Here is a 52,549-nt window from a genome sequence, read left to right as displayed (position 1 = left end):
TTCAATATTGTCATTTATTTTTTTCAATATCGTTTCTGTTTCTGCTTCTCATTCATTGTAAACGTAAGAAAATTTCAAATAATTATTCGAACATTATTTGTTCAGCCTATTTCGCTGTTGACTGTCATAGAATGAACAGAGATTAAGGGTATGTGTACATGAACGACCACAAATATTATCAGAAAATGCAGGCTGTATGTTTCTAAAATTTTATAAGGAAATGAACTCACAATTGGACAAAAATTATGTGGTACCATAACAAGACTTATTATAACTTAAATATCTGATAAAAGTATAAAAAAGATTATTAATAATATTTTTAAGAATTCACTTTGTACTCTAAATTAAATTTTCCAAAATTTGAAAATTTTCACACATATTATTTCGTAACTCCACAGCCATTAGAGATATAATTCTGAAATTTTGTACATTGATTTAACATGCATTTATGCAAAAGGTAGACTACAGTAATGCCCATTTCTCTGAAAATAGAAAAATTAGGTCATAAAACATTATGTAAATTTCAATATATTTTATATAGGACAAATAAAAAATGAATTGTAATAAAATAAACAACCCTACATGTCTGAGAGTAGTCTACTTTTCAGAAAATAAGTGTTTATTACATGCAGGAAAAATATTAAAGATGTCAGAGAGACCATAGCAATGTTATAGTTACCAAATGATGTAACTGCAGATTTTTTTTCATATTCTGATAAAACTGGTTTGAAAAATAGTATTAGTAACCTTTCTTATATTTTTATCAGATATTTAAGTTCTAAGAAGTCTTGTTGTGATACCTTGTAATTTTTGTCGAATTGTGAATTCATTTTCTTATACAATTTTAGAAATTTAGAGCCTGTATTTTCTGATAATATATGTGGTCGTTCACGTACCCTTAATATACCCTTAATAGTAATTCAAACACTTATTTAGTGGCATTTTAAATATGTAATCAATATTCCTTCTTATTAATGATAGTAACATTAATTTTTAGTAACAAATCCTATAAATAATCTTAAAACACAAACCCATCTTTTTAATAATTATTATAAGTACTATGTCATTTTATGTTGAGAAAATTCCGTCTTATGTATATTATTATGATGAGTAAATCATTCGTACTCATTGTATTACTTTAATACCAATTACTATTTCTTAGCTACGTGAATATATTTCAGTTTATATCTTAGACTTACAGTTACTTTTAATTACGTTATGTTCCGTGAAAGGCTGTTAATGTAGTAGACACAAAACAATTATGAATATAGAATAGTACTGAGGATTCAGTAACCAAGTACTTAACAGTACATACATGTAATGTTGCATAGTTAATAAATATGTTTTTTTTTTCACTGTGACATTGCCCTTTTATTAACTTCTTCATGGGCATAAAACATATTATAGATGTCATATAAATATAGATTTTGAAGCTTGTGTCCCAATTCCCATAACTAGCTTATATGATTATAGTAATAATCCGTGGCGCTACAGCCCATAAAGGGCCTAGACCGACCAGCCGGCTGCTGGCCTCACGCCCACATGCCGAAGCAGAGGTGGACGATCATCCAACCAGAATGGAGGTATCGTGTGGTTAGCACGATAATCCCCCCAGCCGTTATAGCTGGTATTCGCAACCGGATTTCGCTACCTATCATAGCTTCCCAAGTGCATCACGATGCTGGGTGGGCACCAGTCCCATACATTGGCCGAAATTTCATGAGAAAATTTCTTACCCCATGAGGACTCGAACCAGCGCGCATTCCATAACGCGAGTCCTAAGCACGACGCCACGGCGCGGGACAGCTTATATGATTAGTGAATCGAAAAATAATGTTTGTCCTTTAAAATGGGGGGAGGGATATCCTGCTTTGTCAGTCTAATATAAGAAGCTTTTATTGTTTTATGTTTATTATGTCATTTAGTAAGCTGAGTAGTGGTAAACTGTATGATAGCATCATATTTTATACCAGTAGATTAAAATTATCATTATGTGGCGGTTTCTTTAAGATGCCAGTTTCTAGAAATGCATGAAAATATAAATTTTGCTTAGAGTTGAGAATTAATAGACAGTTTTGTAATGTAATAAATAATACAGGGTGTCTATAAATGATAGAGACTGTTTCAGAAAATCACTGTAGGTACATTATTTAACATGTGATCACAAAACTTTATGGCTACATAGAAAAACTCGCCAAGCTCTTTTGACATGCTGCAGATGCTTAATGTGTGCCCTTCAGCAACTTTGCACATATCAGCTCTGTAATTAAGTTTGTCTCACACTCGATGTAGCAGCATGTTTCTGTCAATTTGAGCAAAGGCGTTAATGATGTGAGTCCAAAGTTCTGGCAGATCAGCTGGTAATGGTAGCACAAAAACTTAATCCTTCACATTCCTCGCCAAAAAGGGGTTACGTCGGGAGAACGTGGAGGCCATGACAGCAGTTCGTGATATAGACTTTTCAAACATTTGATCGTGGATTGTTCAATTCACTGCTTCCTCTGCGAGTTAACTTTTATGGACTACATGCGAAACTGGCCCCCATATGTGCTCAACTGTTTCTTCAGGCACAGAAGGATGACCTGTTGATTTCCATTTACAGAGGCATCCCGTAGATTTAAACTGTTCGTACCATCTCCAAATGGAATTAGCAGTAGGTGTATCTTTATGGAACTTTGTTGTAAAGTGTTGCCGAACCATTGTGACAGATTGACTTTAATGAAATTCGAGGATAGCATATGCTTTCTCACTATTCGTCACCATCTTAGAATTGTAGTGCTCTTGCAGCTCCAGACAGAAACATATGCTTGCCGGGCAATTCAAATAAAACTTTGAGAGATACTTATTTATAACACCAAACACGATCACGTCCACACCTGTGGAGTAACGGTCAGCACGTCTGGCCGCGAAACCAGGTAGCCCGGGTTCGAATCCCGGTCGGGGCAAGTTACCTGGTTGAGGTTTTTTCCAGGGTTTTCCCTCAACCCAATACAAGCAAATGCTGGGTAACTTTCGGTGCTGGACCCCAGACTCATTTCACCAGCATTATCACCTTCATATCATTCAGACGCTAAATAACCTAGATGTTGATACAGCATTGTAAAATAACCCAATAAAATTAAAAAAACACGATCACCATATCTCTAGTAATAGGACTATTAAAAAATCATGAAACCATTTCTATTATTTGTAGACATGTCGTATAGAGCTATATTAATTTTATGTATAGAGCTATATTTAAAAAAATATATATTAATCAGTCTTTACATTAAGATCACTATCATGCAATTATTTAAATTAGTTGTGTTTTATGCTTAGAAAAGATTATGTTGATATATTGTTCTGTTCAGCTAATACCCATATTACGTCACATAATAAGTTCAGTAGTGCAGAGAGATACAAGTTATGGTCTTTGCTCTCTAAGGGTACGTACATGTTGGAGCAACGATAAACTATAAAAGAAATGAGCTAGCGACGCTTTGGTATTATCAAAGAGTCAAGTGTTCATATCGGAGCAACGAGGACGCGAGAAGAGAACATTTTGATTTATCAGTAGAAGATATTCTATGCATCCACTTAATGAAATAAGATATATAGGAAATATCAGCTGCTAAGTTTAAGGTTAATATAACTTAAATACATACAAAATTAAACCCGTTTCTCATCCCAAAGATAGTATAAATTCGTTGTGTTGTGATTGGTTCTTGTGATCACATAACAGATGACGAATAAATACACAACTGATCAATTTGCCAATATCTACAATAATTAATTTTAATACGCTGAAATAATAATAAATAGATTAATATTCGGATATATTGATAACCACCAGTAATTATACAGATTAATATTATCTTAATCAGAGATCATATGAACGACAAGAGCGAAGAAAATGGAACTTTTCATTTTCGTCGCTTTTATCGTGTATCTTCGCTTTTATCGTTACTCCAATATGCACACCTCAATGACAATGCATGCTTTAGTTCTCTCTGATATAGCATCGCTGCTTCTTTTATCGTTTATCATCGCTTCAACGTGTACGTACCCTTATGCAGCTGCTGCTGACTACCCATAGAGAATACCCTATTTAATAAAACACGTTCATAGTTGTTTTGTGTCTAGTATAGTATCGCTATTTCTTTATTCTAATATCATGCCTTTTGTTTTTACAAATGCACACTATATGTATGTGATAAATTTTAAGACATAAAATGTTATGATATCGATTATTTTCAATGGCTGGAAACAGTGTTTCATTGTCACTTCCGACTGAGTAGAACATTGCTGTAGAAAATATTTAGAAGAAATGTTAGATTACCTTTTTTTATGATAAACTGCTGAAATATTCAAGTGGATTTATAACGGTGTTTTTGTAAGTGTACCTCTCCTCCCATAATATTAATGTACATTAGAAAATGCTCATGTATTGCACTTGTATGTGATACAGTAGTCTGTATGTCAGACTCTAAACTTTCCTCATAGTGGTGGTGCAGTAATAAAGTTGTTTTTCTATACAATAGTACAATATTTTTACATTGTCATCATCGTCGTAATTGTTCTAATAGCTTGTTGATTAGCAGAAGTTGTTTTAGAATTGTCTCTGATGATTGAATCATCTTTCCTCTAAAATTATACAATATTTCTGAAACACACTTAAAGAAAACAATTTTTTGTAGTAGTTATGGAACTGTGTTTTAGAGGAAATGGTTGGTAGCCCTGTGCCTTGTTGCCCTACTGTTGGGGTACCTCCTGTCCTTCGTGCCCTTCAGCAGTTCCACAGACATCATACGTCTTGATGTCTACATTCACACAACCAGGTTATTATTTCCTATTACCACAAATTAAAGGAATACTGCTCGTGTAATATTTTATAATTACTGTTTGAAAATGTATATGTGTGTGTGAATGTATGTGTATGCGCGTGCACATGTGTATTTTGTAAGACTGAATGTGTGAGTGTGTTTTGGAACTTGAGAAAATGTATTATCTTCGCTGCCATTTAAGTAAATGTTTGCTGTTGTATTTTTTAAAATGAATTGTAATTATCATGGCTCAGTTTTAGATTGCAGGTCGTATGTGTGTGTGTGTGTATATGTGTGGAAGAATTAAATGATTGTGTGAAATATGGTTAGTGGGTCTTGATGCATATTGTAGTTCCTAATATTGCTTATTTAGGACTAAACTCAGCAACCTTAAAATTTCTGACCGAAAAGACATAGTCATTGTTGCTACTGAATGACATTACAGAAGAATTTCGTAAGAATACCAACATTTGCAACACAACTTAAATGCGTAAAAATTTAAGCAGATTGTTCAGATAATAATTACATTATGAATCTATAATTAAAGTCAAGCTGACGAAAACCATTATTTAAATATTGACAGTACTAATAAAATATCCATACAAGGGTCTCAAGTTTATTTTCACAGAATAAGCCTAGTTTGTAACATGTTCTATTAACTGTGAAGTCAAATTTACTGCATTCTCTTAAACTATAATCATTAGTTACATAACCAGATAATATGTTTAACATTTGAAATCCATTCCATTGTGTAATGTGAAACGTCATTTCATTTTTCATGTTTCCCTTCCCCAAATTTTAAGAATTCTCGATAGAAATAACTTGAGTGTATTGGATTTAAAGCCAAGTATTCAAATCATTTACTCTTGGGATGCAAGTGAAAAATCCAGATGTCTCCAATTATTTTACTAAAATCGGTTCTAAACAATAGAAGTATTCAAACCAGTCAACTAAAAATAAATGTGATATGTGAAATATCTGTTAATTTATAAAGCATTCATGAACTGCATTAAGTCCTTGTTAGATGCCTTCAAATAAAATTACAAAAAAATGTTTATGCTCGACCATGCCGAAATGTAGTAATTATACACTTGGTAGTAGCCCTTTAATGCACCTCATTAAAGTACACCTATTCATTATAGTTCAGTTGTTAAGCCAATGAGAAATCACCATTGTAGCATTATAAAACCGCAAGTATCGATTATTCTCGGATATGCAATCGAAAGAAAACTAGCGCGAAACGTCATGGAGGCTGGAAATCCAATACTGTCGTAGAAGGTTTAAGGTTATGTTCTGTTACTGTAATAATTAGCGTTAATTGTAAATAATATTCAAATTAATTAAATTTGTCATCTCGTTTTTCAATTCTAAATCAATTTCCATGTTATATCAAGATTAATGTTCATGTTATTCTCTAGATTATATCAAGGTCAATGACATTCGTTCCTCGAAAAAAATCAATACTTTCGCGTCTGCGCACATCTCACAATTTAGAAGGTCAATTCCGCTCTTCACTTAGATAAACATAACATGAATACGTATGAATAATTTCAAATTAGAAATATGGTCGAGCATAAAAAGTCGTATGAAACTTGCCTACAATGGTAATTAAGACGCTCGTATGAAAATTATTACAAACATACTCGCGTCTTAATTACTACCATTATAGGCTCGTTGCATAATGTATTATTTCGTAACAATTATCTATAAATAATATTGAGATTTTCATTTTAAACTTGAAAACTTATCTTCCTGTAATATGACTTACATGGAGGCTTGTTATTTGTGTCGAAACTTTAAATTTTCTTGAAATACTTAAAAAATTTGCCACCATTTAATATCACGCTTCAAGTATAGCATAACAGCAATGCGTCTGAGCTATGAAATTAAAATCAAGGTAATGACTAATATCATTGATAATTCTTAACACTTAACAAAATCTACAGAAAAAACGAAAACATTAGTGTTATGGCCTTAAGACTACCATTACATAGGATGAACCAACTACCCCTTATAATTTAGTTTTATGCAACCCGCAGTTTATAGACCTGCTACTGTCCGTCTGAGTGGTTATGTCACATTCCTGTTTCCCCAGCCATTTCTGCTGGCTCCTCTGTAAAGGCTATTGAGTTCTTTCCTGAAAATATTTGCATTATGAAATTGGAAGTCTTCGTAATATTATACAACTGTTTAAAATGAATTAAAGAAAAGATCCCCATTAAATAAGTAACTGTCACGTGATTTCCCCCATTTCGACGACTCTAAGACATAACCACTTGGACGGAAGTAAAATTACTAGTCCCTGCTGGTAAACAATTCCTAAGGAAGAGATACGTTTTCGTGTAGGCTCTAGGAGGCAGAAAGACTTATGCTGCGATTACTTAATAATTATAAATCATTAATGCACTCCCCAAATGGTCAAGGTACGAATGAAACATATGTACATTGTGACCACGCAAAGAGTATTGTAATCTGTAGCCAGTCTGTGAAGTTTCTGGGTAGCTGATTTGGAACGAGTATGCACCAAGTTCGGGAGGAGCAGGTTCGCATACAGAGCAGGAATTTTTTCTCCCCTTATTTTAATTTAGCTGTTCTCATTACAAATGTCATGTAATCTTTCTTCAGTGAGAACCCTACGCTGCTTTTTGGTTTCTTAGGCTGGACACTTCCAGTTTCCTGAAATTTATGATAAAGATTATGGACTGAATAATTTCGAGGGAAAAATTGTTCTGGGACCGGGCATGGAACCCGGGAGCTTTGGTTTAACGTACCAACGCTCTACCAACTGAGCTACCCTGGAACTCTACCAGGCACTGATCCAATTTTTCCCAGGTAGCTCAGTTGGTAGAGCGTTGGTACGTTAAACCAAGGTTCGATGCCCGGCCCCGGAACAATTTTTCCCTCGAAATTATTCAAATCAACTTTACAGGGAGTTATACCTGAAAGCTTGATTTGCATAATACACGTCACTGTTCGTTAACAGAAAGCCACAATTTAAGTCACACGGAGTTAGTGTGCACTCAATGTTGGTTGCTTGACGGTTGTCAGCCCACTTTGAGGTCTGTGGATATAGAGGAAAAAATTGGATCGGTGTCTGGTAGAGTTCCCGGGTAGCTCAGTTGGTAAAACGTTGGTTCGTTAAACCAAAGGTCCCGAGTTCGATGCCCAGCCCCAGAACAATTTTTCCCTCGAAATTATTCAAATCAGCTTTACAGGGAGTTATACCTGAAAGCTTGATTTGCATAATACACGTCATTGTTCGTTAACAGAAAGCCACAATTTAAGTCACACGGAGTTAGTGTGCACTCAATGTTGGTTGCTTGACGGTTGTCAGCCCACTTTGAGGTCTGTGGATATAGAGGGAAAAATTGGATCGGTGTCTGGTAGAGTTCCCGGGTAGCTCAGTTGGTAGAGCGTTGGTTCGTTAAACCAAAGGTCCCGGGTTCGATGCCCAGCCCCGGAACAATTTTTCCCTCGAAATTATTCAAATCAGCTTTACAGGGAGTTATACCTGAAAGCTTGATTTGCAAGATTATGGACTGTTTTACGATCTGGAGTGTCTACACCCGGGAATCTTCCTTGAAACCGTCTTCGAACTTCACGAGCATATGAATCGTAAATAAAGACATGCTGTACCATTGTAAAGTCACAAGGCATAATATACTTTTATGTATACTGTCGAATTAAGAAACGAACAACACAACACACATGCGCTACGACAGCGACAATCAACAAGGTCAACAAGCAAGTAGGCTTGCTACTCCCTCCAATGGGGGCTCGCTCGTAGGCAAAACTCTACACCGCAGGGAAAGCATAACTGATTGCACCGTATAAGAGGCCAGCAGAGGAATATCGACCATCACATCAGTTTCGTCTTAGCAGATTGCATATCATCTAGAATTATAAGGGGCAGCTGGTTTAACCTGTATAAAAAAACACAGCCTGCACAAGCAGTTGATATTCATTTAAAAACTTTTCCCATTGTTATACTTGAGCAACTGTTGAGAATTGTGATGTGTATTTAAATATTGTAATGCTGATATAAATTATCCTTAGTAGTTAATATCTTTTTACATTGATTAATTAATCGCAAAATTTTACTTTATTCGAAATTTTCTCGGGCTTCCAGCCAGGTCATAAGTTGGTGATCCACCGACGTTTCGAGGATGTTCATCTTCCTCATCTTCAGGGTTAAATGATGTCTAGGGGTACCCAGCTCCTTAATTTATAGTGCCAGAGGGAGGGTCAGCCGAGGAGCTGTGCGCTGATTGGCTCTTATTAGTGCGGACCGCGGCGCGAACGCGGAAGGAGTAAGGTCAGATCAGTAAAAGACGATCTAGGCCTCAGAGTACCAGGGATCTACCGCATTCCGTGTGAATGTGAGGCTGCTTACATTGGACAGACGGGACGCACTATAACTACGTGTCTTTCAGAACATCAAAGAAGCATCAGATTAATACAGCCTGAAAAATCCTGATTGGCTGAACATTGTATTGAAAAAAGCCATAGGGCTAATTTTAATAACACCGAGGTCCTGGTGAAGTGTTCGGGCTACTGGGATAGAAGAGTGAAGGAAACCTTGGCCATAGCGGTGGAATGCAGTAACCTGAATCGGGACTCGGGTCTCCAACTAAGCGCGGTGTGTGCACCGGCTATTAAATTTCTCAACGCCCAGACGACGGGCTGTCATCAGTGGATGACACATAAGAACTCGTCCGCCGAGCCCATCGTGAGACCCGCAGTCAATCAGCCAAAAAGCACAAAGCAAGACGACACGTCGGCCGCATTCACGCTGTGGTCCGCACTAATAAGAGCCAATCAGCGCACAGCTCCTCGGCTGACCCTCCCTCTGGTACTATAAATTAAGGAGCTGGGTACCCCTAGACATCATTTAACCCTGAAGATGAGGAAGATGAACATCCTCGAAACGTCGGTGGATCACCAACTTATGACCTGGCTGGAAGCCTGAGAAAATTTCGAATTATCACGTTGCCAGGAAAGCTTCAGTAGTTATTTTACTTTATTGTTATTTAGGCTCGAAACTGTGAAAGTTGCTTTCAGTAAGAAGAAGAGTTGAGGCTATAGTATGGAAATGTTTAATCTGATTTTCTGTCCTTAATTAAATTTTAAGTTTTTTTAAGGTTGCTAAGCCTTACATTTCTGTATATAAGTTTATAGATTTAAATAAGGAATTTTGGTTGTTTATTTTTATATCACAATTCAGGGAAATTAAGAATGTAATAACAAGCCAGACCAAGTTTCCATTCAAAGCTAGAAATGAATACTTCGATACTTTCAGTACAAATATCATGTAAGCCGTAGTGTAATGATTTATAAGAAACCCAGAAACAATACTCAGTAACATGACAGTTTACCAAGTATTTTTGTTTTTGCAGAATATTTTAGTATTTATGTTACGAACTCATATAAAAGTGTTTGAATGTTTGTGTGTGGTGGAAGATTGCATGGCTGACTAATGGAGGTTTGGTTGAAGGTTTGGCAGCTGGACTTTGAGCCAATGGCAGGACAACACTTTCTTGAGCAGTGATCTGATTCGATCTTGGTTTTTATACAATACATTTCCAAAAAACTTTTTCAGCATTGTTAACTCATTGAAATAGTCCTTTCTTTGTATGAAATTGATTTATTTTGTTAAAATATACTATGAAGTATTTTGTTACGTAGATATCTTTTAGACTACGAGAAGTAGAAATCTTTGGCTCAATCACATGCCATGCCGTGCCATGCCGCTATGTCTGACAGTTGCCTCATGAAGTTGTGTAAATACACTGATTAGTGCTGGTGCATAAGCGAAGTGACAATAAATGTGTATTGTGTTCTGATCCGGTGTGAAGACAGAGACCATTGGTGCTCTTTGTTGGCCTTGTTGAAGTGCATTACTCTTGCCTTCGAATGATAGTAATTGTTACACATAGACTGCAGTTGGTGTTGGAACACTACATTGATGATAAAGTTTCATGCAAGGTAGCAGCAATGTGGGGCATCAAGCTACACACAAGGGGAGATATAAAGTGAAATGTGGAACAAACATCTTTGACCGTAGTTATATACACGTGTTTGTACTGACTTGTGTAGCTTCCTACTATTGCCACCATCTTGCATGCCTCTAACTGGAACTTGCTTTACTAGTTGTGACCACACTCCCGAATGTAAGAAGAAGGCGTATTGATACCATGTATGTAAGAAGCAAACAGCAAAGTTCAAATTGTATTTTGCTCAGCATCTACTAAACAAAAAGCATGTGAAGCTTTTATGTACAAACAACATTATCCTGCATATATACACTGTAATAATGTAGAGCATTGTAACCAACTGGTGTCCTTTTCAGGTATAACTTGTTAACACCGTAAATGAGAATACTGAACTTTTTAAAATGATTTTTGTGAGCTAACACTTATTTCCAAATGTTTTGGAAACCAAGTATTTAGTTAGTATATCTTGCATACCTCCCTAAGATGTATTTTTGAGACTGTGACCTCGCTGGTACTGTGACTCTGCGTTTTTGTTAGTGACCTAAAAGTTGATAAAATGTTAAGGTTTGAAAGTCATTATTCTAGGTTTTTATGCTTTTGAATGTATATATCCTATTAAAGATGAATTATAAATATTTAGATACTAGAGTTTTCAAACTCCGAGATTAAGACATTCTAACATACTTGGTATAGGTCACGTCATTATGACCAGATATAAATGGAATTAAAATGATGATAACAGCCAAATCCAAGTGGCCACATAACATGTATGTGTATTAAGGCTGAAAATTGAATGCAAACTTGTATTCTCTGGACATAATATCATTATGGGCAGTTGTGTGAATCTTCATATTGTTTACAATGAATACAGTTTGATCAGTTACAATTGAAGAAGTAACTCAAGTGGTAGGATTTATGGACTGTTAGCTGCCGTGTTTAGGTACAATTCTTGACAGATATTCAAAAAATTTTTAAATTCATGTTTAGATACCAGTGAGTCTTAAGGATCTCGAATCATTTCCTTAGGGAGAAGCGTCATATCTACATCACATAAATGATAAAATTCCGAAAAATGTTTTACACTTCCGTAGCACCTGGGATAATTCACCATTTGCAATAGGAAAATAGGAAAGAAAATAGGTGGAGGAGGGGATGACTGTTATTTACGTGAAGGTGAGATACATCAGGAGATAAAGGAACGTGACAAAGGTTCAGTTAGAATGACTGTCATGCAATCCAAACCAAACAGATTTGGACCAAAAAATTGGTACCATTCTTATTGCATGCATTTTTGTTGATAATGGATTTTACATTAGAATTTCTACTCTTCTTCTCAATATCGTTTTCTTGCCCTGTTATCTTCCTTCCACTTGAATTTTGGTATAAGATGTTCATTCCCCCCCCTCCACCCAACTACCTGCATTTCTGGTGCTATTACTATTTTAAATTATTTTCATTGTTAAGTTTTTTATTGGTGTGTGGGTCACCTTTAAGTAAAATTTTGTGAAATATATAATATTTATTTGGATTTAAGAACATGTTTACACTTGTTGATCTTATCGAAACTCAAGTCTTCGTAACCAACGTCAGCATTACCGATAAAAAATTACACTAGATACTGATCTCAGAGTGTGAAATTTTATTTTGAAGAGTACAAAAATTCGAATAAAACTAAATTTAAATGGATTCTCTTGTCTAGTTTAAATAATACATTTATTCAGCCCGTTCATAAGTAATTGACAACTGACTGCACAGTCAAAATTTACTCCTCCTCCTCCTCCTCATCGTAATCACAGCAGTCAGGGTTCTAGGTTCCATGGCCTGTCCTGATCTTATATTGTACCGGTATCATTCTAGAAGTCTCATGACAGGTCGACCATGACATCTTCCACAGGGATGGTATTTTAGGATTAAATGTGGTGATATATTTTTGTCCATTCCATGAATGTGTACCATTCAATAACAACTAATTTTGAATTCTGTCCAAAATTGGATTGACTTCGAGTTCTGATAAAATAACTTGTTGTTGTGTGGTCTTGTCATATGTATTTCTTTTCTTAAAAATTTCATCCCTGCTGTCCTTATCCTGGATATATCTCTTTCTCTATTGCCCAAATCTCACATCCACATAAAAGTTAGCCAAAGTGTTGTATATTTTCAGTCTGGTATGTCTCTGAATTTGAGACACTTTCAGAATTTTTAGAGGAACTTTGCAGTTTTTCTGTTCATGTCTTTTTCTTTCTAACGTGGCATCTTTTAGAGAAAAATATTCATTGCCATTTCTGTAATGCTCTATGTGCATTTTGTTCCTTAACAGGAGTGTGCTGATGAAACCTGCAACATATGTTGCTTCTTAGCGGCAGAAGACCAATGCAACCTGCAATATCACATAAAGGATACAAATAAAGTAACTCTTAATAATATAACATGCATAATGATCTTTAACTTATTTTATAGACATCAAAAACATGCATACCCATACAATCACACAACCACCAATCACTCAAACGTTTTATGCAATTATAGAGATTCTGCAATGCTCCAGTCATCTTTTGGTATGAAATTGTTCATCAAAGGTAGTTAGGAGTGTTTATTTCATAAATTATTTTCTTATTTATTACAATTTTACTTCTCATTGGTTCCTTCCTTCGAAAACCATTGATTTTGACCTTGAAGTAGAATTTTTTAAACTAAAGCTTCTAGAAATTTGTTTATTAATACTTGCAATATATATCTGAATCTGCTATTAAGAACCTGGTCATCTGCAAACATTAATAGTCTTGAGTTTCCCTGTTTCTTGAAAAATTGATTTCTTTTTATGTTGCTTTCTTTTGATTTCATTATAATGTAAGTAATCCGTGGTGTAACAGCCCGTGAAGGGCCAAGGCCGACCAGCCAGCTTCTGGTCTTATGTCCACATGTCTCAGCAGAGGTGAACAATCATTCAACCAGTATGGGGTAACATGTGATCAACATGATGTTCCCCCAGCCATTATAGCTGGTTTTCGAATCGCATTTCACTACATGTTGTTTAGTCAACTGTCTGAAGACAAGTCTGAACCTCACAAGTGATACCAACAAGACACCACTTATGAGGCAACTAGGCCAAGAGATAATGGGGTAGGGTGGCCAGTTCCTCCCCCTCATTACATATTGTAGCTCCCCAAATTTATTATGATGCTAGGTGAGCACTGCTCCCATATATTGGCTGACTTTCATGAGAAAATTCCATTCCCGTGAGGACTCGAACTAGTGCCCATTCTGTAACGCAAGTCCAAGCATGACGCCTTAGATCATGGTGCTATGGTGCAGAACACAATATAATGTGTATACAGTATAAACTAGGAGAAAGAGGGCATCCTTATTAAACACCTTTGTAAATCTTTGTAACATTAGTTGTCAATTTAGTACCTATCTTAAGTTTCATTGTCATTCTCATGCATTTTAATTATTGCTGTAAATAATGGATAAAGTATGTTTTCTTTCTTTTAGGATATGCAACAACTGTGATCTTACGTCATCAAAAACTTTTCCACAATCTAGGAAGAGAAAATAAGTTTCTAGATTAAATTCTATTCTGTTTTCTAATAATAATTTAAGAGTGAAGGTTGCATCAGTACAAGATGTCCCTTAACGAAATCCGCATTGGGATTCATCTAAAAATGTTTCAGAATATATTTTTAATTTATTTAATATTTTTGCATAAATCTTATAGCAAGAGTTAATAAACTTACAAGGATCTTTTCTATCACTTCTTTTAAATATTGGGGTAATGAAACCATCATTTCATTCTTCTGAAGTTTCTCCTGGGACATAAATTCCATTGTTAACATTTTGATAATCTTAGTTTGCATTTTTCTGATGAGTACTGATATAGTTCAGAAGGTAGATTGTCTTCCCTGGGGTTTTCCTGTTTTTTAATTTGATCGAAGCCACTTCAAGTTCTTCCTTCTTGATTTCATAATTTCATAAATGTCTGAATTACAATCTATATACTGTAGGGGAGAGTCGGGTAGTATCGGACAGTGCGTTTTTTTCATCTACCACCATATGATAGTACCTGAATGACATGGTTACGTTTCTCTATGCGACATCACAGAAACGTAATCATGTCAATCAGGTACTATCATCGTGTGGTAGATGAAAGAAACTCACCGTCCGATATTACCCGATGTCCGATACTACCCGACTCTCCCCTACTTGTTCATAGTCAGCAGTCTGGAGACTGGTAGGAACCTCATAAGTCACACCAATAAGGCAAAGATTCTCATAGTATTTAGACAATTTTTTACCATCTTGTCCAGGGCTGGGCATGAGAGCGGCTCCATTTAATCGGCCAGAGCTGCTCTCGCTCCGCAAGGCACTTCAATTCCAAGCCAGAGCAGAATGCTCACGCACTGGCGGACTCGCATTACAGCTACCTTCCCTGCATTAATATAACAAGAGCCACGGTTGTTCTAGTCATTCAGTCTGTCAGTACATAATAGTTTATAAGGATATTACATCAATCCATTGTACAGTACAGAATTTATAACACTCTTATTAATTTAATGAAATAAACTTCGCTCTATGCACACACACAAATCATTAGGCTTATTTATATAACCCATACGCACATACTGCAATCTCCTCACCACAGTTCTACGAGACAGGCGTATGGCTTCCACTTCCCCTACTTGCTGTGGACAGAGTTCATCTGCCAATATACTCGTAATTAAACATCGCTTGATGAATTCACCTTCGTTGAATGTTTTAAATTCCTTTGCAATTTCGTGGCAAATTTTGTAGCTAATTCTCATAGCCGATTCACTAAGTGCATTATTGTCATCCTGTTAATATATAATATGATATAATGATATGATATGATATATGATATGATGTGATATGATATGATCATATTATGATATGACCATAAATTAATACAACTTAAAGAAAATGTTTCTCAGGTACATTATATTAGAGTATCTATTCGATAGTTATATTGCATTATAAGTTATTATAGTACATTTAGTAATATATAATTTTAAATTATACAAATATTATGATATATCATAGTATAGTGTATTACAGTTAATGATATATAATATGATATATGATATATCATGAACTGTAATATACTATACTATGATATATCATAATACTTGTATAATTTAAAATTATATATTACTAAATGTATAATAACTTATAATGCAATGTAAATATCAAATAGATACTCTAATATAACGTACCTGAGAAACATTTTCTTTAAGTTGTATTAATTTATGGCTTTCATTACCAACATATTTGTCATATTCAGTAGCATGTTGTAAAGAATAATGTCGTTGGATATTGAACTTCTTAATCAGTTGGAATGTTTTATGCCAAATTAAACACTTTGCTAATCCACTGCTCTACGAAAAAGAACTCCTCCTCCCATGATACATTAAAAGCATTGGGAATAGCGGGACGCTTTAGTGTATGAGCGGAAGCTACGTCTTCAAAATTCGCCATCATATTGCAGAGTCACCACTGCACCGACACTGAATGACGTACAGTATGCATACATCACAGCGCTCGCAAGACCCGCTCTTTAAAGCACACAGCACTCATTTCTCAGAATCACGTAATGTGCCCAGCCCTGATCTTGTCGGTACTGTATGCTTTCAGATTCTCAGATGGCTTGTAAGTGTTTGGCCTTGATATGTAATGTTTCATCTGTGAAACAATTTTTTCCCAAGACAATCTCTTCCTTTTTCTGGTTTCCCTTTTTGCAGTAATTGCAAACATCTTTTATAACTTATTTTTTCCTTTGTTATTTTTGTATTTAGTCATTTCTTATAAGAACTTTTCTTCTCTTCAGTGATTTTTATCTCTTCATCCCATATATATATATATATATATATATATATAATTTTATATATATAGGTATATATATATAATTATATAAAAGAAAGTTTCATCATGTTTAAACTCTCTTCTGCATTTGCTACACTTGTTCGGTTTCTTTGCTTTCTTAAGTATCTTGTGAGTGCTCGTCCATCCTTTTCTTATATAACCATTTTATAGGTAAAATCATTACAAGTCAAATTGGCTCAGAGGGTGGTTCCCACCTTTACAGACAATCGGCATTAATGGCAGTAGGGATGTCAGTTGTACATGCCCACTGTCTTTACTCCCAAGTAAATGCCCCTGGTACTTATTTCTTAGAGGCTCAGTAAACCCTAAGACCTTATGAAGCCGGAGAATTAAATTAACTGAGAAAATTCATGACCCACGCAAATTGAACCCACAACCTTCTCGCTTTTCAGCATTAAATCTTAACTGTAATGCTGCTGCACGCCCCATACCCATTTTATGCTTTCTCTAAATTTACTCATCATGTTTACAGTAATTATACATACTAATAATTTCTAATATTATTCCATGTATGTGTATATTAAGTTAATGGTATTAATCATATATGTCAGCAGATTTGATGCTTCTGCTTGCATTTTCTCTCTGTCTCTCTTTCTCGACCGTTTTTCTTCAGAGAGAATGAGACAGGAAAATGCTTGAGATTTGGAGTAGATTTTCTCCCAAGTACCAGTCACACTCATTCTATTATTGCTCCATTATGTCATATCACCATCACCACAATCTTTCAGACTGTGAATAAATAACCTGTGTATTTAGACATTTTATGAACGGAAGATCTACACAGAATTGTCCATAGTGAGAACTGTAAGACTTTTCACACAATCTACAGAATCGCAGTACAGCATTAAGATGAGTAATCTGTATGTCCGTATAATGGCTTACCAAGGAAGTATATTTTCATTCTGCTACATTGCTGATTTCACAGAAATACAGAATGGCTTCCATGAAATAAAATGCATCTAGTTGAAATGGTAAATTTCCAAGTAGCGAGTAATAGACATCTGTCAATCTTAACTACCTTTTAGTTTCTCAGGATAATAATTTCAATAGCTGCAGGTGACACATACATTCAGGTTTTTGTAAAACATCAGGATACAGACAAAAAATGCAGGTCCCTTATATAACATAAATGTACCTTTACTTGTGTTCACTGTCATGTATGTAGATCAGGACTTACACAATCACATGTTGTGAGATTTATTTTGTTTTTGTTTTTATTTGTTTATAGCATTTTGTTGTCCGCTTTGAATCAAATTTCTCTTGATTTGTCAAGTTTGTTTCAGACAACTCTTTGTAGAATGTGATAAATGTTAGATGTTGAGTCATCATGAATTGTTAATCGGAGTTTTACAAATACAATATAGGCATGTGATTCCTTATCAGTTTATCTGTATAGAATTTATATTAGACTACAGTTTTTGGTTTCTGGTTGTACTTTCTCAGTAATTATTGTGCTGGCATGTTGGGTACGGATGCAGTTGTATGTTCGTACTGTAGGTGGATATGTGACCATATTTGTACCTCGAGTGGAACTTGGTATGATTATAATCGCGTTGGTTGACACTACCCTTACATGTTCCTGTGTGTACATGCGAAGCGAAGTGCTGGCTTACTTGCGTTAAATTATCCCACATGTTGACGCCGGTTGCCTTTTGGTTCTGTATTTTAACATTGCTTAGGGTCATCTGTGATTCTGTGGTTTTTAAAGATACTTTATGCTCGACCATGCCGAAATGTACTAATTATACACCTGGTAGCAGTCCTTTAATGGATGTCATTAAAGTACACCTACTCATTAAAGTACAGGTCTTCAGCCAATGATAACTCAGCTTACATGTGTTCAGCCAATGAGAAGTCAGCTTTGTACCGTTATAAAACCGTAAGTATCGATTATTCTCGGATATGCAATCGAAAAAGACTTAGCGAAAAGTCACAGAGGCTGAAATCCAATACTGTCGCAGAAGGTTATGTTGTGTTATTATAATAATTAGCGTTAATTGTAAATAATATTCAAATAAATTCAATTTGTCATCTCGTTTTTCAATGTCGAATTCAATAATCAAGGTTATATCAAGTTTAACGGGATTGCATCAAGGTCAATGACATTATTGTTCCTCGGAAAAAAATCAATACTTTCGCGTCTGCGCACATCTCACAATTCACGACCTAGAACAAGGTCACTTCCGATCTTGTCATATACAAATAAAATGTATACATCTGAATACCGGTAATTTCAAGATAGAAATATGGTCGAGCATAAAAAGTCGTATGAAACTCGCCTATAATGGTAATTAAGAAGCTCGTATGAAAATTATGAAACTCGCTTGCGCTCGTTTCATAAACATCCATACTCGCTTTCTTAATTACTATCATTATAGGCTCGTTGCGTAATGTACTATTAAAGTAGATTCATTTTGCCGCATTTTAACATATAATGGTAATGAAAATACAAATGTAACTGTAATTATTATTATTATTACATCCAGTAATAACAGCACAACGTTCAGATCATACAGGATGAGCACTGAGTTTCTGATTTCCTACCACTGTTCAAAGTTCCACAACATTTTGTGCTGCAGTTTTGTAAGATAGTACGATATGAGAACTTGGTGACATAAGCACGTAACGTTTTTCTAATATTCATCCTGGTCCAGGATAATAATGAAATGATTATAAAAATGATTGTGTATTGTTGACACAGTGCTTTTCTACCATTTGTACCAATTTTCTTGTTAACTTGGTGAAGGCTTGAAGCCATTAAGCAAATGTACTGAAAGTATGCATCATAGCCACTATATTAGTGTAACCATGTTACGTGTTCAATGATTCTGCCGCCTTTCTCAGTCAATTGGAGAAAATAATGAACGAACATCAGCACTATTAATACGTATTTATTTCCACTAAAACTGCATTTTATTGCTATATGGTAAGTTTTAAGTATGTAGTCCCGTGCTTATACTTGTGAGAGCACAAATCTTCTAATTCCTGTTCTCATTTTACTAGTATGCATTATTATATAGTGAAACCTGTTCAAATCGGAACCTGAATAATCCAGAATCCTGTCTATTTCGGAACAATTTATTGGTCCTGACGAAATTTGTATGTATTATGTATAATTTGTCCTGGATAAAACGGAAACTGTCCAACACGGAAACAAACTATCTGATACTGTTCAAAACGGAAATAATATTTTGGATACACTATTATAATGTAAACTATATTTTGAAGCAGTGTATAATTTCAAGAAATGTACGAAATATGTAGGTCACTACAATAAAAACAAGTTTTCTTTGCAAAATTGAGAGAGTGCAAGGGTGGAATTTCAGTTGTGGAAAATTCAGGTGTAACACTTTGAAAAATAAAGACCATCTCATGAGTGAGTGAAAAATAAAGACTGTCTCATGAGTGAGTGGCTTGCGGACATTAATGGTGCCATAAAAAGGAAACAGAAAACCGCTGGTTATGTGGAAATAAATGAACTGTTGTTAGAGTGAGTTTTTCACGCCTTTTCAAAGACCATGCCAATTTCTGGACCTATTCTGCAAAACAAACCCTTGAACTGCCAAAAAAAAAAAATAGATAAGTCAGAATTCAAGGCTTCTGATGGATGGCTCCTAGATCAATAAATTAAATAATGTGAAGTGATATACAGTACACTATTACAGTATAGCGTTAGATATTAAATTTAGTATGATTTAATAGTGTTTAATGAGTGAGTTACGATAACATTAAACAGAAAATGAGATTTTTCTTCAATATGATTCACCACTGGAATAAGCGACAGAAAGCTGATTTAATGTCAGTAGTGTTAAACGAAATGTTTTGTACTTCTTGCAGTTTGCGGCATGCCATTTTGTTTTTCAGTTATACAAGTGATAAAATATTGCATTTTAACTTCACACCTGAATAATACGGAAACCTGTCCATAACGGAAAAAAAATCGGGACCATGTCACTTCTGTCTTGAAAAGGTTTTACTGTACCAAGGTCTTGCCTTCAATAAGAAACAAATATTTCAGTACAAAGATTGTTTGACATATATGTAGCAAATCCCGGATATTATTCTATAGTGATCCTCGGTTTGGTAGTGTAAACACTTCACAATATGTTACATATAATTAAATATATTAATTTGCAGTCCAGGACACTATTATTGTTGCTTAGAAACTTTTAGAAGAAACTCAATTTTCTCCAGCCTCTAAGTCAGACAAAAACTCACTTGCTAATGATTACAATATGATCAAAGAAACCATTTGATCGAGTGATATAATTCCATATAACAGAAACTGTGAAAAGTGAAAAAAATAAATCACCACATAACAATATTAATTGTGGTCCCTTTATTGCTAGTCGCCTTTGATATATCACACCTAATATAGTAGCCATGATGCATGCCTTTAACTGTTTTGTATATATCTTGAATAGATTTATGATAACAAAATAGATTCTTAATAAAATATCAATATGTACAATGTTTTATCCAAATGTCAAAGTTGTACATGTTGTTTACTGTTCATAATATTTCACTTTGCTTGTGATGACAAAAGATAATTTTTAGTTTAGCTTTTCTATTAACAACCATACTCTTTCTATACACTGCATAATGTTCCTTTTGTTTTTGTTTTTTTTTTTTTTTAATGGTGTAAATGCACAGTAGGTTACATAAAGCAAAGCATAATGTATGCTCACGCAGTTTTGATTTTAAATGTTGTATTATTTGCTAGATAAATATGGGGAAAAAGCCAAATATGTTGCCATCACATTGAAAATAAAAAGGAACTGAAATGAGGTCCATCCAGAGTTAACTTATTTGCAAAATGATTGCTAACAAGCTTAAAGTAAATTTACATTTAAACAAAAGTCACTGCCGCAGTTTGAAAGTTAGAAATATCTGTCTTCTGTTATCTATAATAGTTCGGTTTTTAATATCTCAAGCTGAACTTTTATAATTCTTGCCCCACAAATATTGCAGAAGTGATTTGAGATTTACGAATTGCAACCCCCATCTTTACTATATGTTGTATTCTTTACTTTTCATCATCTCTCATGTTACACGGAGATATTGTAAAACAATGTACAATTATCATGCTAACAATCTGAAAACCACTTTATACATCAAGATGTGACCTGGACTTTGTTTGTATTCAGAGATTTGGACCTTTGCCATTTAGAAGGGCTTGTGGCCAACAAGGTAACAAATTGCAGTTGTTCTCCTCCAAGTGGAAGTAAAGTAAACTGTTCTTTAACACAATATACACGTTGTATTTTTTTAATTCTTAACTGTGCTTCCTATACTTATGAAAATATATATACCTAATGAGAAGAGTGAGAGGAAGCTGCTGAGTGAAGACTACAGAGACAAGTACCAAGTTATCACATTGAATATTATTTATTGCTTAATTGAAATATGGAATTGTACACGGACACTTCTTCCAGCAGGCGTCCTTCTAAGTGTTCTTTGGGGAAAACACTTTTTTTTATAATCCATGTTGAATCTTTCGTACACTACTTTTAACACTTGAATATAATTAATTGATTAAATGGCGATCTTACTCGTGTTAATTGTGTAAGCCGCACATGCTTACACAATTAACACGAGTAAAATCGCCATTTAATCAATTAACTACTTTTTTTTTTTTCTTAAAGACTAGTAAATTCCCCTGTATTTAGTGGCGGCCTTGTATCTCCATCAGTAGTCAGGAATATTGCTACACATTCTAATCAGTAATCACTAGGGCTAGGATTTTGATGACCTATAAATCATGAAAAAATGTCCTATAAACAATGCATTTATGACCTAAAAATCTTTAAAAAATGCCCTAAAAATTTTTCGTACATAATTTGCTAAGCAGGAAAAGAGGTTTTATACTACTTAATATTTAGACTAGTAATTAAATTAAATTCTGGTACCAACATTTAAGTTTATTTAATTTTACATAATTTTTTCTAAGTGGTACACATTTTACCTGATGTAGTTTCCATGTAGTCCACCACAAGGCCACTCTTATCCGGAATTGGCAGGTATACAAGAGTCTATATTGAAGGAGTGGTTGGAGTGTACTACGTTAAAATGGCAATATTTGTGTAGAAAAACGATTAAAATATTATACAAAATATAATGGGTATTAGCCACCGGTGTAGCTTGGTCTGTTAAGGCGCTTGCCTGCCAATACGGAGCTGCGCTCAGTCGCGGGCTGATTACCTGGTTGGGTTTTATCCGAGGTTTTTCCCAACTGTAAGACAAATGTCAGGTAATCTATGGCGAATCCTCGGCCTCATCTCGCCAAATATCATATCACTATCACCAATTCCATCGACGCTAAATAACCTCGTAGTTGATACAGCGTTGTTAAATAACCAAGTAAAAAAATAATGGGTATTAATGGACAAAATATGTAGACAAAATATCAAAGGAAATAAACATTATTTTATATTAATAATGGAGATTTATGGCCAAAATTAAATTAAAATGCCTCAAAAATGTCCGAATAAAACAAAAGATGCTCTTATGAGTTGTAAGAGATAAAAAAACGCCCTAACTAATATGTCTTAAAACACTCAGTTTATCACATAACATATGAATACTAAAGCAGCAATGTTTCTGGCTTATTAGAAAAAAGATGCAATTTCATCAAAATCCTAGCCCTAGTAATCACCATTCAAATTTTTTTGGTGTCTCTTTATATATATATATATGTTCAAGGAGTAGGGCCTACTCATATTTGAATGTAGAAGATCAGGAAGAAATCGTAAAAATAGAGAAAATATTGACTCGGAAAAAGGATATGAAATTCAGTTGCTACTGAAGTAAGTACTTCAAACTATGTATTATGCGATCTGTGTGTAACAAAACTGACAAACCCAAAATGAAGTTCAGTCAGTTGGATCTCGAAATAAACTATACCAGCATGTACTTGACTAGCTACGTGAAATGGGGAAAAAAATGTTAGCCTGTAATAATAGAATATTGAATTGAAAGGCTTAGGGCAGTAACATGATAAGCTGCATTTCTACAAAAATTGAGATATTTGCATTAAAAGGTATCTAAGTACCATCTCTAACACTATATTTACGTAATATATCCAAGCTGGCATACAGTACACAAAATACAGCTCTCAACTGGTTCCTGGGTAACATCAGTTCCTTCGCTAGGAGCAGTATTTTGTACCACAGAATCGTAACAGAACACTTGAATGACATTGATATTTGGGGCATTTTAAAGTCTTACTCTTGCTTATTAAATGCTTCGTACAGTATTCAAGAATAATGGATGACATTTCCCTACTTCTATGTCTGAAATATATTAAAATAAATGGTTATCATTGGTATTAAAATAGATTACATATAAACCGAGACACTGCTTTCTCTCTACTTGAATTCATACAGCAAACATTTTCGAAAATGAATGAAAGACACTTAATACCGGTACTTTACACGTGCAAACTGTACTATTTTCACTTATAATAATAATAATAATAATAATAATAATAATAATAATAATATTAAGAAGAAGAAGAAGATATTGCAACAAATTAAGATGATATATTATATTCCATTTCCTTCAGTGTATTTTTTTTTAATTTTAGTAGGTTATTTTACGATGCTTTATCAACATCTTAGGTTATATAGCGTCTGAATGAGATGAAGGTGCTAATGCCAGTGAAATGAGTCCAGGGTCCAGCACAGAAAGTTACCCAGGATTTGCTCAAATTGGGTTGAGAGAAAACCCCAGAAAAACCTCAACCAGGTAACTTGTCCCAACCGGGAATCGAACCTGGGCCACCTGGTTTCGCTGCCAGACGTGCTAACCAGTACTACACAGATGTGGACTCCTTCAGTGTATAATTCAACATTTTCAAGCAGACCTAAATTTCCCCTCTCTCTTTTTCAAATGTGATATGCACGTTAAAACATTATGATTTCTATTCACTGATGAGAAGCTGCAGTTGCAGTGCATGTGAAGTCAAATATCTCAATATATAGTACAGTATATAGTAATAATAAATGCTGTAGTATTTTAGTGTGCAAATGTATTTTTAATTAGACATTAAAATTAAATTAAACTAAATTAAATTAGGAAGTTAGTCTGCTAATGTTTTTGTGATTAGAAATTATTTATTTCTGTGTACCATACTGCAAATTGAAGCACATTTTCCACAAGATGATGAACTAAGGAAGTACTGGTAGTGTTGTTACTTGTAGGCATTTCTCGCCAAGGGGACAACTCAGGACAGTATCACTTGTCTAGATTAGACAGTTCAAAGAAGCTGATTTTAGCATTAGCACTAGAGGAAAGTGCCTGCTTCGAAACAATGGTACTGGTATCACCCATGTTTGAGGACTTCTCAGAACATAACCATTTTTTTTTTAAATAAGGGGTAGAAAAAATGACATATATACTGCAAAGACAAATAAACCTGATGTTGATCCAAGTACATCAACTCTCAATGAAGCAAATGTTTCAATTGCAGAAGTTTATGAAGCACGTAAAATATTACGGTCTCACACAGTGCCTAATAATAAAGTAATTCCCAAACCTATTACACAGCATAAAGAATGACTATCAAAATTAGGAAACAAAATCAGTGTATCAGAGAATTGAGACAGACATTATGTAATTTAAAAAGTAAGCTCTGCAGTTTTCAGAAACAAAACCTGAAAACCAATCAACTTGTTAGAGTAAAAGAAGCAGCTGAAGAAGATAATTTGAGAGCAAACGTTGTAATTGACAGGTACAAGCTTTTGGGAAATAAAAATGTGAATTTCATTAAAATAAAATCTGCATACTATTATTTAACACGTCATCAACAAATTTCAAATAAGACCGCAGTATGCTTGGCATATTTATAATCTTCGTACTCAGTGAGTAACACATAGTTAATCAAACCATTTTCACGGTGCAGAATACTTTGGAAAAGAATTAATCTTCATTTTATGGTACATCGAAGCAAACCTAGCAGCAGAAATTGTAATGACATTCTGCTTACACTTGTACTGAATTCCAGATAAGAGAAATACTGAGAGAAACAAAAAGGTGGACTTATATCACCTTCCATATCATCATACCAAAGCATGGGTATTCTATTGGCTAATGTTGATCTACTTGCTAGAAATTAGTTCACAGTTCCTTATCAAAAATGTTGATCGTTACTGATAATTTAGGCTAGAGTGACCAACTTTCCAGTGTTTTCTGAGAACTCCCGTATTTGAGCTAATATTTTTCGATCTTCCCAGCTCCTGTATTGTTCTCTAAAATCCACCTGTATTTTTCTGTCAGTTATGATCGCCAATTTTTTAATGCAATCTAGTAATAATAATAATAATATATAAATGGACAATATCGAAAGTTAGTCTGTGGTCTGTCCCAGGATTCTGTAGAGTAGAAAGGCAAAACAAGTCCTCTGCACAAGACGTGGTATGTGGGAGTGTAGGACCAGTGGTCGCTCTGGGGAAAGGTGTTCGTTGAATGAAGCTAGCAATCGCTTCCAGGGATTGGATCATTTCTATCTGAACTCCACTCTACCTTCTACCACAAACATCTTACCCCTTAGTGGGCTGGAGCTATGCTGTCAGCAATGCATTCCGGCACAGATAGACTCTGTCTCCATATGCATGAAGTTACCCACAGTTTCCTGGGACAGACCATAGTGGGTACCATAGACAAATAAATAGAGGTGACACTGACGAGCAAAGATATCTGACCTTAGTAATCGGTAATGATCGATGATTATCCATAATTTGTTGGTGTAAGTGTGGCTTCTTTAGTTATTACTTCTATGTATAGATGGTGAAGATAAAGTCAGTGAGAACCAAGCTTGCTGGCCAGCAACGAAACAAGCACCGTGAGAAATGGACTTTAATGTCATTGGGATGGCCAATCTGTTATGTATGTGATCAGGGATTCTACTCTATAGCTGCATCTACATGGTTCAATTTTCCATACGCATATGCATGCAATCTGGGAAGAATATTGAAAGAATCAAGTTTAAAACGCGCATTCAATTAAGATGCATGAAGATTTTGTGTCTACGTGGTGCGTCGTTTTGAACATCATCTTCACTACTTTTACCGTATATTAATTACTAATAATAAATATCCTGTACACGGTTCAATTTTCCATGCGCATACGCATGCAATCTGGAAAGAATATTGAAAGAATCAAGTTTTTTTTAATTGGGTTATTTTACGACTCTGTATCCACATCTCAGGTTATTTAGCGTCTGAATGAAATGAAGGTGATAACGATGGTGGAATGAGTCCGGGGACCAGCACCTAAAGTCACCCTGCATTTGCTCGTATTGGGTTGAGGGAAAACCCCGGGAAAAACCTCAACCAGGTAACTTGCCCTGACCGGGATTCGAACACGGGCCACCTGGTACAAGCAAGTTTAAAACGCGCGTTCAATTTAGATTATGAAGATTTTGTGTCTAATGGTACGTCGCTTTGAACTGCATGCATTGGTTGAAAGAAAAGTTGAACTGTGTAGATGCACCTTATGATTTCTGTGCTCGTTGGCCTTACCAGAGATCGCACGTGCCATCCGGTCGATGATCCTGCCCCGAGCCTCTCATAGGAAATTGGGCTTTATCACTCTGATTGTAATGACCTCAATTGTTTGTGAGAACTGTAAGATAACTACAAACCTAAGAAGAAAATATTGAAATTTAAGCAATAGTCAAACATTCCTAATAAATAATAATTTTCTTTATTTGATATTAACTGTGCTCTTGGATAAATGTGGCAATATTGCGAAGTTTTGACCCCATACAATGTAGTACGCCAATCAGAATGAATGTTTCATATCGTACGGGAATGTGGCCAATCGTACGCTTCGTTCGTATCCTTAGGAGTGGCATAAGTAAGTGAATGGAAAGTGTTGAGAGCGAGAGCTTCTGAGGTGAAGACTTTGTTTCCGTACACATTCCGAGGAGTTTCAAGTAGTAAGCATTTCAAAATTGTTATTATGCCTGATATATCTATATTTATACGTACTATTTGAATTTGTAAGATTTGTACAGTGTATAGAAAGGAAAAGTAATTATTGGAACAATGGCGTAGTTTGGAAGGCATGGCCTTGAAGTATATTCTGTATATGGTGTATTAATACCGTTATGTATACATATTCCACTGAAATGAGACACAAACTTCCCACAACAATAATTTAGAGAAAATTATTCTTCTAAAAAATTCGAATTTTATGGCATACTTCAATCTGGGTCAGATCAACGAAGATTCACTACAGTTTCAACGCCATTTTGTAATTGGAATGTGATGAAGCTGAAAGTTGTTTGTGAGACCAATGCTGTATAGTGGTGTACAAATCCCGGGAAATGAAATAACGATGTATCCCGATATTCTGTGTTAATATACGGTATTCATCTTCACCATAATTTTATGTTTTTAAGATGTTCTTGCCAAAGTTAAGATTTGCTTAGCGTAATGTGGATCCGTAGGATTTATATACAATACATCAGCAAATACAGACCTCCTATGCCCAAGGTTGCGGGTTCAATCCCGGGCCAGGTCGATGGCATTTAAGTGTGCTTAAATGCGACAGGCTCATGCCAGTAAATTTATTGACGTAAAAGAACTCCTGCGGGACAAAATTCCGGCACATCCGGCGACGCTGATATAACCTCTGCAGTTGCAAGCGTCGTTAAATAAAACATAACATTACAGGCCTCCATAATAATGATAATAATAATAAAAAAAGGTAAAGGTATCCCCGTAACATGCCATGAAGGCACTTGGGGGGGGGGCATGGAGGTAGAGCCCCATGCTTTCCATGACCTCGGCACTAGAATGAGGTGGTGTGGTCGGCACCACGCTCTGACCGCCTTAATAATAATAATAATAATAATAATAATAATAATAATAATAATTCTTTATTTATACTGGTAGAGTTAAAGGCCGTAGGACCTTCTCTTACACTGTCGGGTATTTAGATGTACAACTTAGTAACTTATTCTGTTTATGGATTATTTCATGATAAGTCATGTACAGAATATGTCAGCTGTGTAACTTACTACACCAATAGACAAGTTAGTGGCAGTTTCTTCCCAGAAAAACTACTTAATACAGGGTGGAAGGAAATTTTCCACATTAATTCACACGAATTATTAGGACTAAGTAGATCAGATTATTACGAGCAAATTTTGTAATGTTTTTGAATGGACAAGTAATCTGAGATATTTTGAGTTATTCGAGAACAATTAAGTGGGCCTATATGTAGCAATGGTGCAGAGCATAAATATGACAGGTACTTCCATCACTTCGCAAAATTCTGCCTGTTCACTTACGAGTAGCAGCACATGAGAGGAGAGATTATAGGCCATAATGTAGGAATGGGAACAGAAGAATGAGTTTTTGACAATCACTGGTTCAATCTTTGCGAGAAGCAGGTGACACTTCAGACACTGAACCAGGAAGTCAGAGTACGATTGCGTCTGTAGTACAACAGAGTTCTGGCATGGGTGTAAAGAAGCAAATTGGAATCAAAATTTATATACATAAATTCTACAACAATCTCACTAATATGAAAATCTGGCTTTCAGATAGTAGCTCCCTGTAAAGCAGGTTTGAATAATTTCAGGAAAAATTGTTCTGGGGCCGGGTATCGATCCCGGGATCCTTCGCAGGTGAAACGAGCGTTGAGCGGATTCCGCCGATTTTGGAATAGACACCGACGTACTTGAACTGCCAACATAGAAAACAAAAAATCACACTCAATCGCTTTCACCTTCATCTTGACGGGATAATAAAAGCCTAAAACTAACCTAACCTAACCTAAGTGCGTCGGTGTCTATTCCAAAATCGGCGGAATCCGCTGAACGCTCGTTTGACCCCTTCGCTTAGCGCGCGAACGCTCTACCAACTGAGCTACACCAAGAACTATACACGACACCGTCATAATTCTTCCTTTGTATCCACACAACTCACATGAGCTGACAAGACGCCAGAACTCAACTATGAGTGCACACAAATACTGTGTGACTTACGAAAGCAGGAGGCGTGAAGGGGTGATTGACTACTTCCGAGGTTGCCATAACAACCTGTAACCCATGTGGTTAGCATCCATAAGCCACACGACTAGCTAGTGAACTGTCAGAAGTCTAAAGTAACATTAATTCTACTATAGTCAGCAATGTATGCAATGGAGGGGGAAATAAACTGACCACTCTACTCCATTATCTCCTGGCTTAGTTACCTCACTAGTGATACCTTATTGTTGTTACTTATGAGATTCAAACTGTCTTTGGACAGACTAAACAACAAACAAATAAAAGTGAACATATTGCAACACATTTTCATGTACAGTAATAATAGTGGTTGAGTTTCAAGACAACCCATAATTATGTAACTGTATGAAAGGTTCGGTAGCAACCTAATGTGTTACAGAGGAACATTGGTGGCTATGCATTTTCTTCTTTAGTTTTGCTTCCGACCTGCTCCTAAAGTCACTGAATGTCATGCCATGCTTTCCTGTTGCTCACTTTGTTACCGATCTTCAATGAAATTACAACTAAACTGCCAATGTTACACAAGCCAGTGAAGAAACAGTTATTTGCTTTACAAAATCTCCCAACATCGCCTCCCCAATATGTCCTGTTTTCCTGGGGGAAAAAAATTCTCTAAACATTTATTTTTATTCATTCATTCATTCATTTAAAGGTTCGTGTTTACATGAAGTGATCCATGTAACTTATGTTTTGTAATTTTTCAGGTTTGCGTCAAAAAAATAACTTGCTTGACTGTTGAAGGCATATAGAAAAAATTTCTCAGAGCAGCATTTATTTATATAATGTTCTCACCTTCTGGTTTACACGAAGTGACCAATATATGTTTTGTAATTTTCACAGGTTTGCTTCACAAAAAATGTCACGCTATCGTGAATGGGACTTGTCTTGCAAGGTTTATGTGGGTAACTTAGGAAGCAGTGCATCAAAACATGAGATTGAATCAGCATTTAGCAAGTATGGTCCATTGAGAAATGTGTGGGTAGCCAGGAATCCTCCTGGCTTTGCTTTCGTTGAGTTTGAGGATCCACGAGATGCTGAAGATGCAGTGCGAGGACTAGATGGAACGTAAGTGGTTGAACACTATCATATACAGGGTGCGGCATTTAACGTTTCCCATTTTAAGTTGGCGATTCTGTTCACATTGTTGGTAAAACATGTTTGCAAACACAGGGATTCGGTGTAGCAAAGCCTTTAGTTAACCATGGAACGTTGGCCGGTGCAACAGCGCATTTTGTATGTTGAACAGTTTGTTTCAACCAAGTCAATTGTTGCTGTCCAGCGCGAGTTTAGGCGGATTTTCGGTGATAATCAACGTGGAGTTGCACCATCACGAAAAATAGTCAGTGGCGTGAAACGGGATCGGTTCAAAACAAAGCTCGAGTTCGTCAGAAAACGGCGCGGACTCCTGATAATGTCGAATGTGTGAGAACGGCTCTGCAGAGAAGTCCGTATTGTTCCGTGCAGTGTAACTGGAACATTCAGCGCCTGTGGTTTCAACAGGATGGAGCCACATCCCATACAGCACATGTTTCAATGAACACACTTCGTGCTGCTTTCCCTGGGCGACTTATCTCCAGATTAGGTGACATTCAGTGGCCCTCTGTTTCCCCTGATCTCACTGCACCAGACTTCTTTTTGTGGGGGTATCTTAAGAGTAAGGTCTACGGTCGTATCCTTCATGACATCGAGGACCTTAAAACCGCGATTCGTGAAGAAATTGCTGATGTTACACCTGAAACATTGCGGCGAGTAATGGCTGGTGTGCAGGGAAGATTGCAACAATGCATTGACGCCAATGGAGGACATCTTAAAGACATTATTTTCAAAACATAAGATGTACTGTAATTCCAAGATTATAATGGTTGTAAATTGATTAATTTCTTGTAATTTACTTGTAAAGTAAATAAGTTATGGGGGTTTGAAAATAGGAAACGTTAAATGCCGCACCCTGTATTTCGGTGTACCTATTAATTTTTTTTCCCTAAATAAACTTAATTTCACATACATTAGCTGTATGTTAAGTATGTTGGTTTCTTTTTTGAAGGCTGAGTCTGTATACAATTCCAATAATGTTCAGATGCTTAGTCTTATTTGCAACGAGACTATTTTCTACCCCCATTCCTTGCTTATACAGCAAGCATATAGATATCCTTACTCACCCCTTCCATTGAACAGCTACAGTTATATTAAAACTATAGTTAAAGATAATATTGAAGTCAATGGTTACCATTAATACAATACAATAATTACTTTCATTAATTAAATACACGTAATTTGAATAACATATTTCAAATTACCCTGAAAGCCTTGCATTAATAGAATAGACTACAATACAAGAATTTCTTTCATTAATTAAATTCATGTAATTAGATTAACATATTTGAAATTATCCTGAAAGCCATTTATGTATCTAACCCATTGTTCCAATGCTGGAACATAGATATTCCCTAATTGTGGTTTCAGTACCTACAAGGAGTTCAGTTACACTTATTTGTCATAGGTGCAGAAGGACAAATGGTAAGTTCATCTCCTCAAGCACCACCTGGTATGCAACCAAAGTATTAATAGGACACGAGAGAGGAAAAATTTGGTCCAAAGCCTCTAATTTAGGTTTGAATGACTTCAACATGCTGGAAAATTCCGACACAGGACACAGCTTAAAGTCCCTCCCAGAGGACTTGTGCATCCCAAAAAAAATCATCGTCTCCAACTGTGTTTGAACCCGCAACTTTGGGCCTAGAAGAAAGTACTTTACCCCGAGACCACTGACGGTGACTGAAAGCCATTACCAATTGAAGAGTATAGGGGAAAAATCTGATGTCATGTTTTACTCTTTTTACAGGAGAACAAGTTAAAAGTTTCAAGATCCATTATAATGTTTTGTCTTTGGGTTATCTTTCTTCAAATTTCTTTGGACTAATGAGATTGTTATTCTGTACAGTTAAACTACACAAATCTACACTACCTGAGCTACCTACTAAATGACATCTAAAACAGAAACTCGGTAACTTTGGATTTATCAAGTTTTTCCCTGTACTCTTCAGTTATAAATATGAATAAAATATATAAATGTAACTACAGAGCGTTCGCCTACAGGTGGGGCCAGGAAAGCAGCCTGCCTGTGGTGTCGCTTGCGGGAATCGTCTATCCGTAAGATTCCGCTTTCTATACTATACTCTGTAGGGTTTTAATTTTAAAAGTTTAGCAGCAGTAAAGACTGATGATTTTGAAACACTAACTTCCTGTGAAACACATCTTAGAGATTTATTAGGAGAGCATGTAAATGATGCACTGATTTCATCAATTTTTTTTCTTCCGTCAATACTCTTTGTTTTTGCCTAGGAATTGCAGCATTTAGCAACCCTGTTGTCCTTAATTTGTTAACAAGACGTCTAACAGTTTCTCTACCCTGAATTGGAGTACCTGAATATTTTACTTCAAATTGTCTAGCACCTCTCTACATGACTCTGTTTTCACATATGCATCATACATAAAAACTCTTTGTTCAAGCGTGAATTTTGCGTTTTGCATTGTTAAATTTTACACACACGCTGAATATTTAAGCAACTGTGTCAAGAAACTGCACTGTACGTGTTAAATACTGCAACAACTGGCTCACAACTGATAACTTGTCGACCTTGATGTCCTTGATTTTTGAGCGTGTCTCAACAACTGCGGTCACAAAGCGGCATATCAGTACATGCCACTTTCCTGGCCCCACCCGTAGGCGAACGCTCTGTAGAAATAATATTTTCTTTTTCAGAGTAGGCTTCAAAAACGTAAAGTTTGGTTCAGATCACTAATCATCTAATGGTCCTCCCCCCCCCCCCCTTTCCACAGTACCTGATTAAGATGGCTAGTCACAGACTCAAGATGCTGGAAAAACTCCCACTTGTTTCAAAAATACTTCTGTTATCTCAGCATTGGTCTAAGAGGGTCACTTCGACTTTTCTATGGTCCAGTTGCAACAATTGAATTGTCTGGACCTATAGTCCCGTCGCTCTAATTTCCGGCAGCCAATCGCGTTGCAGGTCGGCTACATTTAAATGTGTGCGTCTTGTGATTCGCTGATTCATTTCTTAAGGCTCGATAAATACTTCATATAATCGCCAGCCATTTCAGCTCTTTTTTTTTGGCGTTGGCAGAAAGCACACGAAGACGTTATTTGCTGAATTACATTGCGTTTGATTTATTATCATAGGAGCTACGACATGATAATGTTTAACGGTGTGGCAAATAGATTCCTCGTATGGTAGCTCGGCAATGTGAGAACAAAAATGGCGAACGATACTACCTACTACTACTAGTAGACTTTATAGAGCCTCTTGCTAGACGTAAGCAAAGGGGCGGAGTCACGCCAGAAATAACAGCGTCGGGACTATAGACATTGGATTTTTTTTTTTCGTCAGCACGGGTTTCTAATTGCACACCTCATTGAAGCTTTTTCAACATGTCCTTGACTTACTGTCATCATGCTTCTCAACTGTTACTTTATCACAGAGCTAGCAGTACTTAGCATCTTCCTTATTTATACAGAACCTGTTGGTATAGTTTGTTCTAGAATTTGACTTTTGTAGAATAGTCTTGTAGTTAAAATAAATAATGGAAATAAAAAGAATATTTTCAACCATCAATTTTACAATTTTATTACTCTTCTGATCTGCTCCATGCTAGTTACGCATTTGAAGTTGTTTAAAATATTATAGCCTATCCTTGAATTTAGGTGAACGATAATTTCATGTCTTTGAGTTTTTTTACGTGAACTACAGTTCATGTAAAGGTAATAAATATTATCCATCCTGTTCCAACAGACGTATGTGTGGGACACGTGTTCGTGTAGAGATGTCATCAGGGCGTAGTCGACGAGGAGGCGGTGGTGGTGGTGGGCGCAGAGGTTCTGCTCCCACACGTTACTCCAGGTATGTTGGTTTTTTTTTTAATATAACCATAATTTGTCAGTGATGTGTTTTGTGAACAAGTTTCAGGTGCTATTTCATTCAAAGCTTTCATTAAGAAGTGTAAAAATTGTATTAATATTGTAAATAAACCGGTATTCAGTTTAAAAGTAAAATCGCGAAAGACAAAAAAAAAAAAACTTTTAAGATAATTGTCGGTTACTTTCTTGTTATTTTAAATTGTGTAAATATATATTTTGTTTATTGTCGGTATTCCATTTCAAATAATTTGTTTCATGTGAAAAGTTTTTCTTGTATGATTTTATGACGAGAGCCTCAGAGTGGTCATGCGTGCATACTGCAAGGCAATGTGGGAGCCCAGCCAGGTCGGTCTGGAGGAGAGGCTATGTGTCCATTCTATTTTATGATGTGACGCAATTTACAGGGTTCTCTCGTCTCCTACCGCTCTACTACCTCTGGCTCCAGACACCACCCCGATCTTCATGTTTTTGCTACTACCAACATGACGGGCCACCCAACAACTTCTTCCCCATATGAAAACTTGGCTCTACTCGTCGCAGCATTGCATCGCACCCGCCACACCCTTCTCGTCCGTTCGTTAGGCCAAAAATAAGCGTGTCTACAGTTAAGCACCGGCTATTTGTAAAAACAACCTTTCACCAACAACCATCAGTCACAACAACCATCACCACCACACCATCACCACTACTACTACTACCAACCACAATCCACTGGCAACCTGTCCAGGCAGTACAACCCTCGCCCAACTAGCCTCGACACCACGACATTCCAACATCACTTGACGTTGCCTGCATCGGCACAACAATAGCAGCTTCTCATCCAACTCGCCCGTCCGCCATTCTCTTCTGTCTTCATGTCAGCGCACTCGCCTGCCCGACTACAATACAGTCTGGTATTCTACTCAAATTAAATTAATTAAAAAGATTGAGCTATCATTGATTGGGTGGGCTTTCAAAAAAGATAAGGAATTAATTTATTTGTTATAGTAATAAGTCTTTGGCATTAAGCAAGAATGGCATCAAAATTTTGTATACTTAACTTGATCATTATTCTGATGTACTGTAGTGTAATTATTGAAGCTATCAAGTTATTATTTATTTTGGGTTGTAACGTGTTGTACAAATTAAAAATCTCTAAAGTTGATACTTATACAGTATATAGCTATATCTACAGATAGTATTATTCTAGTCTTGTGGAATTGAATGATGTGTCCTCTTAACGAAAGTTGCTTGTGTTAAATTATGAGAGTTAAAGATGTCTACATGTAATTGGGGATATTTATTGGAGATTTTGGCAAATTCTGTACACCTTTTGTATGATGAAAATTGGAAATTGCATTAGTTGTGTAATTTTAGTTTAATCATAGTTTATTGTGTGTCAGGTTTGCCAGGTCTTGATTTATTATGAACACATATTACCAAAATATGATTTAATGAGAAAGAATTTTCTGTAGCTGTTTGAGAAATTCCAGTGCATTGGGAGTGAATAATTACTTTTTGGTACATGTTTTATAGTTATTGTGTCGCATTACTTTATATATTATTACATTTGTTTGCAATGCCAGAATAAGCCAGATATTCAATTCCACAAGATATGTCAAAAAATTCTTTGGTTACTGGGACAAGTAGTGATATAATTCGTATCATATACTTAGTTGCGGGAGTAATGTTAATTTATCTTGTAGGTTAAAGTAATGCTCATATATGCATGAATGCAAGTGTAGATTTCACTAGTCATGAAATCTGTGTACATCGGAATTATTGTGGTTTACTTAAAAAAATGATCATCACTAAATGTTGCATGCAATTTATTACAGTATATTTGTACAGAAACGTGAAGTAAATGTAAGTGAAAAAAAGTTTGTTTGCATATGCATATAATACCAGACAGAATTCTAAGTTGGAAAAAATGCTGACAAAAATTTCGTTCGGTTTTTAATGTAGGAAATTGAATTTGCTACAGCACTGACATTTTGTTCACACAACGTCTGTGCTTTTTGGAATCTTTAAGTTCCAGGTGAAGTTGGATTATAACCTTAAATTGACATGTGACTTGTAAGGAGAGAAGCAGATGGTGTCTACAGAAGAGGCATGAGAGGAGCATTGCTGAGCTAATGATGCAAAACGTATAATTGAGTGTGTACTGGTTGTTCTAGGTCACGTTCTCCACGCAGGCGCTCACATAGCAGGTCGCGCTCTAGGAGTCGCTCTCCCAGGCGTTCTCGTTCTGACTCGAGGGACAGGCGGTATGTAATGAAAATGCCACAACTTTTGTAATGATTTTTTCTATTATTATTATTATTATTATTATTATTATTATTATATATTGTTTGTTGTCGTCTTTTGTAAGATGGTAATGCAGTACACTGGAAATATATTTCAAGTGTCAGCTTTAGTTATTCTTGAAGTACAAAAATCATGTTGGTATCTGAATGAGACCTATTTATTTATGACAATAGCAAAATCAATTACTTGCACGCCCATCAGAAGCATCTATTATTCGGTAGCTAGAATAAGGCACATGTACCTGAAAATTCGACATAGCTTGTCATGTGAGACTATACTGTTTTTGCTGTAAGAAAAATCCTAATGTAAACATAAGCACGTTGTTGTTACACCCATGATTAGCTCCCTGTCGAAACACTCACATGACGTAGGAAAATATAGATCGTATTTGGAAACCATAATCTTGTATTATTTGAAAATAAAAAATTGAATTCTAGTTGTTGAATACAATGAAACATTTCACTTCACTCATATGTAAAACACTATGTAAAAGAAAAGCTACTTTTATATTTTGTTATGTACTATGAGTGCGGATGAATACAAACAGTAATACCGAGGTAGTCTGTACTTGTAACCAGTTGGCATCACTAGAGCTCGTAGTTGTTCACGTAAGCACGTGGTGCTGAAGTATGGCTTCTTCATCCTCAAATATCCATTGTGAAGGCATAAGACTTATAAATAATTTAATTACAGTAATTATAAACTAAATGTTTTCTAAGCAAACGAATGCATAATAGTGAGGTTAGGCCTACTTGACGAGTAACTGGAAATGTTTAACATGAAACAGAATGTACAACAGTAGGCGGGAACACGTTCTGAGAATCTATGGTGCCAAATAGCGGCCAATGAAGCCTCACTTCAGTCAGGTGCTATTGTTTACATTAGCATTTTTCTTACAGCGAAAACATTTTAGTCTCTTATCTAATGTCAATTTCAGTAAAAGTTTTGCCACAAATTTGTATACTGTTCTCTTAGTAGATACTCGAGAATCTGAGAATTTGCTGTGAATTGTAGGCTACATTTAATCGATTTAGATATCTTCTTGAATGTGCAACAAAACTCTGTTAAGACTCTATTAATTGGATATTTTGTGTTAACATTTACAGATGAATTGACTTCTCGCACCATGTACATCAGCCCATTGATAAGGCACAACAATGTGTTTGTGCGCGGTGACATGGCTTAATTACGACATTCATAAGTGATTGGACACATTGAAACATAATAGTTTGTATGTCTTTCCTTTGGTGTGTTAGTCCTCACATATCGTCTGTCATTACATTTTTGTTTGTGTGTTCATCATAGAAATGGAAACCATGATTAAAGTGTAAGAACCTGAATGTGTATCAATTGTACTACTTCTCTTTTATCATTAAAGAATTCTTGTAAACGATTTTCATTTTCTTGTCCCTTTCCTACCCTCTCCCCATCTCTAACCATACAACCATTTGTAATTTCAAAACTATTAGCATAAATACCCCCAATTACTGCGTGAACAAAATTTAGTAGTTTTGCAGTGAATTTCTGAAAACTGAATGCATTGCCTAAAATGTTTTCTAATGCCAGGCGTTTGACAATAGTCATTTGATCTCTTGCACTCTAATATTTTTCAAAGATATTATCATGGTCAGCCACTGAAGCACAGATTTTGAGGTGTTCCGAATCCATTTCTTGGTTTGAGTTGCACAATGGGCAGTTAGGGGACTGATATATTCCAATTCTATGCAGGTGTTTGGCCAAACAATCATGGCCTGTTGCCAATCTAAATGCAGCTACAGACGATTTGCGTAGTAAATCGGGAATTAACTGTGGATTATGATGCAGAGTTTTCCATTTTTTCCCTTGAGATTGTGTTGTCAAATTTTGTTTGTTGAAGTCTAAGTATGTAGATTTAATAAATCTCTTCACAGAGTAATACGTAGATTTAGTAACAGGTCTGTAAGTAGCAGTGCTGCCCTTCTCTGCCAAAGCATCCGCATTCTTGTTTCCCAGGATTCCACAATGGGATGGTATCCATTGGAATACAATTCTTTTATTGAGTGATATTAATTGAGAGAGCATTTTAGTTATTTCTGCTGTTTGAGATGAAGGTGTGTGTTTAGAGACTATTGATAGAATAGCTGCTTTGGAGTCTGACAATATAACTGCATTCTTAAATTTATTGATGTGGCATAGAAGATTCCTGAGACTTTCACTTATTCTAACGATTTCTCCATCAAAACTTGTTCCATATCCAAGAGATCTATAAAGTGAGAAGAGACAGCACGTAACACCTGCACCAGCACCTTGTTCTCTGGAGATCAAGGATCTGTCGGTGTATAAATATAATAAAGAATAATTTATCGCTCTGGCATATTTCAATAGTATGAACGGTTTTCGTGTAAATTTAATTTATTTAACTTAATTTATATTTATTTTATGGTCTAGTGGTCAGAGCTTCTGGCTGTAGTTCATGAGGTTCCAGGTTCGATTCTCGGTTAGAGCATAGGAATTTTTCCTTAAAGGGAATTATTTCTGTGTTTGTCCGTGATCTGGAATTTAGGTTAAGTTTAGATTTAAGACCTCTCCTGGCACCACATAATCGTACTCATCCTATCATATCATTGGGATAATATAACTCCGCCTTCCAGGCGCCCCAACCTCAGAAGTGGGTTGCAACTAAGCCAATGCCAGGAAAGACAACCTGGTGGCATTGGTAAAAATAAATGAAGCTAGTTTTGTGGAGCGTACCTAATATTAATTGTCTCTAAAGACAATTGTTTCATTATTTCAGTGTTTACTTCTGATTTCAGAATTTCTTCTGTTAAATTAGTTTATATTCTATATTAGAGTTAAAGGGTTTGGTTTAATTTGTAAGTTTTCTTTTAAATTCGGGATATTGATTTTCTGTTTTAATTCTTGAACCATGGATATGAAACTTTTTTGAGTTTTCAATCTACAGAGAGGACTGTATGAATGCCAATTGTTTTTCATATTGAATCAGTGCTTTTTCTTCTATTGTCATTTTGATGCTGTTAATATTAGTGAGTAATCTCATAAAATCTATTGGAGTTGTTTTGATTCCATCAGTAATGAGCCTGAGAGCTTGGTTTTGAACATATTCTATTTTGTTTATGAAAGGCGAAGTAATTAAAATTTCTCCGCAGTATGTCAGCACTGGCTGTATAAACATTTTGTATGCAGTGTTCAAAGTATTCCTAGAGCATCCCCATTTCTTTCCTGCTAGTCTTTTTAGAAGGGAGAATCTTTTACGAGCTTTTTCAGAAATGTATTTCAAATGGTTGCTCCATGTTAACTTACTATCGAAAATAACTCCAAGATATTTGGATTCATACTGTACAGTAACGTGCAAATTAATCCGAACAACGTAATTACTTATGCAAAAACACTCAAACGGGATAAAAAAAGGATCTAAGACATACCTCAGTAATCTATGTGGCTTCCCTTGTTCCTAATAACAGCTCTGAGACGATTTGGCATGGATTCCACTAATTTCCCACAAATATTCTTCATTTCTTCATCGCGAAACCATACACCAATGAGAGCAGAAATCATCTTCTCCTTTGTAGAACAATCCATTTTTTGCATTCTTCTTTCGCAAATTGACCACAAGTTCTCAATGGGGTTGATGTCGGGTGAGTTGCCTGGCCAGGGGAGTACCTGAATATTCTTCTTGTTGAAGAATTCTGTAGTTTTTCGAGACCTATGGCATAGTGCCAAGTCTTGTTGGAACACACCTCTGCCATCCGGAAATGATTTTTGCAGCTGGGGTACGATTCTGGTTTCCAATAAGTGAATATATTTGTCAGAATTCATCATTCCCTTGATAGGTATTAATGCTCCAGGCCCTTCATGTGTAAAACAACACCAAAACATTACTTTAGGGGGGTATTTGGGTGCTTGTTGGAGATGAGCTGCTGTTACATTTTCGGATCCTTTCCGTACCTACGTAAGAAACACGGTAGCCGTGGACCTTGAAATGAGACTCATTGGAAAAAAGTACATTCTTCCAGTCATTCACTGTCCAGTGTTGATGTAATTTTGCCCACATTAAGCATTTTTTGCACATAACAGGGGTTAGCAGTTTCTTCTTAACAGGCTTGCGAGCCCTTCGTCCAGCTTCCAAAAGCCTACGCCATACTGTTGTGACGTGAATATTCGCCCCAGTGGTAGCCATTAACTCGCGGGTTAAGTCGACAGCAGTTAGTCTAGGATTTAATTTACTTTTCCTGACAATTAAATGATCATCTTCAGGTGAAGTCTTCCTTTCCGGCCACAGTTTCCTTTTTTCTGGGGTGTGATGGATCCAGTCTCCCTGTATCATTTTATGATCGAATTAACAGTAGCCAAACCGATGTGACATTCTGTAGCAATTTGCCTCTGTGTCATAGAAGAATGCTCTGCTAATGTTATAATTTTAGACCATTTCCATGGAGTTGTATCCATTTGTGAAGACGACAGAATGTACACAGGATTGCAGTATTAAGTCTTAAACACAACTGAAGTGCTTATAAGTACAAAACGACAGGCAAAATGTCACATATTATAAAAAAAATAATGAGAGACCTTCAACAATGGAATTACACGTACTACAGATGTCAATTAAAGCGGTATATGCAGCTATGAGGCCAACAATGACAAAATATAAAAATATGTCATGTTCGGATTAATTTGCACGCTACTGTACATAAATTCTACAACAATCTCACTAATATGCAAATCTGGCTTTCAGATAGTAGCTCCCTGTAAAGCAGGTTTGAATAATTTCAGGAAAAATTGTTCTGGGGCCAGGTATCGATCCCGGGACCCTTCACTTAGCGCGCGAATGCTCTACCAACTGAGCTACACCAAGAACTATACACGACACCGTCATAATTCTTCCTTTGTATCCACACAACTCATGAGCTGACAAAATGCCAGAACTCAACTATGAGTGCACACAAATACTGTGTGACTTACAAAAGCAGGAGGCGTGAAGGGATGATTAACTACTTCCAAGGTTCCATAACAACCTATAACCCATGTGGTTAGCATCCATAAGCCACACGACTAGCTAGTGAGCTGTCAGAAGTCTAAAGTAACATTAATTCTACTATAGTCAGCAATGGAGGGGGAAATAAACTGACCACTCTACTTCATTATCTCCTGGCTTAGTTGCCTCACTAGTGATACCTCTTTTTTTTTTTTTTTTTTTTTTTTTTTTATGAGGTTCAAACTGTCTTTGGACAGACTAAACAACATACAAATAAAAGTGAACATATTGCAACACATGTTCATGTACAGTAATACTAGTGGTTGAGTTTCAAGACAACATATTCAAGATTGGAAGGCAAGGGAAAAACATGTTCCAAATGGCTTGCAGGTCATCAGTCTACTGTCTGTACCATCTGTTTTTTTTTCTGTGTTTTATATTTTCATTGTTTTTGGGCAAATGAACTTTATTTCTAATGCCTCTGCATTAAAAAAATATTCATGTACAAGGAAAAAAAAATATGATACACTAAAATTGTGACAGTTTTGCATGGTTGAGAGTGACATAGATAGCCTTTTGTGTGAGTCTGAACCGGTACTGAGCCATTTTTATTTCATGTATGCCCAACGTTGACATGAAATTGAAAATATATCACATACTAGTACTGTTTAAAAGTAATTAATGTTTCTTAACAAGGAATTTGAGGACTCTAAGTATGTGAATGTCTGGACCGTAACAGTGGAATGGAAGAAAGACATTAAGAATTTTCAGTGTTAATATGTTGTTTTCTTACTTTGAAAATGTTTTTTTTTTTTTTTTTTTTTTTTAGAGGAATAAGGTCTAAAAGTATACAGCTGGATTTGGAGGAAAACTCAATAAAACATAACTTGGGTGTCTGATGAAGGCATAGGTCTATATGGGAAAAAAAAAAAAAAAATCTCTAAACATTTATTATTATTCATTCATTCATTTAAAGGTTCGTGTTTACATGAAGTGACCCATGAAACTTATGTTTTGTAATTTTTGCAGGTTTGCATCACAAAATAACTTGCTTGACTGTTGAAGGCATATATGGAAAAAATTTCTCAGAGCAGCATTTATTTATATAATGTTCTCACCTTCTGGTTTACACGAAGTGACCAATATAGCCTATGTTTTATAATTTTCACAGGTTTGCTTCACAAAAAATGTCACGCTATCGTGAATGGGACTTGTCTTGCAAGGTTTATGTGGGTGACTTAGGAAGCAGTGCATCAAAACATGAGATTGAATCAGCATTTAGCACGTATGGTCCATTGAGAAATGTGTGGGTAGCCAGGAATCCTTCTGGCTTTGCTTTTGTTGAGTTTGAGGATCCACGAGATGCTGAAGATGCAGTGCGAGGACTAGATGGAACGTAAGTGGTTGAACACTATAATATTGTGACAGCTGGGTGTCGATCGTGCGGGAGACGGGCGACGCGGCGGGGGGGAGGTTGCATGCGCCGAGAGGGGAAGAAAGCAAACTGCTGCGCGAGGTGAAGGGGGGAGCAGCAGCTTGACAGATTATTCTCGAAACCGAATCGTCTAGTGACGGAAACGACCAGAAATCGAAGGCTCGCGAAGTGTTGCCTAGCAAATAAAAGGAAACCAGCCTTCGAGGGGAGTTTTCAGATTTTGGTCAGGAAGCCAGCCAGTCTTGTGTAACAGTGAACCAGAGTTCGACTTGAGTGTATGTCCGCAACTGTCCGAGGGTCTAGGCGGAAGCAACGCAGTTGGGGGACCTGAGTTCGAAGTTCAGTGGACTGTCTCTGAAGGTCTGGGGTTCGAGATACTGTGAACTCAAGTGACTGGGCTAGAAGAAATTAGCCAAGGCAATGAACTGTAAACTGAGAACTGACAGTTCTGATTTGTAAATAGTGCTTTGTGAACATTAGTTAAGTTTAACAGTTCATTGTTCTCAATAATCCAAGTAAATTGTCATTGTCATCTGTGGAGTGCAATAACGAATACTGTGTTACGGTGTGGAGTGGAAATCCTATTGTTGACGAGAGCATTTAAGGTGAATTGTAGAAAGGAATTATTGTTGAAATAATAAAATTACAGTAGCGTGCAAATTAATCCGAACAACGTAATTACTTATGCAAAAACACTCAAACGGGATAAAAAAAAAAGCATCTAAGACATACCTCAGTAATCTATGTGGCCTCCCTTGTTCCTAATAACAGTTCTGAGACGATTTGGCATGGATTCCACTAATTTCCCACAAATATTCTTCATTTCTTCATCGCGAAACCATACACCAATGAGGGCACAAATCATCTTCTCCTTTGTAGAACAATCCATTTTTTGCATTCTTCTTTTGCAAATTGACCACAAGTTCTCAATGGGGTTGATGACGGGTGAGTTGCCTGGCCAGTGGAGTACCTGAATATTCTTCTTGTTGAAGAATTCTGTAGTTTTTCGAGACGTATGGCATGGTGCCAAGTCTTGTTGGAACACACCTCTGCCATCCGGAAATGATTTGTGCAGCTGGGGTACGATTCTGGTTTCCAATAAGTGAATATATTTGTCAGAATTCATCATTCCCTTGATAAGTGTTAATGCTCCAGGCCCTTCATGTGTAAAACAACCCCAAAACATTACTTTAGGGGGGGTATTTGGGTGCTTGTTGGAGATGAGCTGCTGTTACATTCTCGGATCCTTTCCGTACCTACGTAAGAAACACGGTGGCAGTGGACCTCGAAATGAGACTCATTGGAAAAAAGTACATTCTTCCAGTCATTCACTGTCCAGTGTCGATGTAATTTTGCCCACATTAAGCGTTTTTTGCGCATAACAGGGGTTAGCAGTTGCTTCTTAATAGGCTTACGAGCCCTTCGTCTTCGTCCAGCTTCCAAAAGCCTACGCTGCACTGTTGTGACGTGAATATTCGCCCCAGTGGTAGCCATTAACTCGTGGGTTAAGTCGACAGCAGTTAGTCTAGGATTTAATTTACTTTTCCTGACAAACGATCATCTGCAGGTGAAGTCTTCCTTTTTTCTGGGGTGTGATGGATCCAGTCTCCCTGTATCGTTTTATGATCGAATTGACAGTAGCCAAACCAATGTGACATTCTGCAGCAATTTACCTTTGTGTCATAGAAGAATGCTCTGCTAATGTTATAATTTTAGACCGTTTTCGTGGAGTTGTATCCATTTGTGAAGACGACAGAATGTACACAGGATTGCAGTATTAAGTCTTCAACACAACTGAAATGCTTATAAGTACAAAACGACAGGCAAAATGTCACATATTAGAAAAAAAATAATAACGAGAGACCTTCAACAATGGAATTACACGTTACAGATGTCAATTAAAGCGGTATGAGCAGCTGTGAGGCCAACAATGACAAAAAATGTAAAAATATATCGTGTTCGGATTAATTTGCACGCTACTGTACATTGTTGTTTTGTAAAAAAAGCTACAATATATTTCGGTGTACCTATTAATTTTTTTCCCCTAAATAAACTTAATTTCACATACATTAGCTGTATGTTAAGTATGTTGGTTTCTTTTTTGAAGGCTGAGTCTGTACACAATTCCAATAATGTTGTTCAGATGCTTAGTCTTATTTGCAACAAGACTATTTTCTACCTCCATTCCTTGCTTATACAGCAAGCATATAGATATCCTTGCTCACCCCTTCCATTGAACAGCTACAGTTATATTAAAACTATAGTTACAGATAATGTTATTGAAGTTAATGGTTACCATTAATGTAATACAATAATTACTGTCATTAATAGAATAGGCTACAATACAAGAATTTCTTTCATTAATTAAATTCACGTAATTAGATAGATTAACATATTTGAAATTATCCTGAAAGCCATTTATGTATCTAACCCATTGTTCCAATGCTGGAACATAGATATTCCCTAATTGTGATTTCAGTACCTACAAGGAGTTCAGTTACACTTATTTGCCATAGGTGCAGAAGGACAAATGGTAAGTTCATCTCCTCAAGCACCACCTGGTATGCAACCAAAGTATTACTAGGATACTAGAGAAGAAAAATTTGGTCCAGAGCCTCTAATTTAGGTTTGAAGGACTTCAATATGCTGGAAAATTCCGACACGGGACACAGGTTAAAATCCCTCCGAGAGGATTTTTGAATCCAAAAAAAATTCATCGTCCCCAACTGTGTTTGAACCGCAACCTTGGGCCTAGAAAAAAATACTTTACCCCTAGACCACTGAGGGTGACTGAAAGCCATTACCAATTGAAGAGTACAGGGGAAAAATCTGATGTCATGTTTTACTCTTTTTACAGGAGAACAAGTTAAAAGTTTCAAGATCCATTATAATGTTTTGTCTTTGGGTTATCTTTCTTCAAATCTCTTTGGACTAATGAGATTGTTATTCTGTACAGTTAAACTACACAAATCTACACTACCTGAGCTACCTACTACATGACATCTATAACAGAAACTCGATAACTTTGGATTTATCAAGTTTTTCCCTGTGCTCTTCAATTATAAATATGAATAAAATATATAAATGTAACTAGAAATAACATTTTCTTTTTCAGAGTAGGCTTCAAAAACATAAAGAAATAAACTTTTTGGTTCAGATCACTAATCATCTAATGGTCCTTTCCCCCCCCCCCTTTCCGAAGTACCTGATTAAGATGACTAGTTCTATGGCGAATCCTCGGCCTCATCTCGCCAAATATCATCTCGCTATCACCAATCTCATCGACGCTAAATAACCTAGTAGTTGATACAGCGTCGCTAAATAACCAACTAAAAAAAAAAAAAGATGACTAGTGACAGACTCAAGATGCTGGAAAAACTCCCACTTTTTTCAAAAATGCTTCTGTTATCTCAGCATTGGCCTAAGAGGGTCACTTCGACTTTTCTATGGTCCAGTTGCAACAATTGAATTGTCTGGACCTTGACATTGGATTTTTTTTTCGTCAGCACGGGTTTCTAATTGTACACCTCATTGAAGCTTTTTCAACGTGTCCTTGACTTACTGTCATCACGCTTCTCAACTGTTACTTCAGTTATCACAGAACTAGCAATACTTAGCAACTTCCTTATTTATACAGAACCTGTTGGTATAGTTTGTTCGAAAATTTGCTTCTAGAATTTGACTTTTGTAGAATGTCTTGTAGTTGAAATAAATAATTGAAATAAAAAGAATATTAAAAATTATGGGAGATTCATAACATGTGTTCAACCATCAATTTTACAATTTTATTACTCTTCTGATCTGCTCTATGCTAGTTACGCATTTGAAGTTGTTTCAAATTTTATAGCTTATCCTCGAATTTAGGTGAATGATAATTTCATTTCTTTGAGTTTTTTTACGTGAACTACAGTGCAAGTAAAGGTAATAAATACTATCCATCCTATTCCAACAGACGTATGTGTGGGACACGTGTTCGTGTAGAAATGTCATCAGGGCGTAGCCGACGAGGAGGTGGTGGTGGTGGTGGGCACAGAGGTTCTGCTCCCACACGTTACTCCAGGTATGTTTTTTTTTTTATATATATAACCATAATTTGTCAGTGATGTGTTTTGTGAACAAGTTTCAGGTGCTATTCATTCAAAGCTTTCATTTAAGAAGTGTAAAAATTGTATTAATATTGTAAATAAACCGGTATTCAGTTTAAAAGTAAAATCGCGAAAGACAAAAAAATAAACTTTTAAGATAATTGTCTGTTACTTTCTTGTTATTTTAAATTGTGTAAATATATATTTTGTTTATTGTCGGTATTCCATTTCAAATAATTTGTTTCATGTGAAAAGTTTTTCTTGTATGATTTTATGACGAGAGCCTCAGAGTGGTCATGCGTGCATACTGCAAGGCAATGTGGGAGCCCAGCCAGGTCGGTCTGGAGGAGAGGCTATGTGTCCATTCTATTTTATGATGTGACGCAATTTACAGGGTTCTCTCGTCTCCTACCGCTCTACTACCTCTGGCTCCAGACACCACCCCGATCTTCATGTTTTTGCTACTACCAACATGACGGGCCACCCAACAACTTCTTCCCCATATGAAAACTTGGCTCTACTCGTCGCAGCATTGCATCGCACCCGCCACACCCTTCTCGTCCGTTCGTTAGGCCAAAAATAAGCGTGTCTACAGTTAAGCACCGGCTATTTGTAAAAACAACCTTTCACCAACAACCATCAGTCACAACAACCATCACCACCACACCATCACCACTACTACTACTACCAACCACAATCCACTGGCAACCTGTCCAGGCAGTACAACCCTCGCCCAACTAGCCTCGACACCACGACATTCCAACATCACTTGACGTTGCCAGCAGCTTCTCATCCAACTCGCCCGTCCGCCATTCTCTTCTGTCTTCATGTCAGCGCACTCGCCTGCCCGACTACAATACAGTCTGGTATTCTACTCAAATTAAATTAATTAAAAAGATTGAGCTATCATTGATTGGGTGGGCTGTCAAAAAAGTTAAGGAATTAATTTATTTGTTATAGTAATAAGTCTTTGGCATTAAGCAAGAATGGCATCAAAATTTTGTATACTTAACTTGATCATTATTCTGATGTACGAGGTCTGTCTAAAAAGTATCCGACCTTTAGCCAGAAAAAATATTTCAAATACCTGACGGGGTTGGGACCCTAATCCCCTTCAAAGTAGGCCCCTTGTGCTTGCACACACTTAGCCCACCGATCCTTCCACTGCCGGAAACACCTCTGGAAGTCTTCTTTTGGAATGGTGTTCAGCTCCGTCGTCGCATTCCGCATTATCTCTTCTCTACTCTCAAAATGGGATCCTTTCAGTGGTGTCTTCAATTTTGGAAACAACCAGAAGTCACAAGGAGCCAGGTCTGGAGAGTAGGGAGGTTGGTGAACGGTTGTAATTCCATGTTTGGCCAAGAAAGTGTGTATCAATTGGGATGAATGTGCGGGGGCGTTGTCGTGATGCATGTGCCAGTTGTTCGCCGTCCACATGTCTGGTCTTTTGCTCCGAACTGCATCACGGAGTCGCCAGAGAACATCGTGATAATACTCCTTTGTCACCATTTGTCCTTCCGGTGCGTATTCCTGATGCACAATTCCACGGACATCAAAGAAAACAGTCAGCATCACCTTGATTTTGCTTCGCACCTGCCGCGCTTTCTTCGGCCTTGGAGACTCGGGATGCTTCCATTGCGACGACTGTCTTTTTGTTCCTGGGTCGTACCCGTACACCCATGACTCATCTCCAGTTATCACGGTGTTCAGAAACCCAGGATCAGTGTTGGCGGTGTCCAGAAGGTCCTGTGCAACGTCACGACGGAGGTCTTTTTGTTCCGGGGACAACAACTTGGGCACGAATTTCGCAGCCACTCGGTTCATGTTGAAATCATCACACAAAATTGCATGTGCAGAATCTTTACTCACTCCAACCTCTTCGGCAATCTCCCGCACGGTCAAACAACGATCTGCCATCACCAAATTTCGCACCCTCTCAACAACAGCTGCACTCCGAGCAGTTTGGGGCCTGCCACAACGCTGCTCACTCTCCGCTGATGTGCGGCCATCTTTGAATCGGTTGAACCACTCCTTAATTTGTGTTACACCCATCGCATCTTCCCCAAACACCTGCTTAATCTTACGAATTGTTTGACTTTGAGAATCACCAAGCTTTTGACAAAATTTGATGCAGTATCTTTGCTCAATTCGTTCAGTCATCTTGCGAGAAAACTAAATCCGACAAACACCTAGAACAGCACCTTACTTGGCGACCACCAGCCAGTGACTGGCACAAGCGAATGCGGTGAAAAAATTCAAGCATGCGCATTACAGTTCCTCCTTCCACCATGCACAGTGGCGCCGCCTTAGAATCACAACTTTACGCGGAAAAAATTAAGGTCGGATACTTTTTAGACAGGCCTCGTACAGTAGTGTAATTATTGAAGCTATCAAGTTATTATTTATTTTGGGTTGTAACGTGTTGTACAAATTAAAAATCTCTAAAATTGATACTTATACAGTACATAGATATATCTACAGATAGTATTATTCTAGTCTTGTGGAATTGAATGACAGTGTCCTCTTAACGAAAGTTGCTTGTGTTAAATTATGAGAATTAAAGATGTTTACATGTAATTTGGGATATTTATTGGAGATTTTGGCAAATTCTGTACACCTTTTGTATGATGAAAATTTGAAATTGAAATAGTTTTGTAATTTTAGTTTAATCATAGTTTATTGTGTGTCAGGTTTGCCATGTGTGTTGAATTATTATGAACACTTATATTATCAAAATATGATTTAATGAGAAAGAATTTTCTGTAGCTGTTTGAGAAATTCCAGTGCATTGGGAGTGAGTAATTACTTTTTGGTACATGTTTTATAGTTATCATCTTTTCGCATTACTTTATATAGTATTACATACCTTGTTTTCTGGAAATCAAGGATCCATCGGTGTATAAATATAATAAAGAATAATTTATCGCTCTGGCATATTTCAATAGTATGAACGGTTTTCGTGTAAATTTAATTTATATTGTTTATACGACCAGCCTCATGGTCTAGTGGTCAGAGCTTCTGGCTGTAGTTCATGAGGTTCCGGGTTCGATTCCCGGTTACAGCATAGGAATTTTTTCTTAAAGGGAATTATTTCTGTGTTTGTCCGTGGTCTGGAATTTAGGTTAAGTTTAGATTTAAGACCTCTCCTGGCACCACATTATCATAATCATCCTATCACATCATCAGGGTAATGTAACTCCGCCTTCCAGGCGCCCCCAACCTCAGAAGTGGGTTACAACTAAGCCAATGCCAGGAGAGACAACCAGAAACTTCGAAAAGACAACCTGGTGGCATTGGTAAAAAAAATAAAATAAATAAATGAAGCCAGTTTTGTGGAGGGTACCTAATATTAATTGTCTCTAAAGACAATCGTTTCATTATTTCATTATTGTTTACTTCTGATTTCAGTATTTCTTGTGTTAAATTTAGATTATATTCTATATTAGAGTTAAAGGGTTTGGTTTAATTTGTAAGTTTTCTTTTAAATTCGGGATATTGGTTTTCTGTTTTAATTCTTGAACCTTGGATATGAAACTTTTTTGAGTTTTCAGTCTACAGAGAGGACTGTATGAATGCCAATTGTTTCCTGGTAATCTGATAAGTTTTTCATATTGAATCAGTGCTTTTTCTTCTATTGTCATTTTGATGCTGTTAATATTAGTGAGTAATCTCATAGAATCTATTTGAGTTGTTTTGATTCCACCAGTAATGAGCCTGAGAGCTTGGTTTTGAACATATTCTATTTCGTTTATGAAAGGCGAAGTAATTAAAATTTCTCCGCAGTATGTCGGCACTGGCTGTATAAACAATTTGTATGTAGTGTTCAAAGTATTCCTAGAGCATCCCCATTTCTTTCCTGCTAGTCTTTTTAGAAGAGAGAATCTTTTACGAGCTTTTTCAGAAATGTATTTCAAATGGTTGCTCCATGTTAACTTACTATCGAAAATAACTCCAAGATATTTGGATTCATACTGTATGTACGTATGTACAAAATTTAGTAGTTTTGCAGTGAATTTCTGAAAACTGAATGCATTGCCTAAAATGTAGTGTTCATTTTAATGCAATCATACAACAACAGTCTATTTAATGCCCACAGTGGGCACATTTGAGAAATCACGCAAGCATCATGAGAGTACAGTCATGTTTTCGACATCACATATTCATTTTGCAGTATGGTCTCGGATCAATAGAGGCCTGTTAGGTGCAGTTCTTCAATGGAGCTCCTTGCTTAGAACTTGACAGTTACTTTTCAACATGTTGTGACCAGATGTACCATACATTACTGTCTAAAGCCTGGTTCCCACAGTGCTTGTTTCTGTGATGGATTGCATGCCGGAAGCACTGATGACAATTCTGCATACAGTAGCGTGCAAATTAATCCGAACATGACATATTTTTTACATTTTCTGTCATTGTTGGCCTCACAGCTGCTCATACCGCTTTAATTGACATCTGTAGTACATGTAATTCCATTGTTGAAGGTCTGTCGTTATTTTTTTTTATAATATGTGACATTTTGCCTGTCGTTTTGTACTTATAAGCATTTCAGTTGTGTTGAAGACTTAATACTGCAATCCTGTGTACATTCTGTCGTCTTCACAAATGGATACAACTCCACGAAAACGGTCTAAAATTATAACATTAGCAGAGCATTCTTCTATGACACAGAGGCAAATTGCTGCAGAATGTCACATCGGTTTGGCTACTGTTAATTCGATCATATAATGATGCAGGGAGACTGGATCCATCACACCCCAGAAAAAAGGAAACTGTGGCCGGAAAAGGAAGACTTCACCTGCAGATGATCGTTTAATTGTCAGGAAAAGTAAATTAAATCCTAGACTAACTGCTGTCGACTTAACCCGTGAGTTAATGGCTACTACTGGGGCGAATATTCACGTCACAACAGTGCAGCGTAGGCTTTTGGAAGCTGGACGAAGGGCTCATAAGCCTATTAAGAAGCAACTGCTAACCCCTGTTATATGCAAAAAACGCTTAATGTGGGCAAAATTACATCAACACTGGACAGTGAATGACTGGAAGAATGTACTTTTTTCCGATGAGTCTCATTTCGAGGTCCACGGCTACCGTGTTTCTTACGTATGGAAAGGATCCGAAAAAGTAACA

At 36.4% G+C, this 52,549-nt stretch overlaps 2 protein-coding genes across 3 annotated transcripts; both read left to right on the top strand.

The window, feature by feature from the left end:
* Positions 1–27,476: 27,476 nt before the first annotated feature.
* LOC138707049 (RNA-binding protein 1-like) lies at positions 27,477–38,320 on the top strand. 2 transcript variants are annotated; one of them, XR_011334144.1, is made up of 6 exons: positions 27,477–27,629; positions 30,549–30,773; positions 34,520–34,627; positions 35,049–35,537; positions 36,801–36,890; positions 38,037–38,320. XR_011334144.1 is itself a non-coding variant. In XM_069836579.1 (5 exons), the coding sequence occupies exons 2-5, from the start codon at positions 30,565–30,567 to the stop codon at positions 38,038–38,040; spliced, it is 411 nt and encodes a 136-aa protein (XP_069692680.1). In that variant the 5' UTR covers positions 27,477–27,629; positions 30,549–30,564; the 3' UTR covers positions 38,041–38,320. The 2 variants fall into 2 exon arrangements, 1 of the variants encoding a protein (XP_069692680.1); XM_069836579.1 differs by lacking the exon at positions 35,049–35,537.
* Positions 38,321–42,833: 4,513 nt separating this feature from the next.
* On the top strand, positions 42,834–48,474 carry LOC138707033 (RNA-binding protein 1-like). Its single transcript, XM_069836577.1, has 3 exons — positions 42,834–43,298; positions 47,290–47,397; positions 47,817–48,474. The coding sequence occupies exons 1-3, from the start codon at positions 43,054–43,056 to the stop codon at positions 47,896–47,898; spliced, it is 435 nt and encodes a 144-aa protein (XP_069692678.1). The 5' UTR covers positions 42,834–43,053; the 3' UTR covers positions 47,899–48,474.
* Positions 48,475–52,549: the final 4,075 nt, after the last annotated feature.

This window comes from Periplaneta americana, chromosome 1 (genome assembly GCF_040183065.1).
Source record: "Periplaneta americana isolate PAMFEO1 chromosome 1, P.americana_PAMFEO1_priV1, whole genome shotgun sequence".
NCBI classification, from domain to species: domain Eukaryota; kingdom Metazoa; phylum Arthropoda; class Insecta; order Blattodea; family Blattidae; genus Periplaneta; species Periplaneta americana.
This window is presented reverse-complemented; position numbering and strand designations above follow the sequence as displayed.

Coding starts and splice junctions, on each gene's coding strand:
- LOC138707049 (XM_069836579.1), top strand. CDS start 30,565: ATGTCACGCTATCGTGAATGGGACTTGTCTTGCAAGGTTTATGTGGGT. Junction 30,774..34,519: donor GTGCGAGGACTAGATGGAAC/GTAAGTGGTTGA, acceptor CTGTTCCAACAG/ACGTATGTGTGGGACACGTG. Junction 34,628..36,800: donor GCTCCCACACGTTACTCCAG/GTATGTTGGTTT, acceptor TGGTTGTTCTAG/GTCACGTTCTCCACGCAGGC.
- LOC138707033 (XM_069836577.1), top strand. CDS start 43,054: ATGTTTTATAATTTTCACAGGTTTGCTTCACAAAAAATGTCACGCTAT. Junction 43,299..47,289: donor GTGCGAGGACTAGATGGAAC/GTAAGTGGTTGA, acceptor CTATTCCAACAG/ACGTATGTGTGGGACACGTG. Junction 47,398..47,816: donor GCTCCCACACGTTACTCCAG/GTATGTTTTTTT, acceptor CGCAATTTACAG/GGTTCTCTCGTCTCCTACCG.